Consider the following 72,089-nt stretch of genomic DNA (forward strand, 5'->3'; position numbering starts at 1 on the left):
CATCAATGCTCTCTTACGGTAAATATATTTTCATTGACATTCTTTGTTGACTTTCTAGTAGATGAAAAATCCAAGTGTAACAGATGCCCTCCAAAAAAAATCATTGTTGAGCCATACCTGAGAGGAGAAAGGTAGAATTTTTTGTAACCATTATGTCATTGTTCATTATGTGCCACGTCACCTCATTCAGGTTTGTTGTTAGTCATTATGACTAACCTTTCTACCAAATGTTACGTATTTAAAGCGTGTCAATGTTAGTCCATCATTACCCTGAATTCTAAGGTCATTAAATAGCCATTATGTCGGGATTTAAGATTTTATTTTTGATTTTATTAATCATATTTTCCTAGCTGTGAGGCTTCTCATTGGCTCCAAAACACTAAATTTGTCCATGTTCCTGGGAAAAACTTTTCGCCACCTTTTCTCTATATGTTTAAGACTCTTCTTCTTCCATTGTCCACTTTCTTCCCTCATTTTCATCTCTGAAGCCCATGAAAATGGAACCCTAAATAGTGTCATCCACCATTTTTCCATTACTACTTTCTAATCTTAGTCGATCTCATAAATGGAACCCAAATGTCTCATTCATGACCACCCTCCATTTGTTGTTGTTCTTGGTGGGCTGATTTTGGCTAATGATCAGATGTATGTTTGGGAACCACCTCTAGAAAACACTCGGAGATATCCTTAGTATGCGAACCTGGTTCCTTATTCAGTTGCAGGTACCACTTTCTCTCTTATAGGTCATATCCCTAAAGCTTCTAAATTTACCATGTGTTTTGACAACTTCTTTCCCAGTTATTCAAAAGAGAACTGGGGCATTGGCTTTCAAAGGTTCCTCCTTTGACTTCGGGTTTCTAAAAAAGCGAGTATTTCGCTATTTTTCCCCCTCTGAAGTCGCCAAATCAACTTATATTACCTGGCTAAACAGGTTGGAGTCACAAAAAATAGATGTAAGGAAAGAACAAGGGATCTAAGACCTTATTCAGCTCTCTAGGGTAGGCCTCATATGCAATCATTCCATGTTGCTTGCAGCAATGTATTTTTGTGAGGTTTCTACCAACACCTTCCAACTGCGTTGTGGGATGGTTACTCCCACCCTTTTTGATCTTGTTTCTATTGTTGGCCTTTGGCCTAATGGGGAGGATTATGAGCCTTGACACTGATTTTAAATTTGCGAGCCATGCTTACGACACCTTTATTGAAAAACAACAGGGCTTTGGTGACGTTGTTGGCGCTCGCGAACACATAGCCTTTCTGACCTACTGACTATGTTGCTACATCTTCTGCCCTCACAGGATTCAGATCACCAAGATATACATATCCCTGGCTACCCGACCTCATGAGGGGGTGAATGTCTGCCTCAGCAAACTAATCTTGGCAAGTCTTTACGAATCACTAGGACATGTGTCTGGAGACCTTAGACGGGGGGTCGCCAGTTTTCAAATCGGGGGGCCTATTTGGTTGTTATAATTGTAGCTCAATTCCACTTTTGCCCATGCCCTTGATGTTCAAATCCCTCTTAGCACTGAAGTAGGTGTTAAGGGTACACAACAATTTTCCTATTCTTGCTAAATACAAAGGTGGCTAATATAAACCTCTTGGACGCCACCCGCGACAATCTTCCTATTCTTGTTAAATACAAGAATTGATGATGAATTTTAGTCAATCGGAGACCCCTTCCTTAATCTCCACCATTGTCTTGGATCTGGAAATTCTTGTGGACTAAGCCATCCAAACTATATCCCTTAAAAGGGATTCTTCCAGATGTGTCGAGGAGAAAGTTGTTGCTTTGACCTAGTAACAGCGTCTAGTGTCTCAATATCAATAAAATGTTTCCAAATGGGAGTCCAGGGTAGTTGATAAAGAGGTGTTGGCCTTTCTTGATAAAGATGTCTTATCGTGAACGCAGCAAATCAATTGGTTGTATAAGGTTCTTGAGGAGGCAAAGCATATAAGGGTTGCAATAGACACCACTGGTTTGGATTCCCTCAAGGAAAAAATAACGGAAGAAGTTAGGTTAGGCGTTGAGTAGGCTAAAATAGCTCGCGAGCTGGAAAGAGGGGTGGATTAACTGAAAGCTCGGGACCTATGACATGACCAAAATCTTGAGTGTGTGAAGGCATGTTTTGAAGCCTTGCAGCAGACCCTTGCGCCTGAGTTTTCTTCACTTCCTTTTGTAATAGTACCCCTTGGTTTTAGCCTTGTATTATTTTCCTCTTTTGGCATTTTATAATATTTCCATTTTGGCCAAATCAATGACATCTTGAGCACTATTTTCCTTTTGTGATATTGATTTTCTGAAGCGTAGGCTTGTACTTTTTTAAGTATTTCCCATTTATTCGCAGCATTCAATTATCAGGGCTTAACTCCCCGGTCTCATACGCATTACTAGAAAAAACATGATTAATTTTGAAAGGTCATTCCCAATTTGGTGACCATTTTCCCAAATTCCTATCTTTCTTGTCGATAAGAAGTATAACCTTCCAGACATAATCTCCAATAGAGAAATTTTTTGACTTAACCTTTATGTTGTAGGTTTCAGTTATTCTCTTATTTTACCTTATCAAGGCATCTAAATCAAGTAGCCTTTCTTCATCCAGGTTGACTAAATCATCCATCATCATGCTCCAAAAATTATCAAACGGAATTTCATTTTGCCTCTGAATCCTTATAGACTGTAAGCATATCTCTGCAGGTAAAACTGCATCATAGCCGAACATCAGTTGAAAAGGTGTAGACTTAGTGGCTTCTTTGGGAGAAGTCCTGCAAGCCCAAAGTGCTTAATTTAAAGTTGTATGCCAACTCCTTGGATGTTTGCCTATACGTTTCTTTATCAAACTTATGATAACTTTGTTCGCAGCCTCTACTTGGTCGTTAGCTTGTGCATAGTAAGGGGTCAACGTTAGGAATTTATTTCCCTTCTTTGTGGAAAACTCCATTGCTTTTATGCCGATGAATACTGAAGCTTGGTCAGTTGTTATGGTTTCAGGAGTCCCATATTTACACATGATATGACTTTGTATGAAGTCGATCACCGTTTCTTGGTCAACGTTAGTTAGAGGCACTTCCTCGACCCACTTTTTAAAGTAATCAATTCCCATTAGGACATATTTATGGATTTTAGAAGACGCGAGTTTGATCTCACCTATTAGTTCTAACGCCCATCCCTTGAATGGTCGTTGATTGATGATCGAATGTAATTCACTAGCAGACACATGTTGTATTCCTCCATATTTCTGACATTCTTGACTTCCTTGAGTGAACTCAATGCAATCCTTCAACATGGTGGGTCAGTATACCCCCTGTCGACACAACAACCACTTCATTTTATGGCCTGCTTGGTGAGCGCCACACAATCCGCTATGAGTGTCTGAAATTTCCAAGTAGGCTTCGCTCTAACAATTGTATTTGAGCAACACCTCTTGTTGATCCATTTTTGAATAACCCATTCGCAATAAGGACGTAACTTATCACCTTGTATTTAATTTTTGGATCCTTATTCCTGTTGGTTTTCTAAGGAACACAATAAATTCCATTCGCCAATCGTCATTTGTTATGTTATCAATGGAAAAAGTCTCAAAATTTCAAAATTTTCAGGTAACTCCTTTGCCCCCATCAGTTTTGACATTGACAACTCCGGTCAGATAACGCTAGTCGATACCAATTTGTATTTCACTTCAGTCAAGTTCTTTAATTTTCTCTTGGCTACTTGGGCCAAATCATTGGCCTCTTGGTTTTGTATTCGTGGTACATGTTCCATATCCATAATTTCAAATTGTTTAAGCATTAAATTTGCCTTGACGAAGTATATTAACATATTCTCTTTAATGTATTTGTATTCTCTTGTTAACTATTTGATCACCATTCGAGAGTCACCCTTAATCTCGACTCTAGTTGCCCCTAAGTCTAATAGTATTGTAAGACTTGTAATCAAGTCCTTGTATTCAACCTCGTTGTTGGAACAATGGTCGTCGATCTTGAATTTATACTTAGTGGGGATCCCTTCCGGAGACATGATGAAAATTCCCACGCTCATTCTCTTGGAATGAGTGGAACCATCAAAATATAATTTCCAGATCGAGAACTCAACATAATTCTGCGTCATTTCTGTTACTGCATGATCTACTATGAAATCAACAATAATTTGATCTTTCATGGCCTTTAAGGACGCATAAGTTAAACAGTATTCAGACAGGATAATTCCCATTTTCCAACTCTACTATGTAAAATTGGTTTCAACAACATGTGTTTAATTATGTCGAAGTGTGAAGAAACAAAAACATATGAAGATTGTATATAATGCTTGAGTTTGGTACAGGAAAAATATAATGATAAATACAATTTTTCTACCATAGTATATCTAGCCTCAGCATCATTCATGATTCGGCTTAAATAGTATATGTCTCTTTCAACGCCATCGTCATCTTTTTGGGATAAAATACTCCCAATCGTCAATTCGGACGCAACAATGTACAACTTTATAGCTTTGTTCCTCATGGGAGGTAATAACCTTTGAGGCTTCGACAGGTACCTCTTAATCTCATCAAAGGTTAGTTGATGTTCGGGTTCCCACCTAAAACCTTCTTCTTTCTTTAAATGTAGTAGCGGTGAAAACACTTTTGTCTTGCCACTCAGATTTGAAATGAATCTTCTTAGAAAGTTGATTTTTCCCAACAAGGACTGAAGCTATTTTTTGTTGGTCAAAGACTCGGTATTTTTTATGGCTTTTATCACAAAAAACACATTTTAACGTGTTCATTTTAAACCCATGATTCCTCATCCTTTTAAACGATTGTCGAAGATGGTCGAGGTGGCCATCCTTGGATGAAGATTTGATAGATATGTCATCAATGTACACTTGCATGAATGTTTTAATAAAGTCATAAAAAATCGAGTTCATTACTTTCTAGTAAGAAGCACCAACATTCTTTAAACCAAAAGGTGTCATTACTCATTCAAATGTGCCCAAGGCCTCCAAACATTGAAACGTTGTTTTTGCTATATCTTCCTCTGTAATGAAAATTTGGTTGTAACCAGAGTATCCATCAAGGAGACTGGGGTAGAATCTCACCACTGAATCGACCAAAATCTCTATCCCTAACATCTGATATACGTCTTTAGGAGTTGCAACATTAAGATCTTTAAAGCCTATACAGACTTTGAGAGTGCCACTTTTCTTAATAACTAGGACAATATTAGCTAACCACTCGACATACCTGACATGTCTGATGAACTTGTTTAGGAGCAATCTCTCAATCTCAACTTTGATCTTTGACATAATTTATGGCGCGGACCTCCTTGGGTCTGCTTCACTAGGTTGATCAACTTTAATTTCACTAGATCGCCACTAAGTCCATACATTTCATCATAATCCCCGACAAAGCAAACCATTTTTGTCGTTAAATGTGGGACGATTTTGACACTAATGTACGCCAGCTTTTTCATCGTTCCATCTCCCAAATCTATCTCTTCCAAAAGGATCCTACACCTACATTTTCATGATCGAGATTGTTGAATCTTTTTCAAATCTCAAAGACTCGTCATCATAAATTCAATCTAACCTCAAACTTTCTGGCCACTAATGTATGTTAGCTTTTCCATCTCCCAAGTCTATCTCTTTCAAAGGATCTTGCACCTGTATTTTCATGATCGAGATTGTTGAATCTTTTTCAAATCTCAAAAACTCGTCATCATAAATTCAATCTAATCTCAAACTTTCTGAAGCTATTATTCGAAATTTGGCCAAAAGTTCGAGATTTGACCTCTAAAGCCGCTAATATTTTATTTCAAGTCACATAATATTTTATTTCAAGTCACATAGATCAAAATCCAAACCAACTTATATTAAGTATCAACAATTTCATATTTTAAAATTTCAAAATTTGATATAATGTGAATGTAAACTTATTTATTAATTTTACAAGATAACTATCATACTTTTATAAAAAATTAAACTCGCTGTTATGTAAAGATTTTTATATTTTTTTTAGAAAAAAAAGATTTGAAACATTTGATATAATGTTAAATGTAAAATTATTTATAATTTTTTTTAATTTTGCAAGATAATTACCATATTTTTATAAAAAATTAAATTCACTTCCAAAATTAAAACTTATGAAAACAACTTTAAAATTTTAAAATGAATTATTTAATACTTTATTGAAAGTAAAGAATTTAAAAAAAATTAATTGAATCATTTAAATAATTACTTTTCAATTTTTTTTTTCAATTCGTGGTTAAAATAAAAAATATATCAGCAATTGTGATTAGGGAATAAAATCTGAATGAGTGCAAAGATTCAACGATTACGTTCAATTTGAGACAGAGGAAACCGATAGAATCATTATTCAACAAAAGAGACATATAAGGTCCTCATGTTGGATACCATAATGAATTCAAATGTGTAAACAGACATATAAAATACTTAACCCTATTCACTTTCTTTACATGCCACCCTTGCTCCAAAAAAACTTAAACAATGATAGTGATTTATCATAGAAATAGTCCACAGTAGTAATAAATACACGACTTAATTACTCATAAATAATAGTATAAATGAAAACCAAACCAAACCAAAATCCACATTCATGACACTTTTGTTAATTCAACTACCTTAACTAAACAATATATAACTCGCATACAATTCCTAAACTCAACCTTCTTAATCACTCGTTATCATTATCATGTTCTCTTCTTGACTTGATCACACACTGCTTCACAAGTTGTTTCAAACCCTTTTTTCTCCCCCTAACCATTTTCTTCTCTTCTTCTTTTCTCCTCTCCGCAATCCAATCTTCTTCTAGCTACAAAAACAAAATACATTACACCCAATCACGTTATCATACACCACATTATCCAACGATCAAGAACGACACACGTGTACATACCTTTAGCATCCGATCCTCCACTTGATTGAGCCTCTCTATCAACGTTCCTTTCACTTCGGTCTCCGACATCACCGTGTCGATCGGACGGCAGTGCTTCTCCATACTCTTCGGAGAGAAATCAACGGATGAGACGCGTCCATCACTTCCACTTGTTGGTGTGGATGCACACGAGCTCTTTGGAGATCGATTGTACCCTCTAATTTCCTCTAACTGTTTCAACTAAGACAAAAATATATATATTCTATCAGATAGATGAATTATTTAATAAATCTAAAAAAAATATATCTGAAACCAGAGTACAACTTACCATGTAATCTAAACGGTCGATCCTAGAGAGAATTGGTATCTCAGTGGTGGTGGACATGTTTTCTAACACTTTCCTAGGAAACAAATAGTTGTCTTTCTTCTTTTTGGATACTTTTGTCTTATAATTCAACCTATATGGTTTTAGACTGTATTCTGGTTGTAGCTATGGTTTATAAACGAGAAAAGAAGATTGAATAATAATGTTAATAAATTTTGGATTCCACGTGTCAAAATGTTACTGTGGAATGCTAGAACCATCTTCAGCACGTGTAATGATGACGTGTGACGGCTTGATAAGGATGAATGTCATGCATGCAATTACTAGAGACCACGTGTTACTTACTTCACGTGATTCTGCCAACATTTTACTCGAAGATTGATGAAGATAATTTTTTTTATAGATATTAAGATTGAAGAAAATATCTAGCTAAGGATTTAGAAGATGCTACTCCTATTATTTTATAAAATTATAGTAAAAAAAATATGACTTTGCAACATAGTTTGTTTGGTTTGTCTTGTTTGGTTGCAAAGAAAGAAAACAAGTATCCACGCGAAACATTTATAAGTGTTAAGTTCGTTCATTTATTTATTTGTTTACTCCAATTTTTTTAAGGTAAATTTAGAGTTAAATTTTTATATATAAAAAAAAGTAATGCTAATTTATGTTCTAAATACTCGTGTTAAGTGATTCATAAATAGAAAGTTTATATTAAAAAAAATAATAAAAATATTAATTATAAAATTTTGATAAAGATCATACACAAATTCCAAGAAAATATTTATACAATTAGTTCTTAATATGTGTCCCTAGGACACAAGTTAGCATTACCTATAAAAAGTTTACAAAATTAAATGTTAAAAAAAAGAAAAAGAAATTGTTGGGTTAGAAACTATTGAGGTAGCGAAATTGTTGTGTCTTGATACGGTGGATTTGTATTTTTGATGTGGTGTAGTGGGGTTGACCTGTAAGGTTAATAGTTTAACGTCCAAGTCGCTCAGTGATAATAGATTTGAATATTTAAAATTATGTGTGTTACCCTTATGTATCAAAAGCGCTTAAAATTGCCTGCGTATGATGCGGTGTGTTACGCGGAAACTCGTCAGATTAGATCGGATGATGATTGATGTGCTAGAGGGTGGAACTGCCTATTTCTGGTTAGATCAAAGATCTATATGCTTTATGTGTCTTTCAATCTAAGATTCACTCTTGAGACGCTCTTTATAGGCTTTGCAAACGACCTGAAACAATTGTACCTAAGCCCTTGTTTTACTCTAAAGAATGAGGGATTTGCAATGTATAATTTTAGATTGACTGTTTAATGGAAGTAAGTGAAGGGTCTTAATGGAATGTCATTAGCATTAGACATACATGTTTTACATCTCTCTCTTTCTTGATTAGTGACGTTTCGTAGGGAGGCTTTGATGTGTGCACATATGCGTGTTGGTAATGATGTTCCCTTTTTCCTATGGTACTCAAGTGCTCTGAACCGTTCCCGATGAGATCTTGACAATTGGTAGTGCAATTTGCATTTCTCAATGTAGTAGATTGCATATTTCACTGCCATGGAAATGAATATAAGAGATTCTGGGACTATTAATCCTCTCTTTTTTGTTGCTTGTGGGTTTGAGAATCTTTTATTCTTCTTCATTTGTGATTTCTTCCGTTGTTGTCTATTTCTCGCTCAAGTCTTCATTCTTGACCAGATTTTTCCCCTTCTTTCATCGCTTGAGCTCCCAATTTTTTAAGATAATGCCTAAATTATCCTTTCTTTCTATCTTGCTTTCTTTATTAGGGTTTCTGGAGAATAATGTTACAGGGTTTGATGAAAGAGATTGTTGTTGCTTTAGTGACTTATTTTGCATACATTTTAGAATGAACACTAGACGTGGCTTTGAACTTGCCTCGCGTTGCTACCTATATTCACTTTTTCACGTGTTAACAGGACCCCTTATAATGGAGGACATCAAACCTAAAGTTCAAAAGGCCACAGGAGATAACTCATTGGTATGAGTGGACCAAGATACACTGGATACTGCCTTTACTTTTGTATGTGAGGGTGGCATAGGCTATACCTTCACGGTGGTGGGATCTTCTGAACATTTCGGGGCGATTTTCCTTGAAGAAGACAATAAAATATGCAACAAATAAGATAGGTGTGTCATTCCCCTTCATAAACATTTATTCTTGTTGATCAGTTTTTGACTTCCCTTTAATGATTTCGAGGTTGGCGTGTTTAATCATTTACTAAATGCTTCATCGCAATTACATCCAGTGAGCTAAAATTATATTAAAATCTTCCATTATTGGTGTGGACACAATAAGGGAGTGTCGACCATGCCTGTCAACACAACTTTGTTGATTCGGCGCGAGGTTAAGGTATGGTATCTCTCAGGCAGTGTGCCTAGATGTTCGGGGTTTACTCATAGAGTGTGAAGCACATCAAATATCGATACTTCTAGCATACTTCGTTCATCGAGGTGGCTCGTGCCAACATGTGTATCATAGAGCTTATGCCTTCCTATAAATGTTCAAACATGTTCTTAAATTTCTAGCATCATAATCATTTCTTAGAGAAATATGGTTCTTATGTTTTAAAAATGGATGATATGTCTCAAGAGGAGATTTATCTGAAAAAGAAATTGGTATCTTTCTTTGAGGGTCTAGATTATATTGATGGTGTTGTCTCTTATGATGCAGCATCGAAGAAATAAGGGAAATGATACATAGAGACACGTTTGTTGGTGGATGTCGGCTAGAAAGATGATAGGCAAATCATTTTTGGTAAGTAACATAGGGAAACCTCGTTTTTCTTTAATAGCACTTTGGTGTTTCACTTTCTAACATATCCCTTATTGACTTGCAGAAGATATGTAATGTTACAAAACATTACAACAGATGAAAAGAATTCCTCGAGTTGTACCTCTTATGGTGGGTGTGACCAATGCTTTTGCCACTAGAGGGGTTCAAACTACGAGGGGCCATGTTGGGTCAGTTACCCTATACTCAGGTTCAAGTGGAGGCTTGTATTTATCCTAATTGGGCCATGGTGAAGGATTCTCCACTTTCATAATCATTCTTGGTCAGGAGGAGTCTGACCATTAGTTTTTTAGCTTGAGGTGCCTCGGGAGGAAAGTCCATTTGTCCTCTAGCGACGAATGCTAGAATACAGGAAGAACTTCGTCAAATCAGGTGTTTGTGCTCTATTTACTCCTTGCTTTCCCTGATGCATGAACTGTCAGGGAGTTTCGAGCTTCAATTTCCAAAGAGGACTACACTTACTTCTCAAGTAAGATTGAAGTTATTTGCTAAAAGAAGTTATCATACCTGACATATCATACTTGTCGGGCATCAACTATTTCCACATTTAGTGTTGTTAGGAGAGGAGAAGTCTTTTTGTTTGATTGTCTTTGAAAGGAAAGAGAAACTATTTAGGAATGCGTCAATGATCTTACAATAGAGAAACTGGTGTCTAGGAGAGCTTCAATGGGCATTTGTCTTACTTTCAGAGATATGTTCCTCTATAGAGTCTTTCGAGTATCCATACTCAATGGATGAAAAACTATAGTCGCTTGTCCAGACGATAAAGAAAACGGGTGAAGCTCTGGCCCTAGTACATGCAATATTGACCAAGGTCGGGGTCGCTTTCTCTGAGTTGAACAAGGTGTTGGATTCTTCTCGTAAGACGGTAGAGTATGTAAGACATGTGACTCCATACACAAGAGAGGACGAATTGTGTGTTTCAGAAGAAAAAAATAATAATTTGAAAAACTTTTTGGACCAAAACCAGAGTTAGCAATTGTTTTTGAGAAAACTTCAAGAATTAAGCAGTAAAGAAATAAATTGCGGAAAGTAAAGTTCGAAACTATAAAGAGTTTAAGGAAAAGAAAAGAACACCAGGTATTATGCATGTTCAGCCAAAAACGACTTAGTTCTGCCCCCAAAATTTGATCTTAAGAGTATCCAATAAATTTAAGAGCTTTTTGTAGGTTGAACTCTCTAACCCCCTTATACAAGGAAAATGAAGTTTGTGGTGAACTTCCAACCTAATAGGAAATCATGGAGAGAAGTGATCAGTCTCCTTTCCACGAAAAGCTTGAAGCAGTTAGTCTTCAAGCTTCAAATAAGGTTATTCATATTTCAAGTTTTATAACTCATTCTCTTTATATTATTCATCTCTTGTGTTTGATCGATATATTTTGATGATGAATACATATGTGATTATATTTTCCCTCACCATAAGTGAGTAGTTCCCTAGGGACTAGGGGTTATGGGGATTGTTTCATGACCTATCGTATGATTTGTTACCATCGATCGCGGGAATTTTAAATAAACTTACTTTGTAATCTGAGTTCATGCATTCCAACTTCGTTACGAAAGTAAGTGGTTCTCAGGTACCGGCGTAGTCTGAAAGGATATGTGTCGATAACTGAGCGCAAAATTTTAAACAACCTAATCTGAATGATGCGAAAGCCAGCAGACAAATTTTAGAAAATATATACCTAGGAAAAAGTAATGATTCATCGAATAATAATTTGGACGATGCCAAAGCCAACGGATTATTTGTTGATGATATGGGTGTAATACCCCAAAATTTACCCTTCACTTTTTCCTGGCATCATACTAGGTCATACTCATTGCATACTGCATTAGTGACTTGGAAATCAGGTTTTGATTGATCACTCCTTAACGGAAGGAGCCCACACAAAGAAAGATTGAGAATTGGACTTCATTCTCTAAGTATACAAGTATCAAGGGTCTCAGGGGGCTCCAAGTATCTTATTATGGTCCTCAGTTCATCAATGAAGGATTCAGAGCTATCAGAGTGTTCATCTGGATTTAATCAGGAGATTAGGGTTTCATGGCTACCTGCGGCAGGCAATGTTTGGTTGGAAGTAGAGGATCTTATCCATGTCATGATTGGAGAGGCATCTTGGCCTAGGAAGACTCACAATTATCTCAGAAAGATCCATTGGCAATCAGTGCAATTAGTTCCCAATCAATTATGCCCTAAAATTAGGGTTTGGTATAAAATCAGTTTATTTCTGATTATTTGGTTGAAACTCTTTTCCATGGCCCTCCATATGTCCACAAGGGTCTACATACAAGAAATCAGCTTTTTATTTGAGCCAGAAGTGCTTCAATTGATCACTGGAATTGGGAATCAAATAATTTGGGAAAAGTCAACTATGAGGCCAGAAAAGTCAATTCCTGACCTTTTGAGAGTGGAATCTCAAAATTCATGCCTAGGGGAGCCTACATGTGAAATTTTATTAAGGTTGGATCATGGATTTGTCATTTAATCAGGAATTGGAAAAGTTACTTAATTTGGAAATGGTTGACTTTCCATTTAGGGCAAGTTTTTTATGATTTTTGCACTCATTTTAAGCCCATTTTCCATCACGATAAAAGCTCCATTTGAAAATTTCTCCAACATGAAAGTTGTTCCTCGTGTTCAAAGCTTTCTAGAAATATAAAGTTTGCTCTATTTGGATCAAAATTGAGAAAGTTATGCTTGGTCAAAGTAGCTCATATTTTTGGGGACACTTAGAAAAATTTCTAAGTCTAGAAATCTTCAAAGTTTGTCAAAACTTCTTGGCCAGTTTTCTTGAACTTCAAGGCACCAATTGAAAATATTTTCTTCACAACAACTATACCTTGCCATGTCCTTTTTCACCTCCCTTTGGAATCATCTCATTTGGATCCATGGTTTGAGAGATACATTCACTTAAAGTTGGCACCATGACTTGAATTTCTAGGCAGATTTTGTGTCTAACTTGCCCAACCAGTTTTGCAATGGTGTGACACGATCTTGAGGGCCATTTTTCATCTTCCTCCACTCATTATTTCCACTCATGCTCAACATGAAACATGCCAAGCTCCATGATATCTTGCTACTGTTTGCATTATCTCATTAATTGGTGGTTTGTTCATCAAGTTATGAAGCCACAAAGTCATCACTTTGAAATGTTTCCTTGCTTGCCAAACCAGCCATGATGTATGCTGCACAAACCAAGTCATGTTTTGCTTTCCTCATTTGGCCATGCAGCATATTCTCATTCACTTAAGTTTTGCCCAAAATAACAACATCTCACGTACCCTTTTCCTTTTCTAACACCACCTCACTCAAATGCTTGTATCATTTGCTCACCTCATGGCCAAATCATTTCTGAGCCCATTAAGGGGCATTTGACCCACATATTTAAGAGCAAAAAAACCCTAAACCTGAAGGCAAGGCCATTGGAATTTTCGAGCAAGGAAAAAAGTTCATTGAAGTCAGCTGGTATTTCTTATCAAGTTCTTGAAGTGAGGCATCAAGGCAGCACCATTCTCTTCCATCCTCTCCACAACCAAGAAGCAATAGACTAACTTCCACTAGGTAACCCTCTTGTCCCTTCTCCATAGCCATTTTGTTAATGCATCCATGCTCATTCTTATGCTTGTTTCATGCCTGTTTACCATGCTCACCATCATGCTCATTACCATGCTAATCATATGTTATGCTTGCTTCTGAAGTCCTCAGTACGAGGCATTGTTCATGGTTGAGTTTGTGTTGTTATTTTTTACTCATATCAGTGTCCATATTGACATCTTGTTGACAACTTTTCTCCATGATTAAGCTATTGTTTCACTTAAACAAAGATACCATGTTAATCCTTGCATTTCATACTTGAGATCTATGCTTTATTTCGTGTGTTTTGATGCACTATGGTGGTCGCATTTTGGAGTTGAAGTTTGAAAAAACCCATTGTTTTCTGCGTGTTCCTGCATGAACATGGCGCTAGGGTTTGGCAATGAAGAAGACGACCACTTGTCATCTTGAGAGCCGTTAAGATCCAGCATTATGTTTTAATCTGGTCCGTTCATGTTGTTTTGTCTTTTAGTGTTTTAAGTAAACGTGACTGATTGATAACATGTCACATGGTTTTTTTTAAATAAAATGTTATTTAAGTTGTCACGCCCAGATTTAATATTTATTTTGGATCATGGGTCTGTGCTATTTGCTTTCAGCACCCCCTTTCCATGGCCCATTAGCGCCTCTTTTATTTCCAGTTCAATTAAAATACTAATACACCCCCTTTTCATATCCTTTTTTTAATTCCCATTTTTATTTCTGTTTTGATTTTAATTATTTTAAAATGTTTTCTTGGTTCATAAAAATATCCAAAAGTATTTATCATATTTCTTGATGCCTTATTTAATTTTATTTAATTTTTACTTTCGCATTTATTTAATTTTAATATTTTATTTTAATTATTCATTCTAAGTGGTTCATTTTAGCATACATTTAATTCTTGATTTTATTTTTATGTCTTAAAATTATTTTTAGCTTTTGATTTTTGGGATGAAGGTTGACCACTGCCCCATGGTCAACCTGATTTTTTCTTGGATTTTTATTTCACATTTTTTATTTTTTATTGATTTATTTTAAACCTAGTTTGGTTGATTGACTTTTGGTTTGACCTCTGTTTTATTTCAATTAATTCATGTACTAATTTTCATTATTTTTAAAATATTTTTGGGGGATGATGATGTCCTGACCCCACCTTATTTAGTTTAATTTTTCATAATTTTCTTGATTAATTTACTATTTATTCTTGATTTATTTTTAACCTAGTCTTGTTGGTTGACTTTTAGTTTGACTTCTGTTTTCTTTCAATTAATTCATGTACCAATTTTCATTATTTTTAAAATATTTTTGGGGGATGATGATGTCCTGACCCCACCTTACTTATTTTAATTTTTCATAATTTTCTTGATCAATTTGCTATTTATTTGATATTTATTAAGTTGGCTCGAATTTTCGGTTGACTTCTTTATGATCGATGTTTGACTTAGGGATTGCTTATGGCAATTGAAGAGATATTTTGATCCTCCCTTGTTCATCTCATATGCCATGTATTAGAGGCCTTTTATCTTGATTTTATTTGATCTTACCTCATTTCTTGATTTAATTATTTCAGTGGATCCTTTTTGTGCATCTTTGCATCTGTCTGATTCATCTGTTATCTGTTACACTTGTTTCTTTCATCCATGCTTACTATTGCTTGATTGTTTAACATGTTCATACTTCCCATGCATTGTTTAATGCTCCATTATTTCATTCTTTGATTCTTTTATTTGATTATATACATGTTTACTTATCTGATTTGATTGATAATTGTTGCCTACTTGTATGATGATTGAGGCATATATTCTTATTGTTTGATTGCCATGAACCATCCCCATTCATAACAAATGTACCCATATTCCATAAAGTGTATAATATTTATTCTTTCATTCTTTATTCATCTGTTAATACAAGAATTAAAACGAACATCCAATAATCATTTCAAAACAAGATCAAAAGCTCGATCCAACGTCGAGCAATCATTTTCAAAACTTAACAGAACCAGCACGCATTCATCCATCCTCTTGTAAGTCAATCGCCTCAGGCATCGCCATCTACCTGTAAGTTGATCGCCTCAGGCATCGCCATCTACCCTTATCCGTGGCTCATTTCCTTGCTCCATCCGTCGACTCTTGTTCCGTTTAGGTAGCACCCATTAGGTAGAACCATTTGTATGATAACATAGGTAGAATTCCTTTATTCTTTGCATGCTAACATTAGGTAGATGTTCCCCTCTGTAAATCCTAACACATAGGTCCACATTGCATGACAACTCTAGGGTAGAGCTTCCCCACTTTTAGACCTTCCGTGCGTCTCCGATCTTGTGGCATGGCCAATCCGTTCTATTGCAAAGAGGTAACTGCCTAAGACTCGATTCAGCGAGCTGCGACACCTACTGCTAGGACGTTGAACGCATTGCCCACTTTCCTCTGACATAGCTGGTGTCCTCTTTTGTAAGTCCATGTTCAGATGGCAATCCTTAACCCCTAGTTAGTCGAACTACGACAACTCTGATTCTCATGTTCAGATGAGATACTTAGGCACGAGACGCGATGTCTTGTCGAGTTTTGACTGACGATTAACAACTAATCCTTGCTTTACTTTCGCCCTTGCTGCGATTCTTTTCTCTCGCCCTCGTTGCGATTGAGACCTTCCTTTTCTCTTGCCCTAGTTGCAATCGAGACCTTTGTTCCCGTAGTTAGTCGAACTACGACAACTCTAATTCTCATGTTCAGATAAGATACGTAGGCACGAGATGCGATGTCTTGCCGAGTTTGACTGACGACTAACAACTAATCCTTGCTTGCTTTCGCCCTTGCTGCGATTCTTTTCTCTCGCCCCCGTTGCGATCGAGACCTTCCCTTTCTCTTACCCTAGTTGCAATCGAGACCTTTGTTCCCGTAGTTAGTCAAACTACGACAACTCTGATTCTCATGTTCAGATGAGATACGTAGGCACGAGATGCGATGTCTTGCCGAGTTTTGACTGACAACTAACAACTAATCCTTGTTTGCTTTCGCCCTTGCTGCGATTCTTTTCTCTCGCCCTTATTGCGATCGAGACCTTCCCTTTCTCTTGCCCTAGTTGCAATCGAGACCCTTGTTCCCGTAATTAGTCGAACTATGACAACTTTGATTCTCATGTTCAGATGAGATACGTAGGCACGAGATGCGATGTCTTGCCGAGTTTTGACTGACAACTAACGACTAATCCTTGCTTGCTTTCGCCCTTGTTGCGATTCTTTTCTCTCGCCCTCGTTGCGATCGAGACCTTCCCTTTCTCTTGCCCTAGTTTCAATTGAGACCCTTGTTCTCCTAATTAATCGAACTACGACAACTCTGATTCTCATGTTCAGATGAGATACGTAGGCACGAAATGCGATGTCTTGCCGAGTTTGACTGACGACTAACAACTAATCCTTGCTTGCTTTCGCCCTTGCTGCGATTCTTTTCTCTCGCCCTCGTTGCGATTGAGACCTTCCTTTTCTCTTGCCCTAGTTGCAATCGAGACCTTTGTTCCCGTAGTTAGTCGAACTACGACAACTCTGATTCTCATGTTCAGATGAGATACGTAGGCACGAGACGCGATGTCTTGCCGAGTTTTGACTGACGACTAACAACTAATCCTTGCTTGCTTTCGCCCTTACTGCGATTCTTTTCTCTCGCCCTCGTTGCGATCGAGACTTTCCCTTTCTCTTGCCCTAGTTACAATCAAGACCCTTGTTCCCGTAGTTAGCTGAACTACGTTTTGCTCTGATTCTCATTCCAGATGAGATACGTAGGCATAAGACGCGATGTCTTATCAAGCACACTTCTCTTTCGCCCATAGGTAGGCGAGCTACAAAGACTCTGATTCTCATACTCAGGTGAGATACGTAGGCAGTGGATGCGACATCCTTGCGAGTCATTTTCTTTCGACTTTCTTTTAGCAGATAGTACCTTAGATATACATACACCCTTTAGACTAGAACAACAAGAGTGGATCCCGTAGAGTACTACGGATGCGTAGGGGTGCTAATACCTTCCCTTCGCATAATCGACTCCCGAACCCTAGATTTGGTTGCGAGACCTTGTCTTTTCCTCTCTTCAGGTTTTCTTCGATCATTTCCTTTCCCTCCTTTGGGATAAATAACGAACGGTGGCGACTCTTCTATTCTTTTTTCCCGCCGGTTGTTTTTTCGCAGTCGCGACAATGGGCAATGCGCTAGCAAAAATAGATAGTGCCCGATTTTATCTATTTTCTATAATTTATTCAAAGTTATCGTAATAGATGTGACAAGGATCGTATGATTGTGTTAGAAACATGAACTGTAACCCCAGGTACTGTTTGCCCCGGTTTGAGATTTAAGTAATTTTTCCGTTAAGTTATTTCCATTTAATTGCTTTTTAGTTTAAGTTGTTTACTGAAATCTCTCTTTTTTATTTCTCTAGATATACACCGATAAGACCAAAATTCGGTAATTAAATCATTGGTCTTTCTAGTTCGATATCTATTTTATTACTTCGCGACAGTCCTGCACTCGCGGTTGCATTAAGTTTGTTGCACCGTTGTCGGGAATCAATTGTGCTTAATATTGAATTTATGTTTAATCATTTTCTAGACTAGAGTTTTATTTTTATTTTTATTTTGTTATAGTTCCCTCGCTTCCCCTGTATGCCAAGAACTCATTTTGATTGTTTTATTTTATTATCATAAAGATTATAGAAAAAAATTATTTCTTTATGTTGTTTCTTTTATGGTATGCATGGGGTCTAACCAAAATGTGTTCAATTGTGTGAACAATAACCATGGAAACTCTTATCCCAATACCTATAATCCATGTTGGATGGATCATCAAAAATTTATCTATGATAACCATTCCCAGTATTTCAACGAACCACCAAATTTCCAACAATCCAACCTTGAAATGTTAATGGAGAATTTTATTGAGATAAAAACCCACTCTAACCTAGAATCTATGATGGAGATTTTTGTGGAAACACAAACTCTCCTGAATGAAGAGTTTAGAAATCAAAATTTCCTCACTAATGAGGCATTTTAGGTTGTTGAATACTAAGGTTGACAATGTTATCACTCATACATAATGTTGGAAACTCAAATCCCCTAAGTAGCACAACAACAGGTTGCTTCTTCCGTCCCTCCCAGATCATTTCTGGGGCAACCCGAGCAAAACCCCAAGAGACATGTGAATGTTGTAACAACCAGAAGTGAAAAATAAGTTGAAATGCCTAGGGTGAATGATAAAAAGGTTGAGGAGAGTTCTGGTGAGAAAAAGGTAGAGATTGAGGAAAATATGTCGACTCCACCCGAAAAGGAAGTTGTCAAAGAGGTAGAGAAAGAAGCATGTTATGTTATTCCTCCTCCCTACAAGTCATTGATTCCTTTTTCGCAAAGATTGATGGAAGCTAAGGTAGACACCCAATCCAAAAGGTATGTGAAAATAGTGGAAAAGATCTTTATCCATGTACCATTAACTAAGGTCCTATCTAAATAGAGAATGATGAAGGACCATGAAAGTGGAAAAATTATTGATGTTAAGAGGGGAAGGTTGAACTTTGAAGTGGGGGATGAAAATATTAACTCCAAACTCAAAAAGTTGATACTTAGGACAGAACCATAACCACCCCCACAGGTTCAGAAGTATGAACCACTCCATAGGAAGAAGAAAAGAAGAGTAGTGGATACGAGAGATGGCTTGATAAGTGGGTATGGACACCTAATACTACTTAGAGTGAGATTGAGGAATCATTTTTGATAGAGTCACCATGAGTGCTTTCACTCGTCAATCGTCGAGCTAAAATGATGTTAAACAAAGCGCTACATGGGAGGCAACCCATGCTTTTTGCACTAATTTTTTTCTTGTTGTTTTATTTTTCTTCCAGATAATAAAAAGATTATGAAGGAGGAGCGACCAAGACAAGGAGTATTCTTGGATGACATCCAAGCAATGATGCAACAACTCATGTTACGGTTCCCACCTCCCGAGTGAGGCTCTTATGAGTTATACTCCCTCTTTCTTGCGCTAAAAAATTGAGGATAATGTTTGGTTCAAGTTTGGGAGGGTATTTATTTATTTTCTTGCACTTTTCTTTATTTCTAACGTATTTTTATTTCTTGCATTTTTATGTTCATGTTTCTTCCTTATTTTTAGTTGTTTTCTAGTTTGATTGATGCATTAAGACCACCTTTTTAGAGCTTTTCCCAAAACTAAGAGCGTGCAAAAAAAATACGCCAAGCTTCGATTGTGGGGAAAATGGGAAAGTATGTAAAGTTGGAGGGAAGAAAGGCTAGGACTAAGGACATAGGAAAAGTTTGAAAACTTAGGTATTACCCAAACACCTTATATTCCCCGGAGTAGAACGCGAGTCCAACTTGTAGATTTGTGCCATAATACTCGGCTCTAAGAAGTATTCCCTGATTAGTTTATATTGATGATTCGGCATAATTAAGACTTGCATGCATGTATGATTGGTTGAGAAACAAAATAATGTGGGCACCAAAATGATGAAAAGGCAATAAAGACAACTAGACCTTCTAAGTTGGGTGATCCTCACCTGGTTATTTAGCCTAACGGCGGTTGATCCTCAAATGTTGTCCCAAAGTGGATCAATAAACTCCAAAGTGCGTAAATTCATTGGAAAAAAAAAGGTGCCTAGACAAAAAATTCCCAATCGATTTTGTGTATGTGATGACATCAATAATTACAAATGCCTTAATATGATTGTCTAATGAAAGGGGAAGAATATCGAAAAAGAGACTTAAGCCCAAAGCATAGATGGAGAGGTGTTCAAAAGGGAGACTTAGGTATGTGGCTTAATCACGGTTAGTGTTCTTGTGATACATTCGCTGACAAATGACTACCAAGAGAGGTAGGCCTAGTCGATCAGAATAAAGACTCGCGTATGAGTGCCACTGATCCCGTTTTTGTATGATTTATATGATATGACTGTTTAATTCAAAAACTCGTAAATGCAAGCTTTGTTGCTTGAGGACAAGCAACTGTCTAAATCTAGGGGAGTCTGATATATGGTATTTGCATCGTTATTTCTAGTAGTTTTCCTTTAGTATTCTACCGAAATTTTTTCGATTTACTTTCAAGTATCATGTTTTATCTTTTGGTTTGTGTTTTCTTAACAATTACAGGGTCTAATGAGCATCCAAGACAAAGACGAATCAAAGACAATCAAAACGGAAAAAAATACATTTTCTCTCATACAAAAACCAGTGAGTTGTTACAGCCACCCGTAGAAGCAAGAAGCCATATATGCTCATTTGAAGCCTTCCCAGTAGTAAAGTCAGAGACCTACTACAACCACCTATAGCAGCTGCTACGAGCCGTGGCAGGGAGGCGAGCAAAAGTTTGAATATTTGTTTTGCTTCCATAAATAGAATGATTCATTCCTAATTGTGACTCTTAGGCATGATTGGATATGTATCAAATTTGAATATTTCACATTGAACCAATTACTTTTAACACTTTTATTATTTCCCTATAAAACTCATAGTATATTATGATTTTAGGGTCCCAATTTTAGCCATTTTTCATTCCTAGTTTCTAAGTTCTTATTCTATTTTTCCTTTGTAACTCAAGTCTCCAAGGGAGAAATTTGTGGAACAAGGCTATTCATATCTCAGATTTTATAATTCATTCTTTTCATATTACTCTTGTGTTTGATCGATATGAGTTTGATGATGAATACCTTTGTGGTTGTGTTTGCCCTCGGTGAGTAGTTCCCTGGGGACTAGGGGTTATGGGGATTGTTTCATGACCTATTGTATGATTTGTTACTATCGATTACGAGGATTTTAATTAAACTTATTTTAAATTTTGAGTTCATGTATTCCAACTTCGTTACAAAAGTAAGTGGTTCTCAAGTATCGACCGTAGTCGGAAAGGATATGTGTTGATATCGGATCGTTGTTTTTTAAACAACCTAATCCAAAAGATGCGAAAGCCAACAGACAAATTTGAGAAAACATATAGCAAGGAAAAAGTAATGACTCATCGAATAATAATTCGGACGATGCAAAAGCCGATGGATTATTCTTCGATGATAGGGGCAATGCGCTAGCGAAAACAGGTAGTGTCAAATTTTATCTATTTCCTATAACTTATGCAAAGTTCTCGTAATAGATGAGACAAGGATCGTATGATTGTGTTAGAAACATGAACTCTAACCTCGAGTCCTATTTTTCCCAATTTGAGATTTAAGTGATTTTTCCGTTAAGCTATTTCCGTTTAATGGCTTTTTCTTTTAAGTTGTTTACTAAAATCTCTCTTTTTTATTTCTCTAGATATACATTGATAGGACAAGAACTCGGTACTTAAATCATTGGTCATTGTGGTTCGATATCTATTTTATTACTTGCGATAGTCGTGCACTTGCGACTCCATCAAAGACGAAGTAGGTGACAAGCAACATCTCACTTTTGGCAGTAATATGTATTGGTCTTTTAGTGTTTGTGTGTCATTTTCATTACAATTTTACAACGCCCTTACTAATGATTCATGTGTTCCAACACTTTTCAGCTTTGGATCCTCCAACACTTCACACGCATTTTCGATCGGTCGTGTATACTGACATATATTGAGAATATGTCACGTGCTTTTCCATTTGCCTCGCTCAGAGGAAACTAGTAGACAGAGTTGTTTCAAGTGTATCTTGACCGCTTGGTAGAGAGGTGTTAGGGACCAATTAGTACTACTTTTTATACCATTTTATTGGTCCCTTTTACCAAGTTTTGATGTAATTACACACTTTTATTCTCACTATTTTGTATAAATGCAATTAGGTTTAATTTATTTTGTTTTGAATAGTTATTTCACATATTTGTTAGTTTTGTAGAATTTTTGGATGAGAAAGCTTTGGATTGCAGCATCATAATATGGAAGATTTTGGATGAAGCTTGCAAAACAAGGAAACTGAGGCAGCTTCAGTTCGCCCCGCGAACAAAGTTCGCCCCGCGAACTGCATGACAGGACCAGTTCGCCCCGCGAACCCTGCGAATCCAGCAAACTGATTTTTGGGTCAAAAGTGCTGTTTTGAAGGCCAGCTGTTTTTGCCATTTTGGGTCTGCCTTGGAATTGTTTTTCTGCATTGGATGAGAATGACCAATTAAGGAAATGTCAACTCTTTTAGGAGAGAAAATACATTATTCTAGGGATTAATTATTCATTATCATTCATACATTGTTCTTGAGAGCTTTTGTAAGGGAGAAAAACAGAGTTTTTCTGCTTGAACTTTCTGCTTTGTAACAATGATGATGAGGAGCTAAACTCCCTTTTGTCAAGATTGGAGGTAGTAGCTATTCTCATCTGTTTATGTATTCACTTTGATTTATATATTTGATAAAGATTGTTGATGTATTGAATACTGTTTTTGCCCTAAGTTGAAAACCAGATTTGAGTAGTTGTCGAGAGAGATTACTTGAGTTTAGACATAAAACAGATTTTCAAGTAGTGAATAAGTTGTAGAGATAGATTTATTCATTACTCTTCTTTGGTATTAAACATTAAAGATTGCTATATTGATAGTTAGGTGGAGAGATCGTCTAAGGATCAATATAGTGATTATCACAATATCATTTAGACATAAATGACTTTGAGAGGATACTTGAACATCATCAATAATCTTGAATCTATTTATTTATCATAGGGAAACATAAACATTTGAAATAGTGAACTCCAATCTTGCCAAGCCTTTATATTTGACTAAAACCATTTCATAGTTTTTGTTAACATTTATTAACAAGATATTTTTCCAAACAAAACAACCCTGTTACTTTCTAAACTTATAACATTTGAATTATAGAACGGCGTTAATATTACCCAATCTCTGTGGATACGATACAAAAATATTTGCCGAAGATATACTATTCAACAAGAGGATATGCACTTTAACACCTATATCAATCACCATTAGACGTGATCATTTGACGACATACTCTTATACTCTGGATGGTTAACTTGTGGTTCACGTCTGACATTTCCTCATCTGCCTGAGCGCGTCATACGGCAGTTCCACTACACCCATAATATTCTCAAACACCCTATTGTCTCTGCTCTTTCCGCTATGACACGTAGAAATATGCATGTCATGTTTGATGATTATCTTAGTATACGGGAGCTATATAGACGGGAACATCATGTGGTTCTTCAAGGTGTCACCCCCATATATGGTGCAAGTTGCTCTAGGAGATCTATCAAGGTCAGCTTAGCAGGAGATACTAGAGAAGAAGCATACTAGGTTAGATCATGCTCATGATGTATTGATAGAGGAATCTTTCCTGGTGGTTCTAAGGTGAGGATGGTCTTATATGCCATTATCACTGATGTACCGGAGACAGCGTCGGAAGACGGGGGCAGAGGAGGCTGATGAGCTCTAGTCCAGCATATGCAATAGTTAGTAGTATTTGTAGTTTGAATTTATGTTTGGTTGTTTTTATTTTTACTTATTTCGATTTTACTGTATATTTCGACTTTATTGTGTATGTCATGATGACTTATTTTAACTCTGAATTTATATATGTCAGGGTTTAATTCTCATCACATATCAGACGCCTTAACATTTATAAATCGACACTTTCATCTGAGTAACTATAAAGTTAACTTACTTGCACTATTTTGATTGGTTACGGACATGCATCTCCGTAAACCCTAAACGAAGATGCATCTCTGGTTCAATAAATATTTAAAATGGGTCTTTCATATAGAGTTGCATGGGACGTGTTTTAAAATATTTTAGGGATGCATCTTCATATCAGTTATAACATTTTGATAAAGACAATATATGTTCGGAGATGCATCTCCAGAATCTGAAGGATATTTTAAATTTTTTATAGGTATTTTTCCACCATAGATTGGGATAAGAAATTCCATTTAAACAATTCAATCCTGGTTTACACCAATTTTGGCCCACCAACAGTTTTACAAGGCTGGGCAGGTCGAACTTAATCCCAATTCTCAATCCAATAGGTTGAATTGGTCGATTCAATCTAATTTTTGAAACATCATTTTTAAATACATTTTAAGCAATAATAATGTTAAAATAATCTATGCCATTAACACAAAGCTCCAAGAGAATATTGTCTACTTGGGGTGCAAAAACGCTCTCTTTTATAGAGGTTCCCACAAAACTTTATTATAAGATGTATATTCTGCCATCTTTCTTCAACAATGTTGATATGATTATTCTAGAACATGGTTCACTATGTCTTGTATGAACGGTAAGAAAGTGTTTATGTCACATTATTTTTGCTAATTTATCTAACAAATCATTTAAGAAACTAAAACAACAACTTCACTAATTTCACTTCTAATTAGAGTTCTCAAATATTTACTATAAACTGCACATAACTTAAAGAAACATAACCAAATATAAAACCTACAATACAACACATAATTACAATCCAAAACACTGCCCTGTGTTTTTTTTTGGTCTAGCAGTTAATTCCACACACCTCAGCTTTAGGACCAGTGACTCTTGTAGTAAACGGATCAACTCGAACCCATAATAGCGAGAAAATGGACGCCAAAAGAATCGACCAGACCACAACAATGGTCGGTGTTCGATTCTGGCGACCCATGAGACCTTTAAGGAAAGGGTAAAGATGAACGATAACCCAAAACGCAAAGAAAAGTTTACCGAACAGAGGACCCCATGATTGGTAACCACTGTTAATAGCATAGGATATCCCCGCAACAACTCCTACCAAGTTTATTATGAGAAGTGTTGTTGGAGGAATGAGAAGGGTTGTCCATTTGAACAGGTAGAGTTCCGCGGAGTCTCCGTCTTCGTCTGATGCTTTGGAGGTGACGGTGAAGTTTGTGTCGATTCCGGCAAGTACTTTTAGTAGACCTTGGAATACAGCAAAAAGATGCGCTGATACGCCACCGATAACCCAAAACTGTTCGTTTCTCCACCACTCGTCTATTCCAACACCGCTCCACCTCATCTCGAGGATTCCGGTCGCGAAGATTGAAAGAAAGAGAGAGATAAACCATATACTTGCTAAGTTACTAATCTGCAAGCAAAATAAATTGAAGCTAGATCGTTAAGTTGCGTCTTGCGTAAGATAAGAAGACAGATTCGGATTCTAAACCATTGGAATAAGAAACAAATAACAAACCTGAGGAATGATAAACTTGTTAGTGAGAAGACAGACAGCCGGCAATGTACAATACAAGAGAAGGGGAATGGCGGTGACCGGATATATTGTGGTGTTTATATAGGCGAATCGCTCGAGCCACTTTAGTCTTCCGCCATAACCATACCAGATGGGACAATGTCGGCTGAAAAGAATCTCGACAGAACCTAAAGCCCATCGAAGCACTTGATTCAGACGATCCGAAAGATTGATAGGAGCAGAACCTTTAAATGCTGGCCGCTTAGGCATACAGTATATCGACCGCCAACCACGGGCATGCATCTTAAATCCAGTTAGAATATCTTCTGTGACGGAACCGTAAATCCATCCTATCTGTAGATCAAAAAAATAAATAGCAATTTACCTTTTGAAATTGAAATAATCGCATAGATCTAATCATGAAAGTGGACTCATGACACTGACACGTGGACACCGATAATATTTATATGTAAATGTGCTGGTGTTATTTCGGTATCTGACACTGACACGTGTCAGACACGCCTTAGATTGTAAATGTCAATGCTTCATAGAATATTATTCAACGTAAGATAACAACACACCTCGGTTCCCCATTCGGTTTTATCCTCGTAACCACAGCTGATGACATGAATAGCTTCCTTTAGAAGAGTTTCCGGAGTAGCAGACTGAGGAACTCCGCCATTTTCCATCAGCGTAGAAGCGACAAAAACAGCCGACTGACCAAATCTTTTCTCAAGGCTCACTTGTGACATAAGTAGTGTTTTCTCATCATCAAATCCACTACCTTCTACTCCTTCTTCTATATCCTCCAGACTGAAGATAGGCACAGTCGAGTCGAAATGCTTGCTTGACTTTTTCTTGTCCGATCCTTTCTTACTAGACTTTGAACTCTTCTTTCTATTTCCACCACAGAGGGATGATAGAAACCCGGGCTTTTTATGCTTCAGTTTAAGAGGAGGTTCGTAACCGTATAAAGCTGTCCTATTAAAGACGCATCCAGTACCGACATAAACAGGACCTTGAATACCGTCCAAACCTCTCAAGTTTATCTGTTCAGGAATAAACATTGCATATCAAAAAAGGTTAAATACAGAAACAGAAATCAGATAACATCAACAAAGTCATATCAACAATGTTAAGATGCTTACATCAAAGAAAACAGTATTACGATTTGCGTATCGATCGTTCCTATCAATACCATCAAACCTCTGTGGAAACTGGACATAGCAAACATGTTTACCGAGGTTAGGATCCATCATAAAGCACATTGCTTCCCTTATGGCCTTGCTGTTGTTTATATAGTGATCGCAATCAAGATTCAATAAGAAAGGTCCGTTTGTAAGGACAGCCGATACTCGAACCTGCAAAAGTTAGATTAATTACACATTGTCTAGGTACATTATGAAGGTAAGTAATTTACATATCCTCGGTTGAAAATGAATGACACTCACAAGTGCATTCATGGCACCAGCTTTCTTGTGATGTTGGAAACCTGGACGCTTTTCACGAGAAACATAGACTAAACGTGGAAGTTCATTACCGTCAGTGTCAAGTCCTCCACTTTGGCCTAAGAAAACCTGAATCATTCCCGGATGATCTCTTACGTTATTTCCCGGCCACGGCGTTCCATCTTGCATTACCCAACCCTCTTCGGGAACTTTCGTTGCCTTTGCAACAAGTGCATTAATACGGATTTTAAATTCTTCGTACTCTCTCTGTGAAAAGTAAAAGGGGGGTAAAATTAAAAGATACACTGATAAAATTAAACACTCGGCCAAGTAGCATAAGCATGTCTCGATCCAGTTGCGCATCAACCTCTTACCTTCATTGCTCTACGATCCTTGACAAACGATGTCTGAACCTTATCTTTCAAGTAGTCAATCTTCTGCGCAAAGTACCACTCAGGTGCCCGGGGTTCAATATTATACTTCTTGCTGAAAGGAACCCATTTTCTTGCAAACTCGGACGTCTCTGTAAGAGCTTCAAATGTCAACATCGCGGCACCATCGTCAGAGACGTAGCAGGAGACCTTATCCACTGGATAGTCAACTGCAAGAATAGAAAGTACGGTATTCGCAGTCACGAGTGGAGGCTCCTTTAACGGGTCAACAGTGCTGACAAAAATGTCAACAGCTGCTAGTTGAGACGGTTCTCCTTCCCGGTCATATCTACAAAACGCATGGATTATGTATCCAAAAATAACAGATTGAAAAAATAAAAAATGCAATTTGTGATGAAGTTTAAAAGACCGTACCTCAGTGCAAGTCTGTCGAGATATGTGTCGCGGTTGACAGGAAGCCACTTAGGGAATTGATCCAAAATCCATGATACGGCAAACCAAATCTCACATATAACTGATACCAACCATAAAGCATATGCATTGCGCACCGGATTTGTTATTCGGTAATGCAAGAAAATGCAAAGAACAACAAGTCGCAAAACAATGACCATGCGATACGGATTTATCCTAGATGACGGAATAGAAACCTTCCTGGAAAGAGGTTGTCGAGCTTCATCATTCCTGCATAACAAAGAAAGTGAGCCCATGCACAAAAGTTTAATTGAAAGATTTCGGTTAATATATATATGACATCGGTAGTAATGGAAATACTCACAACAACGATTCATCGCCAAATATATCAGATCTGGCATCTATATCTCCAGCGCCTCTTTCAGAAGCAGCTTGGCCTGTGCTCATTGGAGCGACATTCTTTTCTGGCTTCATCTTCCACCCATCAACTCGTTCTTTCCAAGCTACGTTGCCCAATCCTGCGTCCACGACCCTCATATTTGCTGCACAAGAATTTAACCAAGCATTTCAAATCACAATCCAACAGCTAAAGAAAGAAAGAAAAATAGATATCATAAGAAGAGGCAGAAACTTACGAGATTGATTAACATCAGATGAATATGGAATATTGAGGACGCGCTTCCCCCCGCCAGCTACGGGAGATGACATTGAGAGCCTCTCAGGTGAGGCCGCAGAAAACTCTCCAGACACCTGAAATTGAAAAATATTCTAAATTTCATTCGGAAGCCCGAAATTGGAGGTGAAAGGCTATCGATTAGGAAGCTAATTGAATGACCTCTTGTCCATTTGTCAGGCGTGGAATGTGATTGTGAGAAACATCCTTATCATAATTTGGAACACCAACTTCTTCTGATCGGCCAAGTGTTAATTGCCACCCCAACATGCGATCTGAAATCTTCTGCTTTTGGTTTTGATTTTCCAGTTCATAATTGAAGTCACTAACACCATCATCAACACCTCCATCCTCTTCGCTATCTCCAATTATTGCAGGACTTCCTGGAATCAATAAGTAGTTTGATTACTAACGGAAACATCACACAAGTATATACGATATCTTCTATAAACCATCAAGTAATTAGTAACAATGGCACATTCTAGGTTTCATTTACCTTTATGCCTCTTGTATCGGGTTTTACACTGAGGACAAGACTGTTTCCCGTCCTTCCTTTCATACTCGTAGCAAAGTCTACAAACAGGAAAAGCACAGAAATCGCAGGCAATGAAAGGTTCACCATCAAAAGTCTTCCCAACATTTTCAGCACAAATCTGGCACACTTGAGCACTCAATGCCGCCATCGGTTTCCCCTAAGTAATCAAAAAAATGTCACCAAGAGATCAAATAGTACATTGACATTCTACTAAATTCATCAACAACTACACCTCAATAGCAATAACATCATAAAAAATTTCAACAAATCAAATCATCAAATCAAATTACAAAATAAAAAATAAAAACTTGTTCTACTCACCCCAACTTCCTCTTCTGACTCCATAGTGAATTGAATTCTACCTAGACTTTCTCAGCTTCCTTTTTTTCTCTCTGTATAATTTGAAGCTTTCATCAGTCAATGATAACTGAAGACTTTCTTTCTAGTTTCAAACAAGCATTCTCAATCTCAACAGTGATGTATGGTTAACATAACAAAGCATTTTGATCCTCAGATACAATATAAAAAACTATTATAAAATAACAAATTTCTTGATATTATCGCATAACATTTAATTTGGCAACAACACTTATTTCTCAATTTTCATACCAACAAAATATAAATTTCACATTCACACGAAACTTACCTCCAAATAAAAAAACAATTTTTTCCACCAGTTTCCTTTGAATACAAAGAGATCAGTAAGAGTCTAAACAACCCAGATGAGTTTTTGAGTAATAAACACAAAAAAATCCTAACTTTATAGTTTTCAAAAGGGGAAAGATAGAGTGAGTCACCAAAGCTGAAACATAGGTCGAATATTTTAGAGTGAGAGACTACAGAAGAAGAAGAAGACAGTGAGTTTTTGTGGTGTGATGATGTTTATGTGAGTGTGTGTATAGCTGTAAATGAATAATGAGACAGAGAAAGAAGAAGAGGCTCTGTGAAGACGAAAGGGACAAATGGCACAAGTACAGCTTTGAGGTACACATAGAGACACAATGTGATTGTGATATGAAATCAAATGGTTTTGTTGTGCGTGTGGAATGTGTAACATACACATTACACGCGCACAAAGATTAGTTTTCATTTATCCCAACATTTATTCTTCACCAACTATATATTGAGTTTAATATAATGACTTTTTTTTTCTTTTACATATTTCTTTTTAATAGTATAATGACTTTGACTCTTCAATTAAGCAAAACAATGGTTGAATACTCAATACAACGAATAAGAATATTTTTGTAATTTTGTCTCAACTAGTAGAAAATTGTTACATATTTTAATTTTAATAAAGTGTATTGGTTGCTTTGGTTATTTTCACATTATTTCAAATTATTTAATAGAAATATAACTCAATTGATAGTTTAACGAATATTCAATAGGAGAATAGCAGATTCGAATGTGATTTATAGAATAAATGAAATTGTGAACATTAGACTACTAAACAAAAAATTAAAAAAATATATATAAATAATTTTATAAGTCATTATAAAAACATTTGAGAGTGTATTTAGTATGGGTTTTTAGGAGATTATTTAGGTATAAAAAAGTATGGCATATTTTGAAATATTACTTGAAACTATATTGATTTTTAAGATTTTCTAAAAAAGATTTTTACAATCAAGATTTTAATAGTTTTACTGGATCATTCATCTTTACAATATACGTGCTTTATTTAAATTTTAATATTACAATTTGATGTATTCTTCATAAATCAATTCATATTAAGTAAGAGTTTTTAAAAACTATATTAGTATTAGATATATCTATCATGGGATATAAGAAGGAATGTCCATGAATATATGATATAAGAAACTTGTTTTAACACTTGGCGAGTGCCCTAAATAAGGTTTGAGGTCGCCTGCAATAGGGTATGAGGTCGTCAAGAATTGGGTTTAGGTCTCCTATGTCGATTCATCCACTCACCACGATGTTAGCATGGGATTTTCGACATCATGAACTCGACACGAGGGAAAGGGATTTAAAAAATACTTAGTGAAATAATGATGTTTGATAGTGTTTCGACATGAATGATCTTTAACATAGGGCGTCGAAAATGCTATGTTAATCCTGAAAATGGAAACTTAGCATGTTTTCTTAGGCTATGAAAGATAACATCCTCAGGGATTCGACAAAGACTGATGATCGACAATAGTAGTTGGATCGAAACGACGATATCAGATTGAATAAACTATTTTTTGTTCTTATCCATGCATTGAAGACGCGTGGAAGGCAAGCTAGAAAGTTGGAAACCATGCAACGGGATATGTGTCAAACGATGGGGATGGAGTTGTTGCAGACAGTTATTTATGTATTAGTATATATACGGATTCTAGTGTTAGGATTCGAGGTGGCAATATCATTACTAAAACTCCATCAAAGTACCCAAACAAAAGTGAGAAACGAGTCAGTGAGCAAATATGTATGATCTCGCACACCATTCTTTACATATTTAAGCAAATTCTTTTTCTTACTTTTCACTTTTCTTTTCCACCAATTCATTTGTCTTTTTACCTTGCATTTTACAAAGATCTCAACACAATCGAAATCTCTTGCTTTTCTTTACAATTTATTGTCTTTATTTCCTTATAAAGTTAAGGTTTATTTCTATTTTTACAACAAACAACCAAACACTCTTTTAAGAATTTATGCACAATATGTCCTAAGATTTACTAGTCGATCATGCAAGTAACATTTCTAAAGAGTAATGATTGCTTATCAAAAATATGGGTAAACAAATTGGCACGCCCGGTGGGACCTTTTGCTAAAATTTTAAATTTACAATTAATGTTTTTTTCTTTTACAAACCACTCTTCATGCATAAAATGTTCTTGGTATTTGTGCGTGCACGCGCTTAAGAAGTGGAAAAGCTCTGCCTAAGATGACACGTCTGTCTACGGATAACCATACTTCTAACTCACAGAATAACTCTCAAAATGTAGTAGAATAACCAGTCAGATCGACGGCTAGAGTTACGCATATTTTAACCCTTATTAGAAAGACTGCTCTCGTTGCATCATCGACACCAATTTTGTCGACACCGACACAAGGGGCAACTCCCCCACCACAGCCAGGGAATCTCCCATTTAACCCCACGGTTGTAAGACCAACTCTATGGGACCCTAGGTTACCATTTCTTCCAAGTTATCCACTTCTTATGGGCAACAGAGAATACCCATACGATATGCCAACAACGATAATGGCAGGCCTTCAGACCAGTGCGTCGACTTATGCATATAATACAATGGCTGTTATGCCACCATATAACCCATATTCTACCTCAGGTTTGGCAATAATTAATCTCAGTCGAACGAGACGATAAATAATTTCATATTTCATGGCTTCTATCCACTTCTCAGACTCGAGAGCAGTGATGGCCTCTTGGTAGGTCACAGGCTCATCTTGATCCATGAGTAATACAACACCTTAATTAGTTACGAGATAACCATATCTCTCAGGTTGGTGACATATCTTGTTTGACCTACATTGGTCTTGTTCTACTTGAGTGGGTTGCTCTTCCACAACTACTTATGTTTCCTGCTCTAGTTCCTTCATAGGTGTATCAATGCTTTGTGATTCTTGAATTTCTTCAAGATCTACTTTCCTCCCACTGATTCCTTTGGAAATAAATTCCTTTTCAAGGAATACTCTAGTTCCAGCGACAAACATTTTTCCCTTATAAGGATTGTAGAAGTTATACCTGATTGTTTCTTTAAGATACCCCACAAATAAGCATATGCCCGATTTGGGCTCAAGTTTAGTTGAAGTTTGTCATTCACAAAAACTTCACGACCCCAAATCTTCATGTAAGACATGTATGGTTTCTTACCACTTTATATCACTTATGGTGCTTCTCAACCTTTTTGTATGAAACACGGTTAAGTGTGTAAGCTGCTGTCAATATAGAATTTCCCAAAAGGAGTTTGGAAGATCATTGTGACTCATCATGGATTGAACCATGTCTAACAAGGTTTAGTTTCTTCTCTCAAATACACCATTACACCATTCCATTATGGTTTCCAAGAGGAGTTAGCTAGGATAGAATCTACCACTCTTTCAAATGGTCATCAAACTTTAAGCTTAAATATTCACCACGTCGATTTGATCAAAGGATTTTAATATTCTTGTCTAGTTGGTTTTGTAATTCATTTTTGAACTCTTTGAACTTTTCAAAGGATTCAGATTTGTGTTTCATTAGATACACATAACCATATCTACTGTAATCATCGGTAAGTGTGATCAAGTATTGAAAACCTCCTATGGCTGGTGTATTCAATGGTCCACATACATCAGTACGTATGAGGCCAAAAGATCATTAACCATTTCACCTTTTATTGTGAATGGAAACTCTTTCATCTTTCTAATTAAACAAGATCTACATGTCTCATATGATCCATGATCAAAAGAGCTCAACACTCCATCTTTATGGAGTTTGGAAATGTGTTTCTCATTTATATGACCTAAGCACAATGCCAAAGATTTAACTCGTTAGATTTCATCCTTTTAGTATTAATGTTTTAAATTGACATTTCAAGATCAAAGACATACAGTCCATTATTCATTTGTGCAGTAGCATATAATACATCATTCAAATAAATAAAGCAACCATTGTTCTTTATTATGAATGAAAAACCAAACTTGTCCAAACAAGAAATGGAATGATATTCCTGCTGAAGGAAAGGAAAAATATCGATAAAACCTTTTAAATAAAGAAGATGACCATCACAACCAAATTCGGGTTCAGAGGTCGATTACGCAAGGGGAAGACATTAACACCTCTCACATCCATTGTATCCAACGGGAACCTTTTAGTTAAAAATGTGATTGAATGTTAGCTTATGTTAATTGTTTTCTTCGAGTGATAAAAGATGTAAAAGGAAAAGAAAAAGGGTCACAACAATGTTTTTATTAGGGTGCTTTACGAGATTGCGGGTCTCGCTCCGACGTATCCTTGGGTACAATGAGGAACTCAAATTTTCGTAGTTCAGGGTGAAAGATACAATTTGTTAGTTGGTTTGTTTTATTGATCAAGTGTTTAGATAGCACCCTAATGGTTAAACATTGGTTTATTTGCTCGTGGTGGATACTTAAGTACTAGTTTGTATTCATATTAGAATGGACTAAATAATATTCTTTTGAAAAAAGAATTTTGATCGCATATGGGCAAGAAATTAAGTTGATATGTTGAATATTTTGTTGGATAACGACTACTCGGGTAATCGAGTAAGGAAACTCGTACCCAAATGATCAAGGAGAGGAATCAAAGACTCTAGACCATCTCCTTTTTTGTTCTTAATTGGAAAAGGATTTGATATCATTAAAGTGTTTTGGATGAACGATGAATACTCAAATGGTCGAGTAAAGGCAACTCGTATCCAAGTATTCGGGGAAGGGAATAAAAGGCTCAAGACCACTTTCTTTTTTGTTAAGTTATTGTGAAAATGGGTTTGATTTGATTTAATTATGAAAAGAATTTGAGGTGAATCAGATTAGAAGTTTTTTAATGGATGACGACTATTTGAATAGACAAGTAAGGGAACTTGTACTCAAACAATTGAGGAAAAGAATTGAAGGCTCGAGATCATCTTCTTTTTCATCTTTAATGAAATGATGTTTAGGTATAATTCAGTATTTTAATTTAATTTAGAGAAAATACTCGATATTGATCAATGTTTTAATTTGCGTTTGAAACAGAATACGGTAATAATTTAAGAAAACTCACTTGACGTTAGACCAATGTTTTAAGAAAAGTCCACTTCGTGTTGAACCAAGGGTTTTAGAATTTTAGAAAAATTTATTTACAAGATAAAGTCATTATTTATCAATTATTCATCAATTAACTAATAGTCTAAATATTAACAATTATAATCAGCAAGATAATGAATATGACTTAAATGAGCAATAATAGAATATGAATGTATGAATATGTGAGAGTAATAATCATGGTAAAAAAATAATTAAAAGAAAGGAATTAATTAATTAGATTTTATTTGTGTCAATAAATTAAGTTTATTAACTTTAATTTCTCTAATTAATTAGTGAAAAATTAATTTTAATATTTAATTAAATTAACTAAAAGTTAACTAACTTAATTAATTAAATATAATATAATATAATATAATATAATATAATATAATATAATATAATATAATATAATATAATATAATATAATATAATATAATATAATATAATATAATATAATATAATATAATATAATATAATATAATAATTAATAATAGCAAGAAAGCAAAATACCCTATTATCTCTGTTGGTGTAAGCTCTAGAGGCCAATACTTTTGGTACTTGTATCGAATTATTTAGTAATAATAAAAGGATTTTTCTTTATTATGTTTGTTTAATAAAGTCCCTAGAATATATAGTCCGTTTAATGTATCAAGTGTGACTTAATCATGAGATCACATTAAACATAAGGACACTATTCTTAAAGTATCCATAGTCGAGCTTTATTGTGAAGTGGGATAACATTAAAGCATTAAGACTATTGTGTATATAGACTGATGATCACATCTCATGGATCATGGATAAGGAGTTATCAAGTCTTAAACATACGTATGAATATTAAGAGTAATATTTATACTGGATTGACCCGCTATGAGAATACTATATAGAATGTTATGCAAAGTGTCATAAGTTATTCTCATGGTGATAATGGTGTATACCACCCTTCGACCTGAAACCACTATGGACCCTAGATGTAGAGCCGAGTGCCTTATTGTTGATCAAACATTGTCCGTAATTGGATGACCATAAAGACAGTTAATGGGTACTCCATGAAGCATGCTAAGGGACATGAGTGACCTAGATGGAATTTGCTCATCCTGCGTAACAGGATAAATGTCTATGGGCCCAATATTGAACTGGACAAGGATGACACGGTCTATGCCTTGTGTTCAATATAGACATGAGGGCAAAAGGGTAATTATACACATAATTATTATCACAGAAGGATTTGTCAGATCACATGACATTTTTGTGTCTTGGATAGCAGTGATGTGTTGCTAAATACCGCTCACTGTTTATTATGTTAAATACGTGATTTAATATAATTGTCAATGCCGCGAAAACCTACAGGGTCACACACAAAGGACGGATTGATGAGAGATAGAGTAACTAAGGAATACCGTAATGTACGGTGCCCTTAAGTGAATTGTAGAACATCGTAAGGTACGGTGTACTTAAGTAGAATACGAAATATGGTAAGGTATCACGCGCTTAAGTGATTTTGGCATATTATAAGATATGGGTCATATACACTTGAGTGGGCTTTTTAGCTTGTAGCCCGCACAAGTGGTTCTATAAATAGAACCCTTGTGTAGAAGCATGAGTGTAGTTGCAATTTTGTTTCTCTCTTTCTCTCTCTCACTCAAAGCCTTCATTCGTAGCAGCTAGCACTGAGATTGAAGGAATCTGTTCGTGTGGACTGAGTAGAGGCGTTGTCATTGTTCAACGTTCGTGATCACTCCGTAGATCTGCATCAAAGATTACAATCGCCACAAGAGGTAACGATTCTATCACTGATCATGCCCATTCATAAGGATCATTAAAGGAGAAATTTTAAATTTCGCTGCATTTTGGATCGCCCTTCTCCTACAGTGGTATCAGAGCCACTTACGAAACCATGCATCTGATAGCTGTTTATTTTCTGTATTAATACGATTACAAGACAGAATGAATCAAAGAATAAACGAGTAATTAAATTTGGCATCATGTGTGTACGATTTGGATGATTGATGTTGACTATGCTTCGGAATCCGACATTAGTATGGTGAAGCAGCGATACATCGATCGTCCATAGGTTATGCAATTGAGATCGATCAAGTTATATATATGATATAAGTAACCCTGATGCAAAATACGGTATATAAGATATATTGTTTCTGTTTCGTTCATTCAAACCCTTAATGGTTGTTTTCCTTTGAGCGATCAATGGTCGTTTGCTTCTTGATCCGACATTAGTATGGTGAAGCAATGACGTATTGATCAATCATACTGAATCAACAACCGAGATGTGTTTGACGGTCTGAAATTGGTGCATTAGGGTTAATGACAACACAAGGGTTATGTTGTCAAAGAGTTATGCATTAAGGTTAATGACGGCACAAGGGTTGTGTTGTCAAAGAGTTATGTGATTAGGGTTGTGACTGCGCAAGCGTTGTGCTTTAAAGTATCAAGTGTTAATGCGAAAAACGACGTCGATTTCAAATGAATTGTTCATTAAAATTTTCGGCCAGGGGCGCTGCCCCCTTGACCCCCGTCCGCTGACCGGGCAGCGGACCCCCGACTAACTCTGCGTAGTGTGATCGATCGCCGAAATTTAACTTGATTTTATTTAATTAAAAGAATTAAAATTAATAATAATGTGTTTATTATTATTGTCTTGTGGTGATCGGTTATGGCCTTAGTTTTCCTTTATTTTGTTTTGGGTTTTAAAATACGACCTGCGTGTCGTGCCTCTCTTTTAATATCTTAATGTAACTTCTTTTCTCATCTCACCACTCCCTCGTATGTAAAACGAGTTTCTTTTATGTAATGTAATATTATGAAGAAAGAGAAGAATTCAATATCAAAGAAGGACAACTTTAAAGATCTTGCTTGGAGAAGCTTAGATCGTTATTAGGTTAGCTTAGGTTCTCTCATTGGCTTGGGAGAACAATTGTGCTAGGGGCCATAAATGTTTCATTATGTATGTATGTTGATGCATGTGAATGTATGTTGATGCATGTGAGAGACGATTTATATGATAAATAAGCCGGTGAGATCAGAATAATTGCGAATTCCCTCAAATTAAATATTAAGTTTATGCTTTCCAAGTTTTAGCCCTCATCAAGACTAGTATCGGACAATGTAGGTTTCGCCTACGCGAGGTGCATGTTCTATATTAGTAAGGTGCGATGGGATAATTGTAATATCCAATTGTTAAAACAATGAGTCAAACTTAACTAAACAAATTATAATAAAATTATATATGTTTAGAAGCAAGAGTTGGAGATGATCCATGTGATGGATTGGAATAAGGAGTTATTCACCCAACTAAAATATTCGAGAGTTGTATTAGATACAATTGGAAGGAGTTCCTACCTAAATAACCTAGTTTTGTGTAATCCGCCTACGCGGACTTAAAACAAAGTGAAATATGGATCTCGACCCACTAGAAAATCTTCCAACGGGATTTTCCGAATCAAATGGTGAGGGTCATTTGTTTTGAGTAAAATTGTGGGAGCATATTTAATTAAAGGCCTAATTAAATATGTTATTAATACTTATATTTTCATTATTTTCATGTAGATTACCAAGACAACAAATGTAACACCCTTCTAAAATACCCCAATAATTAATTAATTCAATAAAATATAAATCAGAGTAGATATGCAATTTAAGGGTGTCACACTTGACACTTCACACCATTCACCATAATAACTTGTCATGCTCATTTATTAATCAAAATAAAACATTGCACAATTCGCAGCGGATAGAGATCTAATCAATCATGCAAACCATGTAACACATTACATGTAAAGTTTTTCAACAACCAAAATGAAAACAAGGTAAAACATCCCGTCCCGATGTTACATCTACCAGAGCATGACCCACTAAGGAACTACACTAGACTCCAAGCACTAGCTCCTACTCAATCACTGCTCGTTACCTGAAACATAGTTGTAAGGGTGAGTTCCTCAAATCGATATAATAAGCATTATAAAATATCATGTAATGCTAAGTAATTTAACACATTTCATCACCCAAATCAGATCACACATTCAGCAACGGCAACATCAACTCAAAATCATAATCATACTCAACCCAACACAAAACACACGTATAATATTGGAATACATCCATTCATATTATACGCCATACATACATTATGCAATAAGACTCCATGCATGCGGTACCGACTATTCGTGAACACATAGTTCAACCTCACCGATCAAACCCAGATACGACTACCAAGCTCACTAGTCCCACTCATTTGAGACCTAGTGACTCACTCACTAATTCCTCACCATGGGAATTAGATACCACCCCAAGGGCTATGCTATGCACGCTAAATCACCTAGCATGCAAACATCAACAACAATCCACAATAACTCACTCACTAATTCCTCACCATGGGAATTAGCTACCACCATAAAGGCCATACTATGCACGCTAAATCACCTAGCATGCAACCATCAACAACAATCCACAATGGACATATGCTCACACTCTAAGCCATAAACAGTCCATCCACAATTGCATACATAATAGATATGTTCACAGCATTATGCATACCATCATACATTATCAACATATTTATCACAGAATCATATCATGTCATGCCAAATAATAAATCACAGTATTAGCACACTCTACTAATACCTATACTGCTCAAAACAACGGGAAATGATCCCTACTATATCATACACCAATATAGGCCAAACGTCAAATATGTACACAATATTTGAATATCAATTTTCCACTTTCCAAACAGTGTTAACCGGTTAACGCCCTGGGTTAACCGGTTAACGCAAAACAGAACACGCTTCCTAGCACATTTTAACAGTGTTAACCGGTTAACGCCCTGGGTTAACCGGTTAACGCAAGACAGACAGCAATTTCTCATAATTCATAACAGTGTTAACCGGTTAACACCCTGGGTTAACCGGTTAACGCAAGACAGAAAGCTGTTCTTGCGCTAACACGAACAGAATGCAGAATCCCCCGCATTTTTCGCCGTCGGAGGACTTCCGGACCTCCGATTTCGATTTCGTAAAAAGCTACACGTCCAGAAAACTACGACTCACCCACATATAGATTCAATTACAGTTTTAACATAACTTATTCATCACCATTTACAGCATTCCTCATCCCAATTAGGGTCAATTCAATGGCTTATTACTACCCATTACATGTTAACCCATAATACCCATTAAACGACGATAAACCCCCTTTACCTGAGTTAATCCGGCAAATCCTTTAACTTCAAGCTTTTCCCTTCTTCAACCCTTGTTCTCTTGCTCTTCCTCTTTGCCCTTTTCTCACTTTCTGTCGCTTCTCTGGTTTTCACGTGAAAAACCCTTTTTACCAAATGGAACTCTTTATATATATTCCAACTTTATTATTCCAATAATATTCCAATTATTTAATTAAATTAATAAATATACTATTAACTTAAATTAAATAATTATCATATTTTATCGGGGTGTTACAACTCTCCCCCACTAAAAGAGTTTTCGTCCTCGAAAACATACCTCAAGTGAATAACTCTGGATAAGACTCCTTCATCTGACTCTCAAGTTCCCAAGTCACATTGCCACCTGCTGGTCCTCCCCAAGCTACCTTCAACAAAGCAATCTCTTTACCCCGCAACTGCTTCAACTCTCGATCCTCGATCCTCATAGGTGATGTTTCAACAGTCAGGTTATCTCTCACCTGTACATCATCTACTTGGACCACATGCGACGGATCAGGAATGTACCTCCTCAACTGAGACACATGAAAAACCTCATGCAAATTCGCAAGTGACGGCGGTAAAGCGATACGATAGGCTATCTCCCCTATCCTCTCCAAAATCTGATAAGGACCAATAAATTGAGGTGTCAGCTTCTTCGACTTCAAAGCTCGACCAACCCCAGTTATCGGAGTAACACGAAGAAACACATGATCTCCCTCTTGAAACTCAAGTGACTTCCTCCTCTTGTCGTGATAACTCTTCTGACGACTCTGAGCAATCCTCATCTTCTCCTGAATCATCTTAATCTTTTCCGTAGTTTGTTGAACAATCTCCGGTCCAACCACAACACTCTCACCGGACTCATACCAACATAAAGGTGTCTGACATCTCTTACCATACAAAGCTTCAAACGGTGCCATACCAATGCTCGAATGAAAACTATTGTTGTAGGTAAACTCAATCAAAGGTAAATAGCAATCCCAAGCACCTCCCTTTTCCAAAACACAAGCCCTCAAAAGATCCTCCAGCGACTGAATCGTCCTCTCAGTCTGACCATCAGTCTGCGGATGATATGCAGAACTCAATCTCAGCTTAGTTCCCAAAGCCCTCTGTAAACCTTCCCAGAACTTCGATGTAAATCTAGGATCTCTGTCCGAAACAATACTCGACGGAATACCATGCAAACTTACAATTTTCTCAATATACAACTCAGCTAATCTCTCTAACGGATAATTCATTCTGATCGGAATGAAATGAGCCGATTTTGTCAATTTGTCAACAATCACCCAAATAGCTTCAAAATTCTTAATTGTCCTCGGTAAACCAGAAACAAAATCCATACTGATACTATCCCACTTCCACTCTGGAATAGCCAACGGTTGCATTAGCCCAGACGGCTTCTGATGCTCAATCTTTGACTTCTGACAAGTCAAACAAGAGTAAACAAAACTCGCAATTTCTCTTTTCATTCCCGACCACCAAAATAACTTTTTCAAATCATGATACATCTTCATAGCCCCAGGATGAATACTCAGGCCACTACGATGTCCTTCCTCAAGAATACTCTTCTTAAGTTCGGTAACATCCGGAATACACACCCGATTACCAAATTTCAAAACACCATTCTCATCAACTCTGAATTCACCACCTCGACCTTGATTCACTAGAGTCAACTTACCAACCAAAAGCACATCGGATTTCTGACCCTCTCTAATCTCATCCAGAATACCACTCGTTAACTTCAACATTCCCAATTTAACACTATTGTGAGTACTCTCACACACCAAACTCAAGTCTCTAAACTGCTCAATTAAATCCAATTCCTTAACCATTAACATAGACATATGCAATGATTTCCGACTCAATGCATCAGCCACTACGTTTGCTTTACCCGGATGGTAATTCAAACCAAAGTCATAATCCTTCAGAAACTCTAACCATCTCCTCTGTCTCATATTCAGTTCTTTCTGATCAAACAAATACTTTAAACTTTTATGGTCACTGAAAACCTCAAATCTTGACCCGTACAAGTAATGCCTCCATAACTTCAGAACAAATACCACAGCTGCCAACTCTAAATCGTGTGTCAGATAGTTCCTCTCATGAACCTTCAGTTGTCTCGAAGCATAAGCTACAACCTGCTTATTCTGCATCAAAACACCACCCAAACCCAACAATGAAGCATCACAGTAAACCTCAAATGGTTCCGATGGACTTGGTAATATTAGAATAGGAGCAGTAGTTAACCTTCTCTTTAACTCTTGGAAACCTTCTTCACATTTTGAGTCCCAAACAAACGCTTGCCCCTTTCTAGTCAACATCGTCAACGGTAACGCCAACTTAGAAAATCCCTCAATGAATTTCCTATAATAACCTGCAAGTCCAAGAAAACTCCTTATCTCAGAAACTGACTTCGGAGCTTCCCACTTAGATACCGCTTCTATCTTAGAAGGATCAACAGCAACACCACCTCTTGAAACCACATGACCAAGAAAACTAACCTCTTCTAACCAAAATTCACACTTGGACAGTTTAGCAAATAACTTCTTTTCTCGTAGAACTTCTAAAACCACTCTCAAATGTTCAGCATGCTCTTCTTCAGATTTCGAATACACCAAAATATCGTCAATAAACACCACAACAAACTTGTCTAGGTACGGATGGAAAATCCTATTCATATACTCCATAAATACCCCAGGCGCATTAGTCACACCAAAAGGCATTACAGAATACTCATAATGTCCATACCTTGTTCTGAAAGCAGTCTTCTGAATATCCTCAATTTTCACACGTATCTGATGATACCCCGACCTCAAATCTATTTTGCTGAACACACTCGCACCAACCAACTGATCCATCAAATCATCAATCCTCGGCAAAGGATACCGATTCTTGATCGTCACTTTATTCAGTTGCCTGTAGTCCACACACAACCTCATAGTACCTTCTTTCTTCTTAACCAATAACACTGGTGCGCCCCACGGTGACACACTCGGACGAATAAATTTCTTATCCAACAGATCTTCCAGCTGACTCTTCAATTCAGTTAACTCAACAGTAGACATACGGTACGGAGCCATCGATATCGGCCTAGTACCAGGTACCAAATCAATCGAGAACTCAACTTCACGCTCTGGCGGTAATTCATTCACTTCTTCTGGAAACACATCAGGAAAATCACACACCACGGCTAGATCGCAAATCACCAGTTTATCTTTAGCCTCCAAAATTGCTAACAGCATAAACAACTCTGCCCCATCTGCTACTGCCTCATTCACCTGCCTTGCTGATAGAAACAAACTCTTTCCTTCCTCAATCTCAGGAAAGATCACAGTCTTATCAAAACAGTTGATATAAACTCGGTTAAATACCAACCAGTTCATACCCAAGATAACATCAATTTGCACTAGTGGAAGACACACGAGGTCCATCCCAAAGTCTCTACCAAAAATACTCAAAGGGCAATTTAAACAAACTGAAGTAGTAGTCACTGAACCCTTCGCAGGAGTATCAATCACCATACTCCCATGCATTTCAGATATCTCTAATTTAAGTTTCACAGCACAATCCAAAGATATAAAGGAATGAGTCGCACCTGTGTCAATAATAGCTACAAGAGGAAAGCCATTAATATAACACGTACCTCGGATCAAACGATCATCTGCAGAAGTCTCAGAACCCGATAAAGCAAAGACCTTGCCTCCCGACTGGTTCTCTTTCTTCGGCTTAGGACACTGTGGGCTAATATGACCCACCTCTCCACAGTTGAAACAAGTCATAGTCTTCAACCGGCACTCTGCAGCCAAGTGACCACCTTTGCCACACTTGAAACACTTCTTCTCAGCACTGGTACACTCATGGATACGATGTCCAGCCTGACCACATCTGTAACACTTAGCAGGGGCACTGGAGTCTCCCCCACTAGGTCTCTTCATCCCACTCTGTCTCTGGAAACCTTTGCCAGCTGCATACGGTTTTCCACGATCATTCTGATTCTTGCCTTTCCTATCAACCCTCTGCTGATAGCTCTCCGCTCTGGCCTTGGTATCCTGTTCAAAGATCCTGCAACAGTCAACCAGGTCAGAAAACACTCTGATTCGCTGATACCCAATAGCCTGCTTGATCTCGGGACGTAACCCGTTCTCAAACTTCACACATTTTGAAAATTCCCCAGTAGCCTCATCATAGGGAGTGTAATACTTCGACAGCTCTGTGAACTTAGCAGCATACTCAGTAACAGACCGGTTGCCCTGCTTCAATTCTAAGAACTCTATCTATTTCTTTCCTCTGACATCCTCTGGAAAGTACTTCCTCAGGAATCTCTCTCTGAACACCGCCCAAGTGATCTCAGCATCCCCAGCAGCTTCCAACTCAGTGCGGGTAGCAACCCACCAATCATCTGCTTCCTCTGACAGCATATGCGTACCGAACCTGACCTTCTGGTTATCGGTACACTCAGTCACTCGGAAGATCCTCTCGATCTCCTTCAACCACTTTTGAGCACCATCTGGATCGTATGCTCCCTTGAACATTGGAGGATTGTTCTTCTGGAACTCACTCAGTTGACGAGCAGCTCCCAATCCCACAACATTCGGATTCCCTCCAAGTACTCCAGCTAGCATACCCAGAGCCTCAGCAATCGCAGCATCGTCTCTACCTCTTCCAGCCATCTCTATTCTGAGAACCCAACAAGCTAAAACAATAAGTACTGATAGGGTTACACAACACCTATCACATACAGGGAAACAGAATAATTACGACTCGACTCGACCGACTATGCTCTGATACCACTTATGTAACACCCTTCTAAAATACCCCAATAATTAATTAATTCAACAAAATATAAATCAGAGTAGATATGCAATTTAAGGGTGTCACACTTGACACTTCACACCATTCACCATAATAACTTGTCATGCTCATTTATTAATCAAAATAAAACATTGCACAATTCGCAGCGGATAGAGATCTAATCAATCATGCAAACCATGTAACACATTACATGTAAAGTTTTTCAACAACCAAAATGAAAACAAGGTAAAACATCCCGTCCCGATGTTACATCTACCAGAGCATGACCCACTAAGGAACTACACTAGACTCCAAGCACTAGCTCCTACTCAATCACTGCTCGTTACCTGAAACATAGTTGTAAGGGTGAGTTCTTCAAATCGATATAATAAGCATTATAAAATATCATATAATGCTAAGTAATTTAACACATTTCATCACCCAAATCAGATCACACATTCAGCAACGGCAACATCAACTCAAAATCATAATCATACTCAACCCAACACAAAACACACGTATAATATTGGAATACATCCATTCATATTATACGCCATACATACACTATGCAATAAGACTCCATGCATGCGGTACCGACTATTCGTGAACACATAATTCAACCTCACCGATCAAACCCAGATACGGCTACCAAGCTCACTAGTCCCACTCATTTGAGACCTAGTGACTCACTCACTAATTCCTCACCATGGGAATTAGCTACCACCCCAAGGGCTATGCTATGCACGCTAAATCACCTAGCATGCAAACATCAACAACAATCCACAATAACTCACTCACTAATTCCTCACCATGGGAATTAGCTACCACCATAAAGGCCATACTATGCACGCTAAATCACCTAGCATGCAACCATCAACAAAAATCCACAATGGACATATGCTCACACTCTAAGCCATAAACAGTCCATCCACAATTGCATACATAATAGATATATTCACAGCATTATACATACCATCATACATTATCAGCATATTTATCACAGAATCATATCATGTCATGCCAAATAATAAATCACAGTATTAGCACACTCTACTAATATCTATACTGCTCAAAACAACGAGAAATGATCCATACTATATCATACACCAATATAGGCCAAACGTCAAATATGTACACAATATTTGAATATCAATTTTCCACTTTCCAAACAGTGTTAACCGGTTAACGCCCTGGGTTAACCGGTTAACGCAAAACAGAACACGCTTCCTGGCACATTTTAACAGTGTTAACCGGTTAACGCCCTGGGTTAACCGGTTAACGCAAGACAAACAGCAATTTCTCATAATTCATAACAGTGTTAACCGGTTAACACCCTGGGTTAACCGGTTAACGCAAGACAGAAAGCTGTTCCTGCGCTAACACGAACAGAATGCAGAATCCCCCGCATTTTTCGCCGTCGGAGGACTTCCGGACCTCCGATTTCGATTCCGTAAAAAGCTACACGTCCAGAAAACTACGACTCACCCACATATAGATTCAATTACAGTTTTAACATAACTTATTCATCACCATTTACAGCATTCCTCATCCCAATTAGGGTAAATTCAATGGCTTATTACTACCCATTACATGTTAACCCATAATACCCATTAAACGACGATAAACCCCCCTTACATGAGTTAATCCGGCAAATCCTTTAACTTCAAGCTTTTCCCTTCTTCAACCCTTGTTCTCTTGCTCTTCCTCTTTGCCCTTTTCTCACTTTCTGTCGCTTCTCTGGTTTTCACGTGAAAAACCCTTTTTACCAAATGGAACTCTTTATATATATTCCAACTTTATTATTCCAATAATATTCCAATTATTTAATTAAATTAATAAATATACTATTAACTTAAATTAAATAATTATCATATTTTATCGGGGTGTTACAACAAACACCTCTAACAATATTTTGCGATCAATCCTTGATAAGGAAAAATTGTCTGGGACAAATTTTCTGGATTGGCACCGAAATCAGAGGATTATCCTCAAACATGATAGAAAGTTGTATGTCTTGGAGAAACCTGTTCCTGAAGAGGAACCTCCTAGTTCTGCACCTAAGGCAGAAATAGATGCTTATAAGAAGCATGTCGATGATGCTAATGAAATTGCTTGTCTCATGCTAGCTACAATGAACTCAGAGTTGCAAAAGCAACGTGAGAACATGGCAGCGTTCGATATGATCGAACACCTTAAGATGCTATATCAAGAGCAAGCAAGGCATGAAAAGTTTGAAGTTTCAAAAGCCCTTTTTCAAGGCAAGTTAGCTGAGGGAGCCCCTGTAGGTCCCCATGTGCTCAAGATGATTGGGTATGTGGAGAACCTTGAGAGGTTGGGTTTTCCCCTCAGAAAGGAACTTGCGACTGATTTAATCTTACAATCATTGCCAGATAGATTCAGTCAATTTTTCCTAAATTTTCAATATGAATGATATGGACAAATCTCTTCCTGAACTGCTAGCCATGTTAAGAACTGCTGAGCAAAATCTGAAGTCAAAAGGGAAGTCCATTCTAATGATCGAAAATGGAAAGAGACAAAACAAAAGATCCACCAAGCAGGGTGATCAAGGGAAAGGAAAGGAAGTTGCCAAACTCAAACCCACTGTTGCTGCTTTGAAGCCTAGTGGAGGCATAGCAAAAGAAGGCACCTGCTTCCATTGCGGTAAGACCGGACACTGGAAGAGAAACTGCCCAAAGTACCTGAAAGATAAGAAGAATGGAGTAGAGACTTCAACTTCTGGTATTTTTGTTATTGAAATTAATTTATCTACTTCTGCATCATGGGTATTCGATACTGGATGCGGTTCTCACATTTGTACCAATGTGTAGGGACTAAAAAGGAGTAGAGATTTGGTAAAAGGTGAAGTCGACCTACGAGTTGGCAATGGAGCAAAGGTTGCTGCTTTAGCCGTAGGAACTTATGTATTTACTTTACCTAGTGGTTTAATAATTCAGTTAGAGAACTGTTATTATGCACCTGCAATTAGCAGGAATATCATTTCCGTTTCTTGTTTGGACAAGTTTGGTTTTTCATTTATAATAAAGAACAATTGTTGCTCAATTTATTTGAATGATATATTCTATGCTACTGCACAAATGAACAATGGACTATATGTCCTTGATCTTGAAATGCCTATTTATAACATTAATACTAAAAGGATGAAACCTAATGAGTTAAATCCAACTTACCTTTGGCATTGTAGATTAGGCCACATAAATGAGAAACGCATTTCCAAACTCCATAAAGATGGACTATTGGACTCTTTTGATTATGAATCATATGAGACATGCACATCTTATTTAATTGGAAAGATGACAAAGTCTTCATTCACAGGAAAAAGTGAAAGAGCTAATGATCTTTTGGCCCTCATACATACTGATCACTGAACATACCAGCCAGAGGAGGTTTTCAGTACTTCATCACATTTACTGATGATTTCAGTAAATATGGTTATGTGTACTTAATGAAACATAAATCAGAGTCCTTTGAAAAGTTCAAGGAATTCAAGAATGAAGTACAAAACCAACTAGGTAAGAATATTAAAACTCTTCGATCAGATCGAGGTGGTGAGTATTTAAGCCTACAGTTTGATGACCATCTGAAAGAGTGTGGGATCCTATCCCAACTTACTCCTCCTGGAACACCCCAATGGAATGGTGTATCTGAGAGAAGAAATCGAACCCTGTTAGACATGGTCCGATCCATGATGAGTAACGCCGATCTTCCAAACTCCTTTTGGGGACATGCACTATTGACAACAACTTACACACTTAACCGTGTTCCATCCAAAAAGGTTGAGAAGACACCATATGAGATATGGAGTGGTAAGAAACCACGTATGTCTTACATGAAGATTTGGGGTTGCGAAGTTTATGTGAAACGACAAATTTCAAGTAAGCTTGAGCCCAAATCTGACAAATGCTTATTTGTGGGGTATCCTAAAGAAACAATAGGGTATTACTTCTACAATCCTTCTGAGGGTAAAGTGTTTGTCGCTCGAACTGGAGTTTTCCTAGAAAAGGATTTTATTTCCAAAGGAATCAGTGGGAGGAAAGTAGAGCTTGAATAAATTCAAGAATCACAAAGCATCGATACACATATGGAGGAATTAGAGCAGGAAACACAAGTAGTTGTGGAAGAGCAACCTGCTTAAGTAGAACAAGACCAACGTATGTCAAGCAGGATATGTCACATACCTTAGAGATATGGATATCTCATAATTGATCAAGGTGATGTATTACTCATGGATCAAGATGAGCATGTGACCTACCAAGAGGCCATAACTGGTCCCGAGTCTGAGAAGTGGCTAGAAGCCATGAAATTTGAAATGGATTCCATGTACACAAACCAAGTTTGGACCTTGGTAAAGCCTCCTGTAGGAGTTAACCCTATAGGATGCAAGTGGGTCTTCAAAAAGAAGATTGACATGGATGGTAAGGTACATACCTATAAGGCAAGACTGGTTGCAAAAGGATATAAACAAATTCATGGGGTTGACTATGATGAAACCTTTTCACCAGTTGCAATGCTTAAATCTGTTCGGATTTTACTTGCTATCGCTGCATATCATGATTATGAAATATGGCAGATGGATGTCAAAACTGCTTTCCTTAATGGGAATCTTCTTGAGGATATGTACATGACACAGCCTGAAGAATTTGACATACCAGAAGAAGCCCAAAAGATATGTAAGTTACAAAGATCAATCTATGGATTGAAGCAAGCTTCCAGAAGCTGGAATCTTCATTTTGATGAAACGGTAAAATAATATGCATTCATCAAGAACAAAGATGAGCCTTGTGTCTACAAGAAGGTTAGTGGGAGCATGATCGTTTTCTTGGTATTACATGTAGATGACATATTACTCATTGGAAACGATGTCCCTACCCTGCAACAAGTAAAGTCTTGGTTGGGGAAATGCTTTTCTATGAAGGACCTAGCTGAAGCAGCCTATATATTAGGAATCAGAATCTATAGAGATAGATCACAAAAACTTTTTGGCCTAAGTCAGAGTACGTACATAGAGAAAGTGTTGAGACGCTTTAATATGCATGATTCCAAGAAAGGATTCATACATATGCAACATGGCTTGTGTCTATCAAAAACACAATCCCCTTCAACTAAGGAAGAAAGGGATCACATGAATAATATTCCATATGCATCTGCAATAGGATCTATCATGTATGTCATGTTATGTACTCGACCAGATGTCTCGTATGCTTTGAGTGCAACGAGTAGGTACCAATCTGATCCTGGTGATGCTCATTGGGTAGCTGTCAAGAATATCCTTAAGTATTTGAGAAGGACTAAGGACTCATTCTTGATATATGGAGGTCAGGAAGAGTTGACTGTAATTTGATACACCGATGCTAGCTTCCAGACAAATAAGGATGACTTTAGATCGCAATTCGGTTATGTGTTTTGCTTAAACGGTGGCGCTCTGAGCAGGAAAAGTTCAAAGCAAGATACAATTACTGATTCTACATACGAGGCCGAGTATATTGTTGCCTCAAGTGCAGCAAAGGAAGTTGTTTGGATCAAAAAGTTCATTAGTGAACTTGGCATAGTTCCTAGCATTGTGGATCCCATTGGTCTCTATTGTGATAACAATGGTGTTATCGCACAAGCTAAGGAGCCTAGATCTCACCAACGATCCAAACACATACTTAGGCGTTATCACCTTATTCGAGAGATAATAGATATAGGAGATGTGAAAATATGCAGAGTACCAACACTTGAAAATATTGCTGACCCACTGACAAAGCCTCTTGCGCAGTAGAAGCATGATAGCCATACTAGATCTATGGGCATTAGGGGTATGCCTGATTGACTCTAGTGCTAGTGGGAGATTGTTGGTGTAAGCCCTAGAGGCCAATACTTTTGGTACTTGTATCGAATTATTTATTAATAATAAAAGGCTTTTTCTTTATTATGTTTGTTTAATAAAGTCCCTAGAATATTTAGTCCGTTTAATGTATCAAGTGTGACTTAATCATGAGATCACATTAAACATAAGGACACTATTCTTAAAGTATCCATAGTCGAGCTTTATTGTGAAGTGGGATAACATTAAAGTATTAAGACTATTATGTATATAGACTGATGATCACATCTCATGGATCATGGATAAGGAGTTATCAAGTCTTAAACATAGGTATGAATATTAAGAGTAATATTTATACTGGATTGACCCGCCATGAGAATACTATATAGAATGTTATGCAAAGTGTCATAAGTTATTCTCATGGTGATAATGGTGTATACCACCCTTCGACCTGAAACCACTATGGACCCTAGATGTAGAGTCGAGTGCCTTATTGCTGATCAAACATTATCCATAACTGGATGACCATAAAGACAGTTAATGGGTACTCCACGAAGCATGCTAAGGGACATGAGTGACCTAGATGGAATTTGCCCATCCTGCGTAACAGGATAAATGTCTATGGCCCCAATATTGAACTGGACAAGGATGACACGGTCTATGCCTTGTGTTCAATATAGACATAAGGGCAAAAGGATAATTATACACATAATTATTATCATAGAAGGATTTGTTAGATCACATGACATTTCGTGTCTTGGGTAGCAGTGATGTGTTGCTAGATACCGCTCACTGTTTATTATGTTAAATACGTGATTTAATATAATTGCCAATGCCGCGAAAACTTACAGGGTCACACACAAAGGACAGATTGATGAGAGATAGAGTAACTAAGGAATACCGTAATGTACGGTGCCCTTAAGTGAATTGTAGAACATCGTAAGGTACGGTGTACTTAAGTAGAATACGAAATATGGTAAGGTACCACGCGCTTAAGTGATTTTGGCATATTATAAGATATGGGCCATATACACTTGAGTGGGCTTTTTAGCTTGTAGCCCGCACAAGTGGTTCTATAAATAGAACCCTTGTGTAGAAGCATGAGTGTAGTTGCAATTTTGTTTCTCTCTTTCTCTCTCTCACTCAAAGCCTTCATTCGTAGCAGCTAGCACTGAGATTGAAGGAATCCGTTCGTGTGGACTGAGTAGAGGCGTTGTCATTGTTCAACGTTCGTGATCGCTCCGTAGGTCTGCATCAAAGGTTACAATCACCATAAGAGGTAACGATTCTATCACTGATCATGCCCATTCGTAAGGATCATTAAAGGAAAATTTTTAAATTCCGATGTGTTTTAGATCGCCCTTCTCCTTCAATCTCCTATAGCATTGTTCCAATTGGCTTTTACCTTGGACCATTTATAACACTATTAAATATTTCTGACATATTGTTGACCAATAGATCACACTTAGTATTATAACTGAACATAGACTTACTCCGAAATCTAGGAGGAATCTTCAACAAGTACTTGTATGCCTCTTCATTAGCCTTCCTTATTTCCTTCATTTTTCTTTCCCATGCTTAAAGATATGTTTCCTTGGCTTCCATCCATATCATTTCGTTCAACTGCTTGTCAGGAAACCTCTTTCTGAAGTTGTTGTACATGTGTCTTACACATAATCTTTGGTTAACTCTAGGTAACAACTCTTACAATGTTGGTAGCAATCCCTACGCATAGAAAAAAAGTTAAATATATAGTTCAAGTTGTTAGAATAAGATTTGGTTTTGCATCTATACCTTGAGTTTTGATGATAACAATGTTGTATTTGTGTGAGAACAGTTTTGGTACCCTAATGGTTTGTTATTGTGTAACTTTAGCAACCAGTTATGATTATAAGTTTATGATTTGCAACATCACCAGTTTCTGAACATTTTGTTACGAATTCCGCTTTTGCGCTAACTATGAGAAGTTCTGAAAGACGCCAGGTTACTGTTGCAATTCTCTTTCTGCTTCTCTATTGATTTGCTCTTAAGAAGTTTCAGAAATACGTTATGTTGCTGCTGCAATGTTCTCTCTGCTTCTGCTCCTGGATGCGACTCTGATTGTCAAGCTTTTGAAGAATGACAGGCTTATGAAGTTTTGTTACTTAGCTGAAGTTTCTGAAGATCTCAAGCCAGACGCCGACGTGGTCAAGGTTCTAACTAAAGACTCTGAAGATTCTGATATAAACTTTGTGTTTCTTCTTTTCATGCTTCATCAACTGTTTCTCAGAAGCCAATGAACTTGAAGATAATATCAAATAGATACGTGATCAAATAATACATGTACAAATCAAATATTCCTTTCACTCCTTAATTCGTGGGAGAAGGACAATACTATACATCACATCTGTCACTGAAATTATGGGAAAAGGATTGTACTATGTATCACTCATGTCACCAATCCAATAATGGACAACAACTATTTTGGTATCCTAATTTTTCCATCCAACGGTCTCCTTTTTATGTTATATAGGTGGGACTTAGAGACTTGAAGAAATGAGTGCTATAATATTTGACAAGTCTGTTTCTACGTGAAAATCTATCAACCTTGTACACAATTTTTCTTTAAGTGTTTTGTATTTCATTTATGTAAAATCTAATTGTGTATAAGCAATTTGTAACACACAAATTCTTATTCAAACTGTTTGTGTTGTATTTTCCTTAAGGAGACTAGGTTTTAGTCGGATCCTTGAGAAGACAAAGAATGTTATTCTTTGTGTTTGTTTTATAATTTGTTTGGTTATAGTGGGTTAAGTCATTGGGTATAAGGCAAAATCACCTTGGCAGGTGGACTGGAGTAGCTTTGATTTCAAGCGAACCAGGATAAAAATACTCATGTCTTTATTTATTTATTCTTAGTATTGTATGGTGTTTTTGAGTTGGTAAAAAGATTTTATTTTTAAAACCCAATTTAAACCTCTCATTTCTTGTGTTTTTCACACCTTCACAAGTTAGTATCTCAGAAAAATGTTATTGAGAAAATGCTACAATTCAAGTTAAATATACCTTTTGTTGGAATGATATGAAAGTGAATTGTTTGCAAACTTTTGGCCCTCCTAAACCTTTAACTAAGAGATCAAGGAACCAAGCTCGTGAGTCTTTAGTGTCTAACTCAACCATAACCAATGCAATGGGCATCATTTGATCATTAGGGTCTTTACCTACTGCTGCAAGAATCAACCCTCCATAATGACCCTTGAGAAAATATCCATCAACTCCTATAATTGGTCCACATACTTGAAAACTTCTCTTACAACCATTAAGACACATATATAGTCGCTGAAAATTTGGCAATAATGGTATGCTAACATACTCTTCATGTTGTTGCTCATTTTCCTCAGTTTATGATTTAGTTGGTTGGACTTCCAACTTAATTGTGCTGTTTGGATTTGATCTCAACAAGTTATGTGTGTAGTCATACAATCTAAGATATTGTTCCTTGAATGACCCTTCAACATGATTAAGTGTTGCCTTCCTTGCCCGATAAGCCTTCATCCTACCCATACCAGTATTGTATTTATCATGCACTTTCTCACATATTGTAGTAAGTTTCACAGACAGATTAATTGTAACAGTTAAATACAATTTCTTCCCAAGCCACTTAGTGTTAAACATCCTAACATTAAACTCCTTATTGCATGTGTGAGTGTCATTCAGTTTTCTCAATTGCCATGTATCCTCATTTGGCATTTTGGAACATAATGCAACCCGTCCACACCATTCCTTGAATTCCACTATAACCCTTTGTCTTATCATTCTTTATAAGTGTAAATCTCTAACATTACTAACATCGTAATTTTCAATTTCTTCTTTGAACTCCTCCCTTGTTGAGAACATGATACCCGATTCCCATTCATAATCAACAAACTTCCTAGGCATTACAAATGATGGGTATTTTAACTTAGTACTCTCATATGAATAATCATTACTCATATCCTCATCGGTTTCTAACTCTTCAAATATATAATTTGAATCCGACAAACCCCTATCTACCATTTTACCTTTCTTCCTTTCAACAAATCTAAAATCAAGTGTATCTTCCTCATTTGATGGTTCCTTATCTACATAAATTCATTCACCCACCCTTTGTTTTTTGGATCTTCCCATTTTTTTGTTAGAACTTCTTTTGACCTTCTTTTTCTTTGGTCTCTCACCCACCCCTTTTTTACCTTAAGGTGAATCATCCAGTTTTAATTCATCCATATGTTGATTATTTTGGCCAACAATAAACCCTTATACTCTTACCAACACCCCATAAATTCCATCACTTAATACCTCATCATCAGAGTCATTAAACATGCACCCTAATGCACTATCATCACTTTGTTCATTATGATCACTCTCAACAGTTTTGGCATTTTGTTCAGGTATCTCAGGCAGGGTCTCACGTATCTAAAGCAGACCCTCATGTTGTTGTTCAGTGGGTTGGATTTCAGTTTGGATAGGCTGAACACCAATTTGGATATAAGCAACTACTTCTATTACATCAGGTTGGGAAATATGATGGACTATGTATAAGTCTACCTTTCCATTAGTCTTGGACCAATTTAACAGTTCTATTGCACCAAAGTCATTTACTAGCTCGTTTAATGTACCAGCAAAATGGTACCACATTTCAAGTACCCTAGGATACCCCATTTATTTAACAACACCCAAAATTTTAAAATAACTCCATCTATCACCATCACACTTCCAATTTGACATTTCTCCTCCTACATATGTTCCCCTATCATCAAGCAGTCCCCGCGATGAAAGCCAACATAAAAAACATTCATTTTGGAGAGAGATGTACGCTTTAGAAATCAATATAGATACAATAGACCACATATAAAACACTAGACATCAATCAAACAAAAATACATAATACTACACCACCCTACCAACACTGACAATATGAACATTCACATACAATCCCTAAAATGAGAACCATACAATTAGGGATAACAACACATACCTCAACCGTTCAAATGCTTCGCTTCTGCGTTCCTCTCCTTCAAATCCTTCTTTTCCGTTCTTTGTTCCTACTCGCGTAGCTCTCCTTCTTCGTGCCTGAGTTACTCCCGTTCCTTATATGTCCGTCCTTGTTTAGGGATTCATGGTCTTCGTCACTCCTTCTATTTCTCATTTTGGAATTTAGGGATTTCACATCTCTCATTCCTTTACGCAGTTTAGAACAAAGTAATTTAAGATAAATAAAAAAATAATTTCATGTCATCAACGTTTGATCCACCTCAAAAATGTTAATGTTAAATGTGTATTTTTGAAATAATTAAAAAAAAATATTAACGGTCTAGACGTTGGGTAACTTAAATGACTTGTTTATTAAAAATAAAAATTTAAAAACTAATCTATTATAATAAAATAACTTTAAAGATTGCTTATTAATTTTGCAAAAAAAAATAATAATCATTACAATATCTTATAAAATTAAATTAAAATAAAAATATAGTTGATTTTAAAAATGTGATATTAAACCAGAATTAAGCTTTCAATAAAAATAAAATAAGAGTTAAACTATAACAAATGAGTTATATAGATTATGTGTATTGAAACTGGAATCAATGTAAAAAACGAACGCCATTTAAGCGTTCTTCCCCAAACAACCCTGCTTCCGAAATCTCATTGCGGTTCCGTCTTGACGGCGGCGGCGGCGGCGGCGAAATCATGACATCGTTTGGATCTCTTAAATCAGCTATATTCGACAAAGAAGAGAGAAAACAGTGTGTTTTATTGCCTCCTTATTCGTTCATCAATTGATTCATTATTTGATAAACCGTAATTTGTTTGTGAGTGTAATTGCAGGCAATATCAGGCGCATATTCGAGGCCTCAATGCATACGATCGCCATAAAAAATTCATTAAAGATTACGGTAAATATCTCTCTGTTACCTCTCTCTTTTCATCGTTTGATTCAATATAAATAAATCCAGTTCTTCTTGATTCAATTGCGAAATAGTGATGTAATATCTGCTTCAGAAATTTCTGTGAGCTTGTTATATGCTACTAAACTATTTTCTTTGTTTAATGTTTTCTTAGGAATATGCTAAACTATAACAACTTATTTGGAACTTATAGCACAAGTGCTTATCAAAATAAGTATTTTTTTAACAAAAGATAAAATAAATTTAAATTATTTTTATGTGTTATAATTTTTTTTTCATAAGTTATCTTTGAGAACTTATAAAAATAAGCTTAAAAAAGTTTATGAATAATGCTAATCTGTTTTAATAAACTTTTTCAAACATTGTCACAAAACTTATGACATATAAGTTCAAATAAGCCAATCCAAACCGGCCCTTAGTCCAGTTTTAGATACAGTATATCAAAAGATAAAATAAAATCAAACTGTTTAAATTTAAGCTATAAAGTATTTTCATAAGCTATTTTGAAGAGTTTATGAAAATAAATTGAAAACAACTTGTGAACATGTCATAAGCTCTCTCAAATACTCTCACAAGTGCTTATAAGTTGTAACAGTGTGGAAGTTCAAATAAGTCAATTCAAACATGTTTTTATTATTTGCTACAATTTTCTTCTAAAACTTGTTATGTTTCAAATGATTTGATGTGATTCTAACTGTTTTTTAGGATGCCATTTTTTTTCTTCTTTTTGGGAGTGGACATTAAGGAATTAATCAAGTTTTGAGTTATCCATTTGGTTGGTCTTAATGTCCTACAGTAAATGGATGACGAACAGTCTTCTCCATTAAGGAAAAGGAAGGAGGCTACAGTCATCCGGAAATTCGAACAACCCCGTGATAGTAACCGTGCTTGCTGTTTTTGTTTACTTCACCAATGAAAAGATTGCCTAACAGTAGAGATAATTTGCTAATGGGTTTTGACTGGGATGAATTGGTTCACTTTTGTTTTTCATTTTTGGTGATTTGTCAAAAGTTTGATGGAGAAATATGATATACTATGATTTTGATCCGAATGGCCTTTTGGCTTTGGTTTGGCCTTTTGTTGTTATTTTTATTGTCGTTCGTGTCTTGTTTTGACATAATTTTTTGTCTCAGTTGTAGTAGTTTACTGCAATCATGCTCAGTTACCAATGCTTCAAGTTCCTTTTACTATCTTGGTACTGCTAGAGAATATTTCTGGTTTTCATGAAATTTCAGCGTAATGTGTATTTTTTAAACTGTATTGTTATATTCAACCCTCAACTTCTTATAATATTATCTTTTCATGCCCACAGTTAGTTTCTATGGGAAAGAAGAAAAACCTTCAACCTTAAAGCTGCCTATTAAAACAGATAAAGATACCCTAAGAGAGGGATACAGGTATGCTTGTTATCTTGCCTTATATAAGCTAAGGTTGGTGTGAATTTCTTTCACTGCATTCCTGTTGCTTGTAATAGTTTCTCTCCTCTTCCGTAACACAAGGAAATCAGTCTTCTCTCTTACCTTTCTTTTAAATATTAACTATTGTCATTTGTCCCTCCCTACTCTCCATTTTCATTTTTAATAGTCATCTCTTGTTGTCTTTTTGGATTTTCTTACGATATCATAGATAACACATCTTCATCCGTTATGTAAAACTTCACGAGTCATATGAAATTCCTCTAAGAGTATAACCATGATTAGTGGAGTATTTAGTTTGGTGTTTTTAAGAGTTCAGCCTTTACCTAGAAATAGAAAAATGGGCTTCCATGAATCTCTATTGAAATTGTAGATATAAGTAAATTTTCCTCTCTACTTAAAATCCTTCGGAGCTTCCCGTATGAACTTTTTTTTATTATTATGGGAAACTCTTTGCCTTTGTCTGTTTTTTGTGTCAGAATTTTAATTTTTGTTAATCCAAATGTATTGCAAGATTCATACGGTCAGAGGAAGATGATATGGATCCATCATGGGAGCAAAGGCTTGTGAAGCGCTATTATGCCAAGCTTTTTAAAGAGTATCCTATGCATTGCAAATATATTCCTTTTTTACTAAAATGTTAATTTTGTAGGAGTAATGGTTTCTTTTGCAAATATACATTAATTTGATTTTTGCACATAGACTAAGCAAGTAGTTGTGAGGTGTAGCCTTAAGGTTTCTTGCTGGTTGTTTAATGGAAAAATAGTTCTTATTCATTTGTCTTATTATACTCTGTACTCGAATTACAAGATACTTATTCCCTTGTTACCTTAAATCCTTTTAAGATACTGTCTTGCTGACATGTCACAGTACAAGAGTGGTAAGGTAGTGTCTCGTTGCGTTTAGAATACATTTTGATAGTTTGCTAAAATTTTCACCCCTTAGGAATTTTGAACCTTGTGATTTGTCAATTTTCCCATCAATTTTGAACTTATGGTCTTTTTATGTGCTGTCTTGGGAACCTATTTTATGATCTGTAATTTCTTCTTCAGTTTTGAATTGTGATGCCATGTTTGTGTATTCTGGTCTGGTCTGGTTCGACCTGTCAAATTTTCCATCAATTTTGAACTTGTTATTCTATTTTTATGCTATGAGTTGTGAACCTTTGTTATGATTGTAAAGTTGTCAATCCATTTTAAATTGTGATGCCGTGTGTGTGTATTATGGTCTAATTTGATAAATTTTTTATGAAGGTTTGCTTTATTACTAAGTTAGATTATAATTTGGTTTATTCCTAACTTAGATTATAATCTTTCTTTGTGTGACATCTCTTAACTTGTACAAGATTAGTATTATTTTATTTCATCTCATTTTTGTGGAATGTTTGGTCTAGATGATTTATTTTGTAGTCCAAGATATCTTTTTACAAAGATGATTTTATGCTGATAGATTGCATCTCTTTGTAGATTGGTCTCAGATGGAGAACAGAGAAGGAAGTCATGTCCGGCAAAGGTATTGATTATTCTTTTACTGACTTGTTTTGCCTAGTTATTATGACTCGCTTGCCTCCATCCCATGTTTAACTAGAATTATTTCAGAAAATAAATGCTTTTAGTTTGTGTTCTCTCTATAGTCTATGTCAAGAAATATGGTTGAGCCTAACTCAACCCTACAAAACCGGTTGGTAGATTGAAGATTACCCCCATTTATAAACACATGTTCAGGCTATATATCATCTGATGTGGGACTCTTAGCACCCCCCTCATACCCAGGACTGGACATCTGGAGCGTGGAAATAAATGGTGGGTGGCCCGATAGCGGAAACCTAATAGTAGGTGGTCCACCGGATTTTAAATGAGGCTCTGATACCATGTTAAGAAATCTGGTTGGGCCTAACTCAACCCTACAAAACCAGTTATGTAGGGATGAGTTAAGTCCAACCCAAATTCTGAGATGGTATCAGAGCAACACCTTTGTGAGAGACACACTCTCACACCACTTATTTACCAAAAACCTTAAGGTGATAGGTGGGCGGATTCTCTCACTTATAAATCCTCAAGTCTCCACATTTCCAATCAATGTGGGACTATTATCCATGCTAATCACACTTGATACATTTTCAACAGTCTACATTCAATTCAATTGTTATGCAAAGTAGTTCATGCATTAAACTTTTAACTAATGTCTGTTTTATTAAAGGCTTAGTTGAGTTCACCTACTTTTCACATGCAATAGAATTTTAATCAACTAATCTTTTAAGTTCCATCTACTTCTCTAACCGGTCCTTCCTTTCATCCCTTTCAGCAAACAACATTAAAATATGAAGTAGGATTTATTGGTATGAATTAAAATTCTGTTAAAGGCATTACTTGATTTTCTTGTTGACTTGTTTGCCCTGTCTCCACGTTTTTCTCTCTCATTTTTTAAGAGAAGACAAAACTTCATTTAAAAAGTGCAACTAGGAGAGGAAGAGACATTGTTGTAGACACCAAATTTCCAAGGCCCAATCTAAACCTGACCTCCTAAGTCCTAGCTAATAAATTAGTCACACTTCTATGTTTGTCCACATTTGACCAATGAAAATCCCTCCACTTTAATGCGATTAAAAAGGAAGTAGATGGAAACATTAAGCAAGTAGGTTTGTGTGAAGGAAAATCCCAAGAAGTTTCAGGGTTACCTCTTAATGCAACTCCCAAGAAGATACCATTCAAAATCTAACAGCTATCAATGTTTGCATAGGCAGAAAGAAACTGATTTTCCATGTTGAAACCAGGCAAACTATTTTTAGCAAAGTTAACCTTCAAACCAGATGTAGCCTCAGAGAAGTTTAAAATTTAAAGAACCTTTTAAACGCTGTGAAAACGATCCCTTTCAGAAAACTAAATGTAGTTTCAAAGAAGTTTAAAATTTAAAGAACCTTTTAAACGCCACCATTATGCTCCCTCCTAGCAAGAGAAACGTATCCTCACCAACAACTTGAGAATGGGTGCTCAATTCTCATAACCTAGATTCACTCCCATCCTCAAGTAGAACTTTAGTAAACCTTTTCCTTTTTCCATCAGCAACCAATGTCGCATCATCTTTACTTAGCAGCTTAATCTTTTACCCACTTCAGTTTAGAATTTTTGTTTCCAACTCATTTAACTTTGATTTGATTTTGATCTCATGTCCATTTGTTTCAACCAAAGAAATCCTTTTTAAATTTTAAAATTAATGTTTTGCATAATTTCACAGGCCAGTTTATATGTGGTAACAAGCATTGCAATGAGAAAGATGGATTAGCAAGCTATGAGGTAAGATATTCTTCCCATTACATTCATCAATCTAATTGAATAGTCTATTAGAGTGGGAGACATATTGAAGATAACCCAATCAAAAGGGAAGGGGAAGACCATAGAAAACATTACGAAAAACCACTAAGAAGAACCTTATTAAAATTTCTGAAGATCTGGCTTTAGATAGTGTAAATTACATTTGTTGATCCATGTAACTGTCCCTATTTACTGAGTAAGGGGCATCATTGTTGTTTTGTTTTAGGAATGCATTATGCTATTTTTTAGGAAATGTATGTTTGTCTTTAGTTCTGGTGTTTTTTTGTAAATGTGATTATTAGAAGAAAAAAAGCTATCTTTGTTATTACACACACACACACATTACTCTTGTCTTGATTGATCATTCTATGACTAACTTCAGCTCTTCTGGAGGGCAATGTTGTCAATCATGGATCACGGAAAATAGCATTTTGTTCAAATTCTGCTATGCCATTGCACTATAGCACTACAGTAATTAAATAGCTCATCGTGGAACAATAACAATTTGTTCAAATTCCACTTTGCTATAGCCGCTATTTAACAACACTGCTTGAGGGATAAGGATTCATAATCCGTGTATATCCCGTGTCATGTTTCCACTCCTTTATTCTATTTGCTTCATATTACAGGTGAACTTTTGTTACTTTGAAGCTGGAGAAAACAAACAAGCTCTAGTTAAATTGGTAGCATGTGACAGGTGAGTTAGTATGAAATAATGCCAGTTTCTCTGCCCATACCCTCTTGGTCGTATAACAAATCATGGGTGTATTGAGATATCAATTATTTGATTAAGAAATTATGGATTGATATTACATGTGTCCGTACATAACAAATCACGGGTGTATTGAAATATCAATCCTTTTCTTCTATACTGATTCTTGTCAATATTCTAAAATTCTCCTGAATAATCTTCCCCGTTATATTTGTTAAATTGTTTGGTCCTCTTCTGGTTAGTGTATATTATGTTACTTGTTTAAGGAGTTTGAACACATTTAGTTTAAGGGTTTGCCTTGAAATGGCCATGCAAAAAAATTTAAATTGCATGGGATGGGACGGGATGTTGATTACTTCATTTGGTATATGTCTGTATATACTGTCCTTTGGAATTGACTTAATGTTAAAATATTTCTGCTGTAAGATATCATTAAAAGTTTTCATAATCCCTCCCTGGCTTCTTAAATTAATCTGCAATCAACATTGAAAGTATGATAATGTGAGTCCATGGGATCTGGTTGAAAATCAATGTATGATTTCCATGGGATCTTGAGAATATTACAAATGATCTCATTATCTTATCATTTTTTATTAAAAAATTTTATTACCTTGTACCAATTTTTAACTTGACACCATTAATTTGTTTTTATGATAATAAGTAATAGAAGCAATTTCACACGGGAAGCTAGTTATAACACTCCTAAACTTAAGACTGCTTTTTTATTTTTAAAAACAATTCTTGCAACAGTTATTGTTTTCGATTGAATTTACAATAGTTTGCCAAAATGCCCCAGCGTTCAGGATGTAAATTGTCTCATACTTATGTGTTAAAAATTGAGGCTATTCATTTCTTTGGTTGAAAGTCTCTCATTTAAGTCATCATTAATGGTTTTGTATGTTTTTCCTCTCTTTTTAAAAAAAAGTTGAAAGTTGTCTGCCAAATCAAGTTTTTGTTTAGTTTATTTCTTGGTTATTTTTCAATAGATGTGCCGAGAAACTTAACTACAAGAGGCAGAAAGAAAAGGAGCAATTAGAAAAAAGACAACAAAAGCAAGATAGAAAGAGGTGAGAAGTGAGAATATTACCGCCACCAACCCCCTTCTTATTTTTTTATCAATTATTTACTGAAAATATGGAGATTGAAATTGAATCCTTTCAATTGTAGGAATCGTTCAAAGAGTGATGATGATCTAGATGAGGTTCAAGAAAGCGAAGATAGAAGACGGAAAGGTTTGAAGTTCTCATATTTTTACAAGTGGATGGCTATTTTACATAAGGATATAAAAGTGTCTGCATTTTTGGTTCATCATTTGTTTATGTTGCAGACTAGATCCCGGTTATTTTAGCAATATAACCTGTTTTTCATGAAAATATAAAGCATCATTTTTTGTGCTTTATGCAGTAACTATTTATTCAACATAGTGCATGTCATTTATTTTAGTAAGAACTAGGAAAAGCCTGGGTTTAGAATAAGCTAAAACTTGATTTAACATGTATTTTCAGGAAAGAGGGCTTTGGTTTCAGCCAATGATCATAAAATAGAGGAAGAAGATGGCGACAGTGATAACATAGATGAGTTTCTTGAGGGGATGTTTCCCTGATCTTCAACTGATTCATTGCTATACCTCAAAAGTATATCTTGAGACCTAAGCTGCGCAAAACATGAAAAGAAGTTAGCCAGTGCTCGGAGCAAGTCATACAGGACCAAGGGGATGCTTGAGACAACAAAACTTTATTTAACCTGTGCAGCCCTTCGAAATTGTGCACACCATAATTGCTTAGGAGCTTTGTATTCTGTACAGTTTGCATAACATCGTCATCTTAATGGTAGTCGTGAAATTTGTAAAGGAGAAGTATACTCATTTATTAGGTATTAAAATGTCGTGAAATTATTGATTTGAGTCAATAAACTGAAGAGGCTCGACTTTTATTTTTATTTTCTTATAAAACAAAGTCTGACCTAACATGTTACTAACGCAGATTAGGTATTAGGTATTGACAACAAAATTGAGGCATTTTTAAAGTTAATAATATTTATAGTAATTTTATTTCAATTTAACTATTTTGAGATGCAAAATATTTTATTTCTAGTATGTCAATTGATGTATCTTTTATATTTATTTGTGATGTCTTTTTGTGCCTTAGCATGGGCCTAAAATATAGCATTTATCTTGCTACATCTCCTGTTGTATCTGACATTTTCTTCAAATTCAGTAAATTGATTATATTGTTTGAAATTTTTTCACTCATTTTCTAAATCTATTCAACTTTTGTGCAAATTTTAAAAAATTCAGAGCGATACCGAAAATTTCAACATCTCTATCGGAAATTCTGAAAACAATAAGTTTTTGTTTTCTGAAAATTTTAAAATTTCTATGAGAATTCTTTGAATTTATATTAAATTTTTTAGAAATTATGGTATTTTGTATTTTTTTTTCTAGAATTTTTGATATTTTCATATGTATTTTTTTCGGATATTCTGAATTTTTGGCAGTTCAAAAAATATGGTATTTCATCAGATTTTTTGATGAAATGTGGGAAATTTCAGAAATTTCAATGAAATGTGAAAAATTTCAAAATTTTCGGAAGTTGACTGGTATTGTGTTTTTTTCCCTCTCGTTTTTGCAGTGAAATACAAGGGAAAAGACGACACTATTGTAGGCAAGACCGCATATAGAGCGATGTTGAGGCTGAGTCTTCACAGCTACAGACTAGACGAGTAGTTCCAACCGGTTCACACTGAAAACTGTTGGCTGAGCAGGGGCAGTTACGTGCACCCCGTAACACCCGATGTCGAGCAGTGAGATCAGACGAGCATCTTAGAGATGAGGTTGTTCATGCTCAGGAGGTGTATGTTCAGGATGCTCATGACCCATTGGTCGAGACAAATGTGATACATGTTGCGGCTGCCAGATGCCCCCGTTGTTCAGCCAAATGCCCTTGTTGTTGATGAGGTGGCTGCCACATATCCGGTCCCTTATGCTACTGCTGATAGACATGTTACATCTCCTGATTTGACGGAGCCGTTTGTGCACACTGATGGAGTGTTCTTGGGAGGATCCATTGATCGCTCGGTGCTTATCGAGTATGCTGACCATGTGGCATATCGACTATGGCAGGGAGAGGTATATATATTTTATGTTTAACTTCAATTAATTTATTATTGTTTCATGATGTGTTGAAAGATAACTGATAATTTTTAAACTTTGTTTGTTACATGACTATTCCACGTTGAAGGTGACATTCCACAGGTCGAAGATGAAGAAGTTTCCCAAGACTCCGATTCCTAAGCAGGTCAGGCGAATTGTACATGATTTTGGTCTCATAGCATTTGTTGATTGCTCACTTACCATGCTTAACACTTCACTTCTTACTGCTTTTGTTGAGCGATGACACAAGGAGACATCTTCCTTTCATCTTCCGTTTGGGGAGATGGCTATCACTCTGGATGATGTCTCCTCATTGTTTCATCTCCCCATCGTCAGTAGATTATTCACGGTTCCATCTCCTCACTGTACAAGATTTAGGAGTTATTGAGGAGGTTGTGCTGGAGGAGTTTGAGTTTAACAGAGGAGCTCACCTTCGTATGCCTTGGCTTCAGGATAGGTGCGACGAGCTTGTTGTGGCATAGATGTATGAGGCTTCCGCTAGGGTGTACATGCTACATCTAATAATATGTACTCTCTTTGCGGATAAGTCTCATGTTTCTATTGACGCTCGGTACATGTGGTTGTTCAGTAGCCTTGACGGTACCAGTTAGGCTTAGGGGTACGTTGCGTTGACCATCCTATGTGCAACACTTGGAGTTGGGACTGGCTTTGAGACTAGACAACTTATTGGTTATTTGAGTCTATTCCAGGTATACTTGAAATTATCATTTCTAGTTTAGTTTTTATTTAATTGTTACGAATAAAATTTAGTAATTATTATTTGTCGTGTCTGTGTTATTATATCAGTGTTGGATATACAAGTATTTTCCCACCATTTATGACTGAAAGGTGTATCATTCCCCTATGGGGGTCCCACAGGCGAGGAGATGGAAGGCCAGACAGACATATCTCGGTGGTGTTACGGGGTACAGGAGGAGGCTTGATGCCCTGATTATAGATGATGTCATATGGACACCACACATAGGTCACATAGTCCACCGTGAGTTTGATGAGTCTTCTTTATATTCTGGTTATATGCAGTGGGAGACCTTAATCGCCAGACACTTGTCTGAGAGGTGTTTGCGACAATATGGTTACGTCCAGGGCATCCCACGACCAGTTCCAAATATTCCATATGCGAGCATTAACAAGTGGTTTCAGAGTAACATCATCAGCTTTGGTCGTGCCATCAGAGGTAGCGCAGTGAGGGTTCAACATGACTCGTAGTGTGATGATGGTTACCAGGAGTGGTACCACACCGTATCACACCCACATATCATCCCACATGTTGAGCATACGGATGATGCCCGACCTTCCGATGTCGGGGTACATGTTGATGACATGCCACCGCCACTGGCACCTCTAGGTGATGTTGATGACCGGTAGCGTCTGCAGATGATTGCAGTTATTATGGATAAACTCATGGGTTTGATAAACCCAAATGGTGAGGCTTTTAATGGATTATCGTGGGTAGCATACATATCCCATGAGGGACCTATTTAGACATTATTATTATTTTTATGTATTATTTGTATATTATGTGTACCATTACCCAGACATCTGCACAACACTTTTTATTAGAAAACATTTTGGATCTTTGATTGATGCATGACTGTCATACGGTGAACTGACTTGGGGTATTTTGCTTTTTATCGCAATGTCGCGGATAGCAAGAGTCGCCACCGACTTTTCTTTCATCCAATAAGGAAAGGTGGAAAAGAACAGGAAAGACCTCAATAGATTTTGGGTTCGGGAGGTACATTATACAAAGGGAAGGTATTAGCACCCTTTGTATCCATGGTTATCCATGGGCTCTTAATTGCTGGATCACTTATGTTATTTTTCTTGTCTGAAAAAGTGCTTGTGAACGGCTTAGAAAATGTTTTGAAAAGAGAGTTTAACTTTGTAATGATTCTCGTATGAATGTATACAAAGTGGTTATCTCGTTTAGTTTTGAAAGTTGTTTGAAAAAAAATATAACTCGGTAATGATTCTAGTATGAATATATACCAAGTGGTGATTTTCCAAAAGAGGTTTTGAAAGGTGTGAGGTGTTGAAAATATTTTAGGTTGTGATCCAGTAATTGAGAGTTATACCTTCCTAAGGTCGTTATGAACGTTTCCTATCCTTATGAGGGTAAAACTGTCCTTACTATTGAGAAGTAAGTAGTTTTATCCTTTGGATGTAAAAGGGTCATCGTAGGGTCATCGATAGGTCATTGAAGGCAACAGTTGTAAGGATCCCTTAGCATTCGAAGGGACGATCATCATTTAACCGTAGGCTACACCGAAGGGTCATCGAGGGACAAAATCATATATTCGAAGGCAACATCCGAGGGACTATGATTTATTTTAAAGGGACATGATGATTTAATCGAAGGGTCTTTGCTAAGGGTATCCCCACATTCGCGGGACATGACCGTTATACCGTAATACCGTAGGGCAAAAGAGAGGTCCAAGATCACATATTTAGAGGCCATGTTTTAAAGTTAATTAGGTAATTAGGGTGAATCTCCACATTAAAATCAATACATTAAAAATAATACATTAAAATTAATTACATTAAAATTAATTAAGCAATTTAGGGCAGCTCTTCACAAGGGTATCCCACAAATAAAGTGGAAGACCTAAACAACAATCTTTTCCTGGGGTGTGTGAACCTTTGCAACATTCAGCAAACGGGTTAGAATACCAAATCAGGGTGCAATCGAGGATTACACCGCAAAAGAAATCACAACAGTAATATGATCAGATAAACAATGCCTGGCTATGATAAAACATGAATGAAAAATCAGAATAGAAAAGTCGGCTACTGTCAGGTTCGCGCCTGCCTCGCCTAGCGAAGGCTTAGCGAATACTCGCTTCATGCTCGCTTAGCGACGTGCTAGCGAGCGACTGCGGATTCTGGTTTTGATATCAGTACAATTTCAACCAATTTTATGCCTTATGGCTTTCATTACAGCAATTATATGGTTAATCATTTAAGGTATTCAAGTGCACACTACAATTCACATGACAAACTTAAGATATTTTCATAAATTTAATCATAATGCCATATGCAAATTAAGAACATAAGGTAGTAATAGCAATGCCAACCTGTTTGTAATCGAATTGTAACCTTGAATTGGCCGACCGGATCGAATTGAGCGGAAGTGACCTTGCTGCCACCGGCTTTTCCTTCAGGGTTTCTCGGAATTCTCAGGGTTAGCCTCCAGGGTTTTCCGTCTGTGAGCGCGAGGGTTTGCTTGCTAGGATTCTCCTTTCGTCCTTTTTCGTTCTTCTTTCATTACTGAAGTGCTGGTATTTATAATGCTCTTTTTTGTGACCTAATGGGCTCAGAATGAAGCCCGAAATTTTCTGTTGTCTGTCAGCTTCGCTAGGCGAGCGTGTAGCGAACGCGTAGCGAGCGTTCGCTAGGCGAGCGTGTAGCGAACGTTCGCTAGGCGATCGTGTAGCGAACGTGTAGCGAACAGGCCAGTTTGGGCCATTTTCTGGATTGGGCCATTCGTGAGCTGGGCATTTGTTCCTTTAAGATCAGTGTCATAAAAATGAGTCGGAGTGCCCTGAAAAAATGTCTTGAAATATTAATGGGCAAATTTTGGGGTATGACAGCTGCCCCTGTTCAATATTCTTGAACCGAGAGAGTAGAATGGTATGTGCACCATTCGTGGTCTGGAGGTGGAAGATTATTGAACACTAGAATGCCCCGAAAATTTGCGCTTGTCAATTAGTCTTGATGGAGATGGGCTTAAAGATGCCATCTAGGAAGTTTGATGATGAGAGCTTCAGAGTACGTCGTACGTTAGAAGATATCTGAAGTCATGGGTGTCACTGGGTCATATGCTAGCCCGTATAGTGAGTCATTCATTAGGCCATCGACTTCACTGGGGAGTTAGAATGGGTCATACGCCGCTGGAGATAACAAATCAGAATGGATCATACGCTAGATCGTATCTGAGTTGCAGAATGGGCCGTCTGTTAGGCTGTATCTGACGAAAAGTAGTCGTACGCTAGACTACACCTCGGGATATACCGTACGCTAGGTAGTATCTGAGGAATGAAGATCCGAATGGGTCGTACGCTAGACCGTATTGTTGGAGGAGTAATATGTTGTGCCGAATCAAAATGAGATAAGAATCCGAATGAGTCATACACTGCTGGGGATAAAGGATCAGAATGGATCGTACGCTAGATCGTATCTGAGTTGCGGAACGAGCCGTCCGTTAGACTGTATCGTTACTGGGGGTGAAGGATCAGAATGGATCGTATGCTAGATCGTATCTGAGTTGTAGACTGAGCCGTCCGTTAGGCTGTACCTGATAATGAAGGGGGTAGTCATACGCCAGACTACACTTCAGAATGTACCGTACGCTAGGTAGCATCTGAGGAGATGAATGTCTAACTGGGTCGTACATTAAACCGTATCTGACCAGAATGAGCCGTCCATTAGGCTGAATCTGACGATGAAAGGGGTAGTCGTATGCTAGACTACACTTCAGAAATGTACCGTACACTAGGTAGCATCTGAGGAGATGAAGGTCTAACTTGGTCGTACATTAGACTGTATTTGAGCAGAATCTGAGGACTTGAAGGTCTAACTTGGTCGTACATTAGACTGTATTTGAGTGGTTGAAGGTCAGAATGGATCGTACGCTAGATCGTATCTGAGTTGTTGAAGGTCAGACTGGATCGTATGCTAGATCGTATCTGAGTTGAAGGAGCCATATGTTGAGCTGAATCAGAATGAACCGTACGCTAGGCTATATCTGCTAGTATTTGTATATGTTGTGTTTGCAATGAATGTCTGGGATGTACTTATAGATGCCATCGTTAGGAGGATGTCAGAATGAATGTTGACATGGAGTATATCTGAAAGATGTAGTTGAATCCTGAACGTAATTGATGAGGATGTCCGTCTGAATGGACCTTCGTTTTGACTGTATCAGGGGAATAATTAACCTGAAAAATAAAGTTAGCTTCATGCCATGTCATGATGCATGAGATGTTTTATACTTTCGAAAATAACTGCGAACGATGTATGCATGCGTATGCTGTGAAATGATGTAATGAATGAATTATGCATATGAAAAGTTCTTCTAGAGGACTCTACTGGGGAAAACAAATCTCAATCTTCTGGTTGGGAGATACTGGTATCGATGACCCTTTCTTAGCCGGAGATGCTTGATTTCTGTCTGATGGTAGAAATGTTCAACAGAAGCCCGGCTGGGGGTGGAAGAGATGACCCATTTGTCTAGTAATGCCACTCTCTTCTGGGAATGACTGGCTTTGCTGGGGAATAGGATTAGTAACAGATTCATTGGAAAGCATGATTAGACCTTCTCCTCGATCCTGAAGCCTAGTAGTAATCGCTATTTCTATTTTATGCACGCATTTTTGGTAAACATCGATCATATCCAAATGCATATATTAATTCGAATTAAATCAATGGACGTTTATGTAAACAAAACAGAGAAAGTAAAACAAGAGCATTTTTTTTTTGAAACTAAAATTATATTGATTTCGAAAGAGGGCCTATAAACAAGCAATTTGTGTACAAGGAGACAAAAATCCTAGTAAGAGGAAATTGTCAAGAAAACAAAGAGAAAGCTATGCCGAAAACGTCCTATTGACTTTAATTCCACTACTGCCATTATGTCTTCAAACCTCTCATCTCCTGCTGTCGGATAGAAGTGATTAGCTTGTTCAGTCCTTTGATCTTGGATGAAGCTGTCTGAGAACGGGACATAGTCATACGCTTTAATCCCTAATTTTTGCCTGGACCGCCTTTTCAGGTTTTCAATCCACCAGGATACCCCTTTTTGCCCAAGTCGCCTTTTCAGGTTTTCGACTTGCCGGGTGCACATTTTTTATGTTTATCCCTAATTTTTGCCCGAACCTTTTGGTTCGCCGGGATGCCCTTACTTTTGCCTAGGTACGTCGACCTAGCAGGTCTCTTTTATGCGTAGTATTTTTTGACTATGTCTGCGTTCACGGGATGTGGGAAGTCTTCGCCGTCCATTGTGGCTAGTATCATGGCTCCACCAGAGAATACCTTCTTAACTACAAACGACCCTTCGTACGTGGGAATCCATTTGCCTCTGGGATCACCTTGTGGTAGAGTGATGCGCTTTACCACCAAGTCGCCAATTTGATACACCCGTCTCTTGACTCTTTTGTTAAATGCCTGGGTCATGCGCTTCTGATATATCTGTCCATGACAAACAACCGCAAGTCTCTTCTCATCAATCAAGTTTATCTGATCGAGTCGAGTCTGAATCCATTCATCTTCATCTAAGCCCGCCTCTTTCATGATTCTTAGAGAGGGAATCTGGACTTCCACTGGTAAAACGACTTCCATTCCGTAGACTAAAGAGAAAGGAGTTGCTCCTGTCGAAGTGCGTACTGAAGTGCGATAACCGTGAAGAGCAAACGGTAACATCTCATGCCAGTCTTTGTACGTCACCGTCATCTTTTGTATGATCTTCTTGATATTCTTATTAGCAGCCTCTACGGCACCGTTCATCTTTGGCCGGTACGGAGAAGAGTTATGGTGTTTTATTTTGAACTGCGTGCAGAGTTCAATAATCATCTTATTGTTCAAATTAGTACCATTGTCAGTGATAATTCTTTCAGGGATGCCATACCGACAAATGAGATTATTCCTGATGAATCGTGCCACCACATTCTTGGTGACAGAAGCAAATGAGGCGGCCTCTACCCACTTTGTAAAGTAATCAATAGCGACAAGGATGAAGCGATGTCCATTAGAAGCAGTAGGTTTAATCTCCCCAATCATATCAATGCCCCACATTGCAAAGGGCCAAGGTGCGGTCAA

At 36.9% G+C, this 72,089-nt stretch overlaps 3 protein-coding genes across 5 annotated transcripts; 1 reads left to right on the forward strand and 2 right to left on the reverse strand.

Annotated features, from left to right (window-relative positions):
* Positions 1 to 6,474: 6,474 nt before the first annotated feature.
* Positions 6,475 to 7,375, reverse strand: LOC127075758 (uncharacterized). 3 transcript variants are annotated; one of them, XM_051017226.1, is made up of 3 exons: positions 7,198 to 7,375; positions 6,891 to 7,109; positions 6,475 to 6,802 (listed from the first exon to the last, which is right to left on the reverse strand). In XM_051017226.1, exons 1-3 carry the CDS (start codon positions 7,252 to 7,254, stop codon positions 6,731 to 6,733), a joined length of 348 nt encoding a protein of 115 aa, XP_050873183.1. In that variant the 5' UTR covers positions 7,255 to 7,375; the 3' UTR covers positions 6,475 to 6,730. The 3 variants fall into 3 exon arrangements, with proteins under 3 accessions (XP_050873183.1, XP_050873181.1, XP_050873182.1); XM_051017224.1 differs by having other exon boundaries at positions 6,475 to 6,806; XM_051017225.1 differs by having other exon boundaries at positions 6,475 to 6,806; positions 6,891 to 7,100; positions 7,198 to 7,363.
* A 17,487-nt stretch (positions 7,376 to 24,862) lies between these two features.
* LOC127075759 (cellulose synthase A catalytic subunit 3 [UDP-forming]) lies at positions 24,863 to 30,225 on the reverse strand. The gene is made up of 13 exons (XM_051017228.1): positions 29,817 to 30,225; positions 29,492 to 29,562; positions 29,132 to 29,327; positions 28,798 to 29,018; positions 28,598 to 28,712; positions 28,327 to 28,504; positions 27,966 to 28,232; positions 27,534 to 27,879; positions 27,163 to 27,426; positions 26,860 to 27,072; positions 26,293 to 26,760; positions 25,715 to 26,065; positions 24,863 to 25,609 (listed from the first exon to the last, which is right to left on the reverse strand). Exons 2-13 carry the CDS (start codon positions 29,513 to 29,515, stop codon positions 25,025 to 25,027), a joined length of 3,228 nt encoding a protein of 1,075 aa, XP_050873185.1. The 5' UTR covers positions 29,516 to 29,562; positions 29,817 to 30,225; the 3' UTR covers positions 24,863 to 25,024.
* Positions 30,226 to 56,292: 26,067 nt separating this feature from the next.
* Positions 56,293 to 64,042, forward strand: LOC127075760 (uncharacterized). Its single transcript, XM_051017229.1, has 11 exons — positions 56,293 to 56,504; positions 56,587 to 56,654; positions 57,979 to 58,063; positions 58,596 to 58,679; positions 58,927 to 58,966; positions 59,548 to 59,593; positions 61,316 to 61,374; positions 62,022 to 62,089; positions 63,091 to 63,171; positions 63,272 to 63,336; positions 63,610 to 64,042. The coding sequence occupies exons 1-11, from the start codon at positions 56,449 to 56,451 to the stop codon at positions 63,705 to 63,707; spliced, it is 750 nt and encodes a 249-aa protein (XP_050873186.1). The 5' UTR covers positions 56,293 to 56,448; the 3' UTR covers positions 63,708 to 64,042.
* Positions 64,043 to 72,089: the final 8,047 nt, after the last annotated feature.

Source organism: Lathyrus oleraceus, chromosome 4 (assembly GCF_024323335.1).
Source record: "Lathyrus oleraceus cultivar Zhongwan6 chromosome 4, CAAS_Psat_ZW6_1.0, whole genome shotgun sequence".
In the NCBI taxonomy this organism is placed as follows: Eukaryota; Viridiplantae; Streptophyta; class Magnoliopsida; order Fabales; family Fabaceae; genus Lathyrus; species Lathyrus oleraceus.

Coding starts and splice junctions, on each gene's coding strand:
- LOC127075758 (XM_051017224.1), bottom strand. CDS start 7,254: ATGTCCACCACCACTGAGATACCAATTCTCTCTAGGATCGACCGTTTA. Junction 7,110..7,197: donor TCGACCGTTTAGATTACATG/GTAAGTTGTACT, acceptor TTTTTGTCTTAG/TTGAAACAGTTAGAGGAAAT. Junction 6,807..6,890: donor TGGAGGATCGGATGCTAAAG/GTATGTACACGT, acceptor TTGTTTTTGTAG/CTAGAAGAAGATTGGATTGC.
- LOC127075759 (XM_051017228.1), bottom strand. CDS start 29,515: ATGGAGTCAGAAGAGGAAGTTGGG. Junction 29,019..29,131: donor CCGATACAAGAGGCATAAAG/GTAAATGAAACC, acceptor TATTGATTCCAG/GAAGTCCTGCAATAATTGGA. Junction 28,505..28,597: donor ATCTGATGTTAATCAATCTC/GTAAGTTTCTGC, acceptor ATTCTTGTGCAG/CAAATATGAGGGTCGTGGAC.
- LOC127075760 (XM_051017229.1), top strand. CDS start 56,449: ATGACATCGTTTGGATCTCTTAAATCAGCTATATTCGACAAAGAAGAG. Junction 59,594..61,315: donor GGAAGTCATGTCCGGCAAAG/GTATTGATTATT, acceptor ATAATTTCACAG/GCCAGTTTATATGTGGTAAC. Junction 62,090..63,090: donor AAATTGGTAGCATGTGACAG/GTGAGTTAGTAT, acceptor ATTTTTCAATAG/ATGTGCCGAGAAACTTAACT.